General features: G+C 34.2%; 2 protein-coding genes across 3 annotated transcripts; both read left to right on the forward strand.

Annotated features, from left to right (window-relative positions):
• Positions 1 to 24,794: 24,794 nt before the first annotated feature.
• On the forward strand, positions 24,795 to 41,856 carry LOC123538600 (steroid 17-alpha-hydroxylase/17,20 lyase-like). 2 transcript variants are annotated; one of them, XM_045322817.2, is made up of 6 exons: positions 24,795 to 25,523; positions 30,474 to 30,686; positions 33,433 to 33,571; positions 35,207 to 35,472; positions 36,221 to 36,348; positions 39,883 to 41,856. In XM_045322817.2, the coding sequence occupies exons 1-6, from the start codon at positions 24,963 to 24,965 to the stop codon at positions 40,097 to 40,099; spliced, it is 1,524 nt and encodes a 507-aa protein (XP_045178752.2). In that variant the 5' UTR covers positions 24,795 to 24,962; the 3' UTR covers positions 40,100 to 41,856. The 2 variants fall into 2 exon arrangements, with proteins under 2 accessions (XP_045178752.2, XP_045178753.2); XM_045322818.2 differs by lacking the exon at positions 36,221 to 36,348.
• A 6,395-nt stretch (positions 41,857 to 48,251) lies between these two features.
• On the forward strand, positions 48,252 to 55,339 carry LOC123538411 (baculoviral IAP repeat-containing protein 1e-like). Its single transcript, XM_053530317.1, has 5 exons — positions 48,252 to 48,939; positions 49,442 to 49,915; positions 51,873 to 52,024; positions 52,467 to 52,482; positions 53,365 to 55,339. The coding sequence occupies exons 1-5, from the start codon at positions 48,369 to 48,371 to the stop codon at positions 53,565 to 53,567; spliced, it is 1,416 nt and encodes a 471-aa protein (XP_053386292.1). The 5' UTR covers positions 48,252 to 48,368; the 3' UTR covers positions 53,568 to 55,339.
• The last annotated feature ends 16,750 nt before the right edge of the window (positions 55,340 to 72,089 follow it).

A 72,089-nucleotide genomic window follows, 5' to 3' on the forward strand; every position in this document is an offset into this window, starting at 1 on the left:
CGCTCGCTAAACATTGCCTACTCGTGTATACTAATACAAAAATGGTTGGAAGAAGGTCAGCGTACGCCGTTGAAAAACGGTCCTATATTAAGTATCGTTGTATTCTTGACATAGGGTGTAAAGACATTTTTGATGAAATATGTTCTGTTTATGGGCATAATGAAATGTCTTTTTCGACAGTTATTCGTTGGTTTAAGAAATTCAAATGTGGATTAGTTTCAACAGAAGATGCACCACATGGCCGTCGACCGAAAACAGCGTCTGCCAAGATGGCTGCTAGAGTGAAAGAAATAGTTGCTGCTGATACAAGATACATCACTAGGCAAATAGCTTGTATGGTTGGCATCTCATTAGGAGCAGCTCATACAATTCTGAAACGTAATTTGAAAATGAGAAAGAACTGTGCTAGATGGATTCCCCATCTGTTGACAGATGAGCAGAAAAAGGCACGCGTGCAATGCGCAAAATTGTTGCTTAAACAATTTCCAAATTACAATGCACGGTCTTTTGCAAATGTCGTCACTGGTGACGAGACATGGGTTCACCTTTTAGGGCCCAAACGAAAGATTCAGAACAAAATATGGGCAACAAAGTCTGGCAAAAGACCATGCATTGCAAAGCGGACCATGAGTGTCAAGAAGGTAATGTATGCCATATTCTTCATAACTCAGGGTCCTGCCATTCCGGTTGCTGTACCTAAAGGCAAAGCCGTAAATGCGAAGTTTTACAAGACTAAAGCTCTTCGAAAACTGAAGAAATATTTCACATTGAAGACCCGCAACTGGTTTGGCCAATGTCAGATTGCTACATGACAATGTGCATCGCACAAGGCGTCTATTGTACAAGACTTTCTGAAGCAGGAAAAGGTTGTTGCGCTCCCTCACCATCCTTATTCGCCTGACCTTGCCCCGTGTGACTTCATTTCGTTCCCAAGGCTCAAAAAATACCTTTCTGGTCGAAAATTTGTGCAGCGCAAACACCTCGGTTCTGCAATATTCCAGTGTCTTCATAGTATACCTAGAAAAGACTAAGAAAATGCCTTCAAGGATTTGATTAGAAGACTGAAACTTTGCATATTGGAGGTGAATACTTCGAGGGGACCAAATAAAATTTTCACTGAAATCTATCAAGGATACATTTTTATTTGCTTAGATGACTTCATATTTGGACAATCCTCGTATTTTAAAATCAGGCTAGCAGTTTCACACAAGAGGAGTTTTAAAGTTACCACTTTATACATAAAGGGAAAAATGACTATGTTTTTTGACTAATCAAAATAATTTGAATAATCTTAGTAGAGGGTCACACAAGGACCATTTGTGTAAAATTATTCTAAAATCGGGCTAGCAGTTTCACACCAGAAGATTTTTAAAGTTTCCACTATATAGGGAAAAGTGACCACGCTCACTGGCGGCCATGTTTTTTGATGATTCAGAATGATTTAAACAAAATTGGTAGAGGGTTACACAATTAAGGACCATTTGTGTAAAATTATACAAAAATTGGACAGGCAGATCCACACAAGAAGAGTTTTAAAGTTTCCACTATTTATATATGGGAAAAAGTGACCACGTCCTCTGGCGGCCATGTTTTCTTGACAATCAAAATAATTTTAACAATATTGGTAGAGGGTGACATAAGGACCATTTGTATGAAATTATATCAAAATCGGACCATTGGTTTAGGAAGAGATGTCGTTTGAAGAATTTTCTATTTTCAGCTCTGGCGGCCCCTATGTGCACACCAAGCGGATCCGTTTGAATAACCTTAGTAGAGGACAATCAAAAGAAAATCCATGCCAAGATTCATCAAAATCCATTCAGTGGTTATGAAGGAGATGTCTTTTAAACACAACTGTTGACGACACACGCACGCACGCACAATAGCTCACCAAGAGCATTGCCCAGGTGTGCTTAAAACTAATGGATCTCTTAAAGTTCTGATGTAACTTAAACGGTGTTGATTTACGGAACTGCATATACCAACAACTGACGTACGATTCAATATAGTCTTTTGAAATAATAACGTTCATAATTGTCTCATTAGACAAAAATAATGATAATAAATGAAAAGAACAGATAGAACAGAGCTTTGATTTTTCACCAAATTGTTAAGGGGATGCAGACTTTGAAATTAGAAAAAAAGTGGGTGGGGTATGATAAAATTTATTTGCAAAAAAAGTACAAAGTTTTGGTACATGAAATGGATACTGTTTCAGCTGTTATTAGTACATAAAGGAATGCTCACTAAAATAAAGATGAAAAAACTAAAACAAGAAAGTTATCATGCTAGCGATGCGGCAGCCATTTTTTTTAAATCAAAATTCATATCTGAAATGTACCTGCAGGATATGGAATATATCCTGTCTCCACGTGACGTCTATTGACCAATAAAATGCAAGAATCTTGTAGGAGGCAAGATAAATACATGTACACTACTGACTATAGCAAACATTAAACCCAATAGAGCTAATACGTCTTAATATATTGTGTTATTATTAAGCCATTAAGTATATATCTATTTCGTGAATTTTGATCAAACATTTGATAATTCGATAATTTCATTTATTTATTAACAACTCCCTTACATGGTTCAGCAAATTACTTTTTTATCTACACTAGAGTAAGTTCTTTGATTTTTATGCCCCGAAGGTTGGCATATTAAAATCGCACTGTATGTCCTTCCGTCCGTCCGACCGTAAATTTGCAAATTCTTGTCTACAATCTATGATTTTTGAAATAGCTTGATATAAATATTTTCCTTAATGAGACGACGTCACATGCGTAAGACCCAGACCGCTAGCTCCAAGGTCAAGGTCACACTTAGAAGTCAAACGTTAATAGGGTATGTTTCGTGCCCGGTTCGAAACTCTTACATTCATCAATGGATGTTAAAATTACTTGTCACAATTGTTCCCTATATGAGTTGATGTGTCATGCACAAGACCCAGGTCTAAGTTACCTTTGGAGAACTTTTTCTTATCTGGTCACAAAATGATTCATACCTGAACTATTCTGGCATATATTGCACAGACAACTGTAGCATTCTTGGGCACAGATCGAGGGCGTTTGTCACTAATAGTGACAGCTCTTGTTTTAGGCTCAGTTTTAAATACTAAGCATATTTTGAGAGTTATATATATATTGTATTTTTCCCTATAAAATGTCAAGGTCAGTAGTGGCTGTTTGTCAAGTTACCTTAAAGACGCTACACAAAATAACTGTATTCTTTTGTATTTCCATGATGGTAATTATATATTCTTTGCATAGAGAAAATGATAAATAACAAGTATCTAGTTAAAAATTGACAGTGACATATATATGCCAAGACAATGTGTTTAATGTCTAAATATATTACTAAATTAATATAGAAGTATGCACTGTACTTGATGTATTTCTACAGTAAAAGATAATTATTATTATATGTTGATAAATCTATAATATTGAAAAGAAAATGACTGAGTAAGTTTGCAGATGAAGTTGTGAAAATAGATTAATTCAGGAAGGGCCTAAATTGTCCACCTGTCATGTTTTATACCGATCTGCTCCACGTTCATGTGGGAGGAAATAATTTCTTGAATACCGATGATTAAAAATAAAAGCTATAGTCTATCTATTAACAGTTAATGCGAATGCGATAATGTTACACACTGACACACGATAACTGTATGCAGATATAGACTTGTCATAGTACGCTTATGCGGAAAGTATAAAGTGGTAGTATTGGACTGGGAATTCATGGCATGTACAAGAATAATATTTCTTGAGTATATGAACCTATAATGCAACATGATTTATATATAAAAAAGTGGCTACATGTTTTGTTGCTTTCTATGGAGTAATATGTGAGCTTAATTTCCGTGTATTGCCGAAAGCAAAATATTAAGGTTAATGCAAAGTCCATGACAAAGAATTATTGACTTGGGTCATGAATGACACGACTTTAACTAATGTTAGGGAGACACCAATTTGAAGGGTATTGCTTTAACACAGTCAATAATTAAGGGAGAGAATTCTTGAAAATTCTCGTTAAAAGTTGACCTTGACTCAAGATGAGTGAAGGCTTTGGGTGTGTGCGCGTGTATGTCTGTGCGTTCCTTTGTTTGTTCGTTTTGTCCTCGTGTGTTGGCTTTGTATGTGTGCACTTGTATATGTATGTGTGTGTGTGTTTGTGGTGTGCACGTCTGCGTGCTGTAGGTTTCGTTTTGGGGAGGCTGCGATTTTGGTACGTGGCATTCCCTGTTTGATATTTGTCTTTGTTTTTTTTTTTGGACCGTCAATGTTGTATACCTACTGATGAAATAACATCTAGATTTCGGAAATACTGTAATCTGACATACTACTCCATCATATCAACTAGTGGTTACTTACATCGTGCCTTCTTGGGGCGTCAATGGTTTATACTTCTTGGTGAAAATACCTTAAGCGGTTCCTTACATGTGTGATTACAAGGAGCTTGGTTATGATGCGTTTTGACACCATAAATTAATTTCAATTCTTTCTCAAATTCTTGTCCAGGTGGGAATAACCCCTTTGTACTGAAACACGGAAACACACGAACTGTACCGGGAGTATTAAGACTACACGTCCGGTAATCGGACAAACAGTTAAATCCGAGTGAAATGCGTATTTTTTCCGAGACTCTACCTTTAATCGGATATAAATAGCGCGCTATAAATAGCCTACAGAACAACATTATGTCAACACGCTCGGGAATGTGAGATGTTACTTATTTAATTTTAAAAGTGACATGAATATTGCATATTTTGAGAAATGCGAGTACTTTTAAGTTAATTTAAATGTAAACAAACGTTATTGACCCCAACCAACCTATTGCGTATGGGGCTGAGTAAACACAAATAATCATTCCATGTTCTAGAGAGTTTACGTAGGGGAGGTTTGAGAGGGGGTAGGGGTGCGGGTTGCCAGGCCCGGTCCAGTGCTAGATGACCCGTGTCCCGTCCCCTTCCCTTTCCCCTCTCCTTCGTCCACCCGGCTGAAAGTTTCAGAGGAAATTCCGAAGTAGATTTGGGCAAAATATTGTTAAGTGAATGTTCGTTTGTAACGCCATTTTTCAACAGTATTTCAGTTATGTAACGGCGGATAGTTAACCTAACAAGTGCTCCTGGATACTGTACCAGTACAAATCTGTTCTCAGCAAATAACAGTCAACTTCCCCACATGAATCATAGGTGGGGACGGATGATATCAGATCACATCGTCACGGAGAACATACGCCCCGCCCGGGGATCGAACTCACAAACCCGAGATCCGTAGATCTGTGCTATGATCCCTACTATAGGTATTGAGCTAAGCGAGTGAGTTTTGGGGAGAAACTGCTTGATTTGAAAGAAACTTGGTGAGGGCAAGGGATGTCACTAAAGTGTCTCAAAGAAAATAGTCAACATTTTTAGTACTTTACTAAATGTTAGATTTACAGCAGATGCACAAAGTGAAATTAGCATTACAAGGACTTTCTCACAATTTGTTTAGTGTTAATAAAATTATATAATCAGCACAATTACGTGTAGAATGTCATTGTGCACATCTTGATTAATATTTCGCTTGGACATTTTCTAATCTGAAACCTGTCATGAATATCTGTCACATTTTGTTTGTGCCTTTGAATTTTAGTGTTTTGCAGTACCTGATATGTATTTTACTGGGTTTGTTTTTCTTCACAGCGCTGTGGGCAGCATTTGTCTCCAATGAGCTGTGGAGTCATTTGGATAATGACCTGAAAGTTCATCACAAGCTTCTTGTGTTCTGATATCTACAAGGTGTGTATGTTTATAACTGTGTTTAACCCTTTAGGTAGTTCTGAAAAGAATGAACACTTAGCATTTTGCATTTGTTAAGTATGCTTTTGTTAAGTATTGCTTTAATGTCAGAATATTTATTAACAACACTTAATTTTATGATGGCCAAAAAAGTAAAAATGGCCATACTGAAGGATGAATGATATCAAAATATCATCTTATACCCCCGTTTCGCAACGGGGCGTTTTATGTGATCACCTTTGGCGGGCAGTGTACGCTAACGTTGTCCGCTCTCTAACTTGAGCAGTTCTTATCCAACACTACAATGTATCTTGGTATCATATTATCTTGGCAAAGTTTGGTAGTCAGCTTGATTATCCAAGTATTACGTATTACGGCCGAAGGATTAATAAAACTTAAAAAACTGACAGACTGAGTTTAAATTTGTTACTTAAGTATTCTTTATTCATTGTTCGCCAACCTTTTCACAATGTTTATGAGCACAAATTTGATAACCTGGTAGATACTCGAAGACACTCTTGAGTTATAGACCTTTTACAAGAAAATCGCAATATTTGCAGTGTCCCTCCTTTATCGTTCCAAACTTAGGCATACTGTTTATGGGCATGTTACATTGGCTAAGTTCAATAACAAGCGGTATACTAGTAGTCCTTGACGCTCTACAGGCACGGATCTGGAATCAGTCAACATTGAAAAAACTGACAACTAGTCTGTTCAGGAAGAATAGTATTCAAAAAATCAAAAGTAATGTTCTTTGACGGGTGTATATTGTGACAGTTTGGCTCACGTTTTACCAGTATTGAGAAAATGACAATGATTAATAAGGATTGTTTGAAACATTTTAATGTTAATGAAAAAATGTAAACGTTAATTCGTTCTATTTTTTATCACATTTCAGTTGTAGCGCCACAAGTTTCTATATATTTTATTCACTAAAGAGCGTTTTAATGAAATAAAATCTTCTAAAACATGAATGGCGTCACTGTAAAATGTTTATTTTAAATGAAAGCATTTTCTAATCTTTCGAATAAAAACATGAAATAAAGCTGGAGGCATGTAACTTTAGCCACTGTTTCTTGCTTTTGTACCAGCTTGTGCTGTTCTCCGTTCCCTAAAATGAACTGAATTAGAAGAGCCCGTATGCACTTTCGAAAACAAATGGAATAAAGCCGGGGGTCTCTAATTTATTCACTCAGCAGTGTTTCTTGGTTTAGTACCGGAAGTTAATGTTCTTCACTCCTAACATGAACTGAATTAAAGGTAGAAGCTGAATGACAATATTTATTCATAGCTTTGTGATACGAATACACTTAAGTCAGTTATATCAGGTATAGAGGCATCAGTTCGGCAAAACATGTTTCTTTATCATATAACAAGTTCCGTATTTATTCCGTCAGTTGAAATGAAACTTCATATACATTATCAGCATGAAGTGGACATGTGAATATGATTGAGACTTCAATTTCCGATTATTTATCTATCTTCTAGTACTGATTAACTCCGCTTCCTGTTATTTTCTTCTTCAAAGCAGAAGGTCACAGAATTTGAGATTGCCCAAATCTAAAGATGTTGAGGAATACAAGAAACAATTTTTATTTTTTCACTAACTGATTGTACTGACCACGAATGTGGTGTTAGTGGGGGCGGAGCGGGTTGTAGGAATGGTCCGTCCGTAACAACCGCTCCATATTACTTAAACCGCTTGAAAGATTTTCATGAAACTTGGGTCAAATAATAATCACATCATCAAGACGATGTGCAGAACTCATGAGTCAGCCATGCCAGCTCAAGGTCAAGGTCACAACTCGAGGTCAAATGTTTAAGCCTTCTATTTTTTGTCCGCTCTGTTTCTCCTAAACCCCACGTAGGATTTTCATGACACTTTGGTTAAATGACCATCTTCACTTATCAGGACGATGTGCAGAACTCATGAGTCAGTAATGTTTGCTCAAGGTCAAGATCACTACTCGAGGTCAAAGGTTTGAGCCTTCCATTTTGTGTCTGCTCTGTATCTCCTAAACCGCTTAAAGTATTTTAATATGACTTATTCACCTTATCAATACCATGTGCAGAATTTAAAATTCACAAATTCAAGCTCAAGGTCAAGGTCACAACTCAAATGTTTGAGCCTTCAATTTCCTGTCCTCTTTTTTTTTTTTTTTTTTTTTTTGCTAAGCCACTTGAAGGATTTTCTTGAAACTTAGGTCAAATGTTCACCTGATTGAGATGGTTTGAAAACACATGAGTCAGCCATGTAGGTTCACGATCAAGGTCACTATGAAATATACATAACGTCAACGCTTCCACCCAAAACCATCAACCGGGGCCTCCGTGGCCGACTGGTTCAGGTCGCTGACTTCAAATCACTTGCCCCTCATCGATGTGGTTTCGAGCCTCACTCGGGGCGTTGAATTCTTCATGTGAGGAAGCAATCCAGCCGGCTTACGGAAGGTCGGTGGTTCTACCCAGGTGCCCGCTCGTGATGAAATAATGCACGGAGGGGCACCTTGGGTCTTCCTCCACCATTAAAAGCTGGAAAGTCGGCATATGACCTATCATGTGTCGGTGCGACGTTAAATCCAAAACAATAAACATCAACCGTTTCACTACAAATTGCAACGGTGGGGGATATAGCTGTCTTTCCGACTGCCTTGATAATGCCTCCAATGAAAAGCGGGAAGGAGATATAGAAATCCAGTCCGTCAGGTTATGTTACCTCAAAAACCATAACTCAGTCTGAAATAGTTTTAGAAACTTCATATTTTTGCTGTTTCGTCCGAACGATTAATTTGCAACAGATGTGGGGAATTTAAAGAAAGTACATGTAATGAAAGGAAGTCTGACCATATGAACAAGAACTCTTTCTAGAATAATATGTGAATGGTTTTCAATTTTGTACTTGTTTCCCGTTTAATAATTGCGACATCTGAAGGTAAGTGAGGAATTACAAAGCGTAAGAACTAATCTCTTATTAGTTTTGAATTATCTCCCTTATTGTACTCGAGTTTGGAGTTTCTAGTATTTTTTCAACTACTGAAGGTAATGTGAAAAAAATGTTATGACGTAGGTCAGGGCACACTGCGTTGAAGCCATTACATTCTTGAATCATATCCCGTCCCTTTAATTCTACATAATTTTTCATCTGTTGAATACATAATAATAAGACTCCTTACACAATGGTAGATAGTAAAAAGAGGAATTTAGGAACAGTTTGAATAGTTTTAAAATCATTACCCCCTTCCCCCCTGGCCCGTAAAATTACTTAACTTTTATATTAATGCCATATGACAACTTCTTTCTAGTGGTGGGGAATACCGCACTGCAGGTGCCCCGTCAGGCAATATCTTTGGCATGGGCGGTCGCTTACCAGATTTAAGTAATTTGGACGGCTACCTGATATGACGATCCGAGCGAGTCTCGAACTCACAAAGGTAAGAGGCAAGTGATTTATGTATAGAAAGAAATATATGTAGACAAAAGCATTCACATTAAATGGGCTAAATTGCATATATATAGCCACCTTTCAATTTCGAAAATCCGCAATTCGAGACAATACGCTATACATATACATTTATAATGACTGTATCAATCATATACACACTAAGTTAATGTTTACGTTTACCTGTAATGTGATCTAATAAGAAAATCTTTGCTCTTTTTAGATGTGAGAAACGCCTACAAACCTTCAATAGTTCATTACCATAAGTTTAATCCTTATGCTCATTTTCCATCATGTTTTATAATTAAAAAGAAATTGAAAAAAGAAAACAACAACAAAAAGTATGTGCCGACAGCTCGGTTTGATTAGTTTACAAGGCGAACGATCCATCCACTACATCATGATATAAAGTTATTTATAGACAAAGAAATGCAGACATATAACATGATTAAGAATTTAACAATTTAAGGACGAAAAAATAACAGTTGATGGATCTAATCGCTTTTAATGATATTTTTAGAGATAAACGGTATCTCATAAGAATTACAAAATACAAGAATCGTTATTGTATGCAATAAAATAATATGCGTACAGGCTTGATGATACAACGGACTTTTCAAACTTGATTACTGGACGCCTCGACAAATCAAACAGGTTTAGAGGTCCGGTTACCGGACACGTAGCCACGATACAATGTCATATTCTTTTTCGTAGTTTAGCGGAAGCTTCCGAGCACGAAGATAAAAGCGCCCTCTGGTATCATAATACGAGATGTACATTTTGCTTAGTGCTATGCTGCCTTCTGCTTAGTGACAAGGAAGAGTGTGTGTGTGCTCGCATGTCTTATTTCTGTCAACTGTTCATGCATATGAGTGATCACTTTCATCCCGTTCGTGGACCACTTTTATTCATATCATTTGTAAATATACTACATAGACACATGAAACGATGTAAGTTTACCACATGGCAATACACCGAACGTAGCATCTCGCATTGCAGCATGACTGAAAGCAAGATAAATCATGGACTAATGAGGAAGGCCCGATGTAGCAATACAGGTAGCAGTATGGATATTGTAGGCAAATGAACAAGGAATGATGTACCCAACTGAATATCATATAGAAACATGCATGGGTATGTAAGAATGTATTTTCAGTTGCCAAAATTTTGATGTCAGTTTGTCCGATAGTGGCTTGCATGTGTGACAAAAATAAATGCAATTTTTGCCTTAATAATGTTCCATAGGCTACAATTGTTACCCAGAAGACTACACTCGAATTAACCTTTAGTATTATATAAATCCCTGTTAAAGACGTATGTTTCCCTGTTTGCTATTCGGATTTTATTCCAGTGTAATTTGTACTTTTTTTTGTTTGAGATGTTTATCTAGTTTTTAAAGCAATTAATTCATTCACCAAAAAGCTGGTATTGATGGTTGTTCCAATTAACTATTATCTTGCTGGACATGACTTATTCTGCCTTTTGTGACCAGTGTAGATCATGGTCAGCATGCACATCCTTGCAGTCTGAGGCTTATCACATTCGTGCAGTCTGATAATGATCTGCACTGTTCGCCATTCAGTCAGTACCTTTTTGGTTAGCATCCCTTTTAACAGTTAATTGTACGGTCAAAACTGAAAGATGGACAAGTTCACTATAGCAATTTAGCAGGGTAAGGATTAAAATAACTGTATAAATGACAAGCAGACATGATTAATGGTCATTAATCTAAAGCTTTTAAGTAAATTGAAGTTGTTTTCTTGGATTGGGTGTTAAGTTGTATCTATTTACATATAAGAAATCCAAAACAGAAAACACATTCTACGCGTTTTTGACTTTATTTGATCTTTGAGAGATGTATTGCGACACCTACTTGGACTCGGTGTAATAGCGCAACCCTGTTCTTCTCGAAACCTTGGATAACGTGAGAATTTTGTTCTCCCCATACATGGTCTACCAATGATTTACTGCGTGGTATTTGCACATAGGAGCAAGGCGGTGATCTTTATTTTTCGTGGAAATATATCTCCACCATGATCAAGTTCAGTACACTAATGTTCGAGGAACATTGTTTGAACTACAAGGGATGTTCAAATATGAAGGCAACTAGGCCAATTGTCAAAGGTGCTTAACAAACAATGTCAAAATAATTATTTTAATCCTTCAAAATACTCATCACCACGTGATTAACAAAGTTTCAGTCCTTTAATCCAACTTTTAAAGGCGTTTTCATAATCTTTTCGAGGTATACTGTTCAGACACTGGGAGAAAGCCGAATCGAGATTTTTGCGCGTTTAATATTTTCTTCCAGCAAGGTGTTTTTTGAGCCCTCTGAAATAGGAAAAAAAGTAACAAGAGGCAAGACCTGGCAAATAAGGAGGGTGAGGAAGCTCGACAACCTTTTCCTGTTTCAGATATTCGCCTACAATGGCCGCTTTGTGTGACGAAGCATTGTCATGCGACACCTTGGAGACTAGTTGCTGGTCGACGGTTTGCGAAATATTTCTTTAATCTATGAAGGACATTGCCTTTGTAAAACTTGGCATTTACAAATTTACCATTTTGCACGGCAATTTGAATAGCAGGACCTTGATTTGTTAAGAAAATTACATATATTACCTTTCTGACGCTCATGGTGCGTTCTGCTATGCAAGGTCTTTGGCTTCCTTCAGTTGCCCATATTTTGTTCTGTATCTTTCGCTTGGGCTCATAAAAGTAAACCCACGTCTCATCGCCAGTTATATTTGCGAAAGATCGATTTATTTAGGGAACTGTTTCAGCAGTTGTTTGGCGATTCTTACCCGAGCAAAATTTTGCTCTTTTGTAAGGAGATGGGGTATCCATCTGGCACTTATCCTTCTATTTTTAAATTATGTCTGAAAATTGTATGAGCAGTACGTACTGAGATACCAACGCATTAGTAGACTAGTCTAAATCCTCCTAGTTTGAAAGCCAACACTATGGAGAGGTCTTGATAGACCTCTCCAAATAAAAATGCCAAATACGCAATAAAAATGGAAGGGTAAGGGGGGTTAGGCTGTAGGAGCTAATGAATCAGTCAACAACGGCAGCGTACCTGGATGGATTTGAACTTTACGCTAGATATGAGCAGCATAGTTACGAGCGAAGCAGCGATGCTGCGAGTATGGTGTAGGTGAGGGAGGGGGTCTCCACCGCCCAGAAAATTGAGATTTAGTGAATATGTTAGGCAAGAGATGCGTTCTCTTGCTATATTCCAGCATTAATCTATTTGTTTGTCACATTTGTACTACATATTACAGAGGTAATCATCTTAAATCAAAATTTAGCAGACCGCTCATGCTTAATGGCAGGGATCGTGACATTGTCTAAAAGCAAAAACTGCTACTCGAGCAACCCAGTATATTTTGTGGAATACAACCATTGTTCGTATACTTTATTTACAATTAAGAGTCCAAATTAACTTGACTATGAAATTGTGTAAGCTCTAGCACAGCTGAGACTTAATTAGAAGTTCAAGAATCAGAGTTCAGTGAATTGCTCTACACAATATACTACCTGTTTTCGTACATTAGACATCAATAGTAACAGTATATATATGGTTATGTTTCAAAATATTTGTGTCACTGAAACATTGTGTCATTCTATGATATATTTTTTTGTACAACTGCCAAGACCCGCTCATGCCAAAGGGGCGTAAGACTATGGCAGTTTTGGTAACTGCTACACACAAGAAAAAATCTCATATTCGAACCGTGTGCAAAGCTGTCACTATGATTATTTATTTATTTATTTATTTATTTATTTAATATCCTCCACAACTTCAAGATTATATAGGCAATGAATGGAACGTTACCTAGCACATTAAAGGTATACTAGGTTTTTTGTTTTTGTTATCGTATTCGCCAATGCATTAATTAATTTATTTATTATTGCGTCTGCATCAGTATTTTGGTAAGTTTTTGTCACCTCGCACTTTAAAGATATATTAGGATTTTTTTTATATTTATTGTAATCGTATTTGAAATCTTCGTCAGTGTTTAATTTAATGCATTGCGTCTGCATCAACATTTTTGCAAGTTTTTGGTTAATGTATAATTGCACACATTGCAAACGTTTCAATTTTTCTCATGGGAAACTTAACATTTTTTGTCAGATTAAACATCTAATTTTGGCAAATGCAAATTTAAACTGCTCGAATTACGTGATTTGAATATAGATTGATAAATGTTATTGCAAGCATAACGGATGACTATCATTTTTTGCTCGACTATCCGAAGAATAGTCTAGCTGTTCTACTCACCCTGGCGACGGCGTCGCCGTCACCGTCAGCGTCACACCTTGGTAAAGTTTTTGCATGCAAGTACATACAACTATCATTTAATGGCATATAGCTTTGAAACTTATTTTTTTCTTTTTCTAGGTCAATTACCAACCTCTTTCGGTCAAGTTCCATAACTCTGACATGTGTTTTGAGCAAATTATGCCCCCTCTTGGACTAAGAAAAATCTGGTTAAAGTTTTACATGCAAGTTACTTTCTAATGCAGATATTGAATTGAAACTTCGCATGTGTTTTCGGGGTTATAAAACTTGTTGATAGCACCAAGTCCCCTAACTCTGACCTTCATTTTGGCCAAATTATTCCCCCTTTTTAACTTAGAAAATTCTGATTAAAGTTTTGCGTGCAAGTACATACAGCTATTACTAAAAGGCATATAGATTTGAAACTTATTTTGTCTTTTTCTAGATCAATTAACAACCTCACTGGGTCAAGTCCCATAACTCTGACATGTATTTTAGGCATATTATGCCCCCTTTTGGACTTAGAAAACCATGGTTAAAGTTTTACATGCAAGTTGCTATCTCCAAAACTAATGCAGATATTGAATTGAAACTTCACATGTGCCTTCGAGGTTATAAAACTAGTTGATAGTATCAAGTCCCATAACTCTGATATGCATTTTGGTCAAATTATGCCCCATTTCGAACTTACAACTCTTTTGATATTTAACATTTTGGGTAATAAATAGCAGTTAGGCGGGTGATCCTTTGTGCAAACAGATTCCGACATGCCCAAATTGTGTATACCGAGGTTCAATGTCAATGGGCAAAGTGATATGTCGGTATGTTTTGTACAAAACGAGCGCTCGGTAGTTGCCGTAGAAACTTGCATGCACAACAGAATCTCACTTTTGAGTGAGTACCGCAACTAGGGGTTTGTGGCAAAATGTTTCGCCTGAAGTGGTGGTCTAAATCTAAAACAGCCAAACATCCAGTTGATATACATGTACCGGTATGCTGAGATTTAGTGTCAATTAAATATAAATCATTAGATAATCTTTTTGTAATAGCAGCATTTTTTATACTGAGTTTAGCTATACATGCATTACGTCTTATTTTAAACCTAGGGTATATAGTACTGTTAATATAGACAAACCTGTTACTTTATGTTTACCTAAACTATATGTAGTAGAGTCAGTGTACCCGGTTTCGCACCCATTTCCTAAGAATACCTTCCTATTTAGCTAAAATGATTAAATTTGAATTTACCTGTATATGTTTTAATAAACACACTTATTTCGGTTTGTTACTCGCCACTTTCACTTCCCACTACAATGACGACATACCTCTAAGTGTACTTGATTCGGATAACATATTTTGACCAGATGTTGCATTTAAGTATAACCGGTTTCGCACACCCTTCTGTTTATAGAATTCAGTGATAACAATGCAGTTACTCAACAGAGAAATATTAATTAATATCTAATTCAATTTAAACATGTATTTCCAATAAAACATCTGAAAGTGAAATTTAAAAGCAGTAATGAAAGTGAAAGCTAGGTACCAAACCCTGTTTTTACTTCTAAAAGCAGATAAGGCTAAAACAACTGAATACATGAAACAGAAATAAAACAATAGAAGCTATTGAATCACAAAAGACCCCCACAAGCCTAATTATTCGAGTAAGTTCTCTGTTTTGATGAAAACGTAAAGCAAACAATCAAGTTGAAGCCATTTTGCAGGTTGGGAGAACTTCATTAACTGTTGAAATATTTTTCATTTAGGTAAAGTAGTAGGTAAATACTTACATGTATGATGGAATAGTGATTTTTCAACTTATTTTGCACCTTGATGTTGTTTGCATACTCATTATTATCATGAAATTTAATATTTTTCAGCTGACCTACTGGCCTCCATTGATATTGTTATTGTTTTCGTCTGCACTTACCAGAACGAGGCTCCAGTGGGGAAGGACCCCTTGTGTTAAATTATGTAGGGAATAACTTAGTTTCCTGAAATAATAACAAAGAAGAGTTGAATTTTCTGCTTTATTTTTACAAAGTACATGTATATGCTAGATGTGCGAAATGGCGTACTGTGCGAAACCGGGTACACTGACCCTAACTGTTCATATTTTCAAATATGAAACTTAGATCTAGTATACCTCTGAGACATAGTCTTTAGCTTGTATTCGCTTGTATCTTTGTATGCTCGAAACCTCGCAAGAGGGGTCACTTTTTCATTTTTCATTGTGAAGAAACCATCAGGTTGGCTTTGTGAACAATTTATGGCTTTATCCAGGTGTCAGTTCATACATCAGGTTGGCTTTCTGAACAATTTATGGCTTTATCCAGGTATCAGTTGATACATCAGGTTGGCTTTCGGAACAATTTATGGCTTTATCCAGGTATCAGTTCATGCCTAAAGTTATGTCCGAAAGAGACATTCGGGGTCTTCCTCCCAACATTAAACACTGTTAAAAGCTGGACAGTTCTTTTGAGACATAAGCACGTACTTGTAAAAATGACAATTGATGATTTTATACTAAACCTCTGAAACTGTTCAGGGTTTGCCTACATAACTTTCGCTTGTTTCTACTTAAGTTTCTCACTTAGGCAGACAGAAGTTTTGGTTCTTGTGAGACAAATCTATGCGAAATGTCTTCTACATGTATAGAAAACTTCAACTAAACGGATGCACTATATACACATATGTAATTAAGATCATTCATTTAAAATATACGAAACTAAAAACGATTCACAATATATTTTCGACATCAACTGATATGTCCGTACTCCTTATAAAAGTTTTGTTCATTTTACCGTATAGATCGCAATAATCCAGATGCCACTGATCATGTGAACTGCAAACTGCAAAGAAGATAAGTATAATATACATAAAAGAAGCACTATCAGTATGCCCATCTTTGTAAGCAATGTGTAATTTAGAAAGAAGAAAACTACACATAGATGTATCGTTCGAAGGTGTTGCCACCGGCCGTTCCTGTTCGGTCCCACTGTGTTCTTTTATATGTTTGTTTTGTCCTCGCTGACAGTTTGTGTCGAATTTGAATTGTACGCACTGGCGTATAGGCGTATGCCAAGATATGCGCCTGACCAATATTGAACATGTAATTAGAGCGTATTTATTAGATATTTCCATGACTGAAAAAATAAAACAGATACCAGTAGTTTTAATCATTTTATATAATATTAATTTGGATTTTCAAGTACAATTTCAAATGATCAGTGTAAAATTTAACTGCTTGACATTATTGTCTATAGCTTCTATCAAATGTACCTCTATGTTCAAACTCCCGAACGCTATGTAAATTTTTTTTAATGTGAATAAGCCATTAAAATGACTGAGAAGAAAATATGTACTGCAGGGTCAAGTGTATATTGCGCCATTGTCCGTAGTTCATGTTGTTTTGCATGATCCGTATTGTCCGCCTTAGTCGTATTTTTGTATTTAATCTATCCCTTACTCGTCTTCCGTTTTACTATTGTTGTATCTTATTATGTTCATGCATTATTCTTCACTCAATACACCTCATTTAATCAATATCTAATTGTGCAGTCTCTGTCAATATTTCGCAACTTTGATGATACGCCGCTATTCTAGTTTCCGATTATCCTGCTAATTTGTCAAACGCACGCTGCTTGGAATGAGAAACTGCTGCCACATGTCACAGTTTTTGAAGGTGACAATAACATATTTATACAGACGAATATTTGTGTATTTACAGGTAATTTGCAGCTTCATTATCTATTTATCTACATTCTCCCATTCATCGGTTTTGGGCACTTGGAATGAAAAATTGACGGCGCTTGCCGCAGTTTTTGTCGCTGACGATAAAAAGTATTTATATAGGCTCATATCTGTTTTATAGACTCCGTTATCCCTGGTGCCTAGTTTCGAACTCATATGAGCAGGACCTGATCTATCTGCCAGATATTATTTTGGACTGCGACACAATGTCTTATCCGAGGACCAACTCACGCCTAACAATATTCCATGATCGGGACACCCGGGGATCTTCATCCATTTATCGTTGTTTAAAGTTGGAGAGTTTTCTTGAAACAAACAAGTACTTGTGAAATATTTAGTTTTACTTTAAATGATCGTTTATTACTAATCTAAACTTCCTAAACATTTTCAGGATTTACCTGAATTTTTATGGCATGTAAGCACTTGAATTGCTTTCTTTGTTTGATTGTTCTACTTAAGTTTGCCGTTTAGGAAGATGACAGAATCTTTAGTTCATCTGCAGAAAACTTTAGCTAGGTGGAAACCATACATTTTTATAATTAAGATTCCATGACCGATAAAGGTGGGGTTTAAGGCTTTATAACATTTTGTTTGGTAAAATCTCCAGTAATTTGTCTCGTTTCACTATGTCTCTCTACACATGTTTGGAAAGGTATTTCAAATCTCTAAACATATATATCACAATTGATAATAGTCTTTATGACCACAAAAAGAAATAAGCCATTTAATGGAATAAAATGTTTAACCCATATACAATATTTCAGCAAAGCTTACAGCTGGGGATTACTGGTTGTATCCAAACGTTTACCTTTACTGTATACAGTATGTTTTGCTTGAGTGAACCATTTTACAAAATATATGCCTTTAAACTAGATTTGTGCCTATATAATGCAGCGACAACCTCATATTAGACATTTGCGAATTAATCCGATACCGAATCCGAGATTGTAATCCGATATTCATATTGTTTTTTGAGGGATAATCTCAAAACCTTTATGTGCTATAGTTTAAATCAATCAGAAATATCAGCAAAGTGTTTTTGTTTGTTTGTGCTGGGTTTAACGCCGTTTTTCAACAGTATTTCAGTCATATAACGGTGGGCAGTTAACCTAACCAGTGTTCCTGGATTCTGTACCAGTACAAACCTGTTCTCCGCAAGTAACTGCCAACTTCCCCACATGAATTACCAGAGGTGGAGGACTAATGATTGCAGACACAATGTCGTTTATCAAATAGTCACGGAGAACATACGCCCCGCCCGAGGATCGAACTCGCGACCCAACGATCCGTAGACCGACGCTCTAACTACTGAGCTAACAGCAAAGTGTTGGTCGATTTATTATGACGTTTTTAACTTGAATCTATTGTTTTTAGTAGTTAGAGCTAACAAAAAAGTGTTGTTTCTTTTTCCGGTAACATGCAGGCTCAAAAAATTGGGCAGGTAGGTCGGTAATTTTGGTGTTTTTGATAATTTTCAATTGAGTTGGACATTTCTGAAATTATTTTTGTTTTATAAAATGAATAAAAATAGGAGAGTGTGCCTAACGAGCATCAGCAAGTTGAATTCTAACATCACTGACCATGTTCAAAACATGTTAAATATTCTCAAGGGCTATAAAACATTTAGGTTAGATTAATATGTGTAGGTCGGGAAACCAGAAGCACACATTTTTTCTAGGCCTCATAATGTTTGGTCATTATGAAATTTGGTTAACACTATTCTGTTAAGTGTTAAGAAAAAGCCACATGTCTCATACGCTATGACCTATTATCCGTGGAAACAAAAGGGCGGGCAGTAGGCATCATTCCGTTCGTTATTAAGTGAGTTCATTGTTAAGTTTTAAATAAGGGATACATATTATCCGGATACCTTTGTAGTTCTGTGGGGCAAATAAAAGATGTTTCTTTTTTTAACTCTTACGGATCTTTACGTCATTATATATATATAAAAATTAATTTTCTAAATAGGTTCAATGAAGAATTTTGCAAAACACGAAAACGTGTTATAGTTACATTCTTATTTCTTTCACAGATAATCCTGGACATATTAAGTTCACCTATCATGCCGAATTGGAGGTGTATCTGTGATTATGAGATGTCCATCGTACATCCGTCATCAGCCCCCTTACTTATTGTTATGAGCATCTTTTCCTTAATCAAAGAGTCAGATTTGTCCAGACATAACAGAAGAAATTCTTGTACATGTTGTAGGTGCTCTTTCAATACATGAAATATTGGGTCATCTATGCAGAGTTGAGATGGCAAACGAAATAAAGAATTATTCTCCTTATTTACTCCCTTTTCAACACTTAGTCTACTTAAAAGCAATGTTACCTTCAACCAAATTTCATTAAGTCCTGAATGCAAGTTACTTGTATAGAATATTCGAATCTTTCAGATTTTCTTATTATAGATGGCTGTTGTGCATACATTTTTATTGGGTGGCCGTCAGATCATTGGCTATGTTAAACATGGCCTTGAGGGGGAAAAATGGTTCCCATATAATTTATAACCATAACGGATTTTTTGAGAATCGCCTTTTACAAGACTGCTAAGCTGATTTAAATATGTTTCCATGGAAACGTTCCTTTTGTGAGTCTAAAGAATGTGACTGCCAGGGCGTGGGTTTCCTCAAACAGCAACAGAGTAAACTTCTGAGATCTTCTTTGACCCATTCCCCCACCCTAAAATCGCCGGAGCACAAGTAATTTGACTTTTGTTCTGTGTGAAAAATATAAATGTGCATTTTATCTCGCTCGCTACGCTCACATAAGTAATTTATTGTTTGTTCTGGATGAAATGTATAAAATATGCATTTTTCTTGCTTGCTACGCTCGCACCAAAAATCTGACAAGTTTCCGTGAGCTCCTATAACGCTCTTTACCATTTCTACGTTAATAGCCCTTGGTAACCCTTCCACAAAAATGATTATGTGAAGTTTCAATCAAATGCCATTAATACTTTCCAAGTTATACTCCGGACAAAAGTGTGACTGACTGACGGAAGGACGGACAAAGCGACAACTATATGCTCGCCCTTCAGGCAGCACAAAAATATATAGTTAATAAAAAACTAGAATGTGTCTGTAGGACACAGGGTGTGCCCCCCACTTGTACATTTGTCAAAAATAAGGGTAAATTATTCAAATGTTTGCAGTCTTAATGGGGTATAGCCTCAAAAAAAATATTTATGAAATGGATTCATTATTCTATACCATATACTTTTTGAGCTATGAGCATCACAAACAAAAAATCCACTATTTTGGCTATTTCAAGGGCCATAACTCTGTAATAAATGCTAAAATTCTCAAGAAGAATGCCAAATGTGCAAGGTCACATTATGATAAAGACTCAACTTCACTCAAGCAAGGTTTCATGAATTTATATTAAATACTTTTTGAGTGAGGTAAATAATTAGGTAAAAATGTGCATTTTTTTACTATTTCAGGGGCCATAACTCTAGAAATAGGGGGTGGACCCAGATGAAATATAGGAGGTGCGCAAGTTCATATCATGATAAAGATTCATGCAAGGTTTCATCAATTTATATTAAATACTTTTTGAGCTAGGCGTGTCACAAGGTGAAAATGTGCATTTTTGACTATTTTAGGGGCCATAACTCTAGAAATAGGGGACGGACCCAGATGAAAAATAGGAGGTGCACAAGTTCATACCATGATAAAGATTCATGCAAGGTTTCATCAATTTATATCAAATACTTTTTGAGCTAGACGTGTCACAATGTGAAAATGTGCATTTTTGACTATTTCAGGGGCCATAACTCTAGAAATAGGGAGCGGACCCAGATGAAAAATAGAAGGTGCGCAAGTTCATATCATGATTAAGACTCATGCAAGGTTTCATGAATCTATATCAAATACTTTTTGAGCTAGGCGTGTCAAAAGGTGAAAATGTGCATTTTTGACTATTTCAGGGGCCATAACTCTAAAATTAGGGGGCGGAGCCAGACGAAAAATAGAAGGTGCGCAAGTTCATATCATGATAAAGACTCCTGCAAGGTTTCATTAATTTATATCAAATACTTTTTGAGCTAGGCGTGTCACAAATTTCGGACGGACGCACGGACAAGAGCAAATCTATATGCCCCCACCACTCATGGGGGGCACAAAAAACAGCTCTACGTTAAAATGTTAGTCAAAAACCATGTTTATCATTTGAACCACTAAATGTTTTGAGAAAGACCCTACAGTATACCCGAAGTCAGATTCGGATTCGGCATCGGATTAATTCGCAAATGTCTATTATACCTCATTATTACTCTAAAAAATTAGTCTTACAATTGAAACAAATCATTTCTTAATCTACTCAATGGTTTCAAAAAGACTTTTGTTTACAATGCAGTTAAAGTTCACAAATTTGAGTTTTACACCTACCTGTAAGTATTACTCAAAACTTAAAGCTATATAAGACATTTTATGTTTTGTACCATCAGCACTAACATCAGTCCAGTTCTGTTTATTTAAAGTTTAAAAAACCTTTCCAAATATGTATAAGTAAATGTCTGCCCGCTTAGCTTAAAGGGTGGGGGCGCAGATCTGCGGATCGTAGGGTCTTGAGTTTTATCCCCGGGGGAGGCATATGTCCACCGTGACAATTGGTAAAGGACATTGTCTCTTAAACCATTCGTTCTCCACCTCTTATTCATATGGGGAAGTTTGCAGTTACTTGCAGAGAACAGGTCAGTACTGGTGCAGAATCCAGAAGTTTTGGCTATATGAACTATCCGCCGTTCCTTTGCTGATATACTGTTGAAAATTGCGCTAAACCCAAAACGAACCAAAGACTTGACTTAAATACCGAGTGAGTTAATGTTTTACTATCTATGCGTCCACGGTATCTTTTTGTTTTTATTTGACTTTCCAAAACAAGTACCATGTGAGAGCCTTAAAATGTTTTTCCGTACTTGGACCTTGTATTATTATTATTTAACCTACTTTGACAAAATCTAGGAGTAAAATAAATTTTGCTTTATTTCGTTAATAAAATAAAATTTTGTCGGACTTAAATGCTAAAAGACATATTTATGCAATAAATTTTATAAATGAGCTTTTATTAGGTACGTGGGACCGTGTCACTTACGTGCCGCGTAAGCTTACCGTATTTGCAATTACCACAAAGAAATGTTTTATAACGGAAACGCTCGGAGAAACGGAAAATGACTCATTGGAGGAGGCAGTAAACAGTTTTCAGAGCTTCTCCGACTTCTGGAATTTCAAAACCTTACACAAAAGTCTCTAATCACACACTTGAAATACAAATATTGCAGTATTATTGACTGTATGTGTATCATTACAAACCAACTGCAATACCTGTCTAATATCTAGATTTAGGTTAAAGTAAAAAGTATTAATAAAAAATGACCAAGACAGTTCGAAAACCTTGGGTACATTGATACAGATATTTGCAAGAAAACCAAAGCCGAATATCATCAATATTTTAACATTACTACTTTCTCATTCGAAATAAATAAGATGAAAAAAGTATGCTTTGAGAATGTCCTATAAGCGAAGCGGAACAAAATCACTATTTCATTTTAAAATGCTACTATATACATTTAAGATTATATCATGTTGATACATGACTGCACATAATTTCACATCAGTTATGCACATTCTGCATTGAGGTTTTCAGATACAATTGGGAAAATTGGACCCATCGATTTATCGCACGAGTGCAAATATTTTATATAGCGTAAAGAAGGAGTCTTATACTAAATTAAAATTGATGGAAAAAAGTATTATAGGTATTTTTAGCTTTGCAATCGATGTGATCATATTCAAAATATTTTCTTTCTTATGGATATTTAATTTTTAAAATGAATTCAAAGCAAACTGGTCTTTTTGCGTATACTTTATGCCTGTCTATCTACAATTAGATACATAGTAAAATATGGATAACTTGCTGTAATTACTTCTGTTTGACAAAGAATAAATAGTTTGTAATTTGCCCTCTAAGACCATTTCAAAAGGCTTCTTAATCTACATTTCTTTCGCTATTGTTTCATAGTAAGTTCAGTTTTATAGGTGAAGAAGAATAGTATAGGTATCGGAAAAAACCCGAACAATCTCGTATATTTCCGTCGATTCGTACGGAATTTAAATTCTCTAACGGAAAAGACTGATTTCATTTCACCGGACATGTACGGATTGGGAAATTATTGGACACTCCGTTATCTGATTTTATTTACAGTCAATAGTCAGTTTTAAACAGATTGAGGATCGAAATTGAAAATTTCAAAAAGATGAATTTCGAGCTAGCTCGAAGCTCGAAACTGAAATATTCAGTGGTATATTAGAGCCAGTATTAGACTTCAAGTCTGTCGAAAATGGAAGTCTAAGGAACTGATTTTAAGTTTTAAATACTTTTTGAGCGTGTAAGAAGAAAAAATCTTTCATAACGTTGTAATTCGAAGTGGCATATGGTGATTGAAATTCAAATATTTCGAGCTAGTGAGAATTTCAAGTTATTCACCATTTTGAAATTTGAATTGCGTTCTTCAAGCAGGCTCTTAATTAAATGCCTGCTCGATATTCAAATTGAAAATTTCAGTAATAATTTTCGATGTGGTTCACAGTTCTAGAATTTCGAAACGTCGAGCGGGCAAAAAAAATAATTCAAGATCGAAAGTTTCAAAAGTTAGTTTCACATTCAATCCTAGCTTTTAATTCTATTGTTTTGAAAATTTGACCAGGCTTGTTATATAATACCGGGAGGAATCTATTTAGCTTCTAAAAAATTAGTTTCGATATATCTGTTTTGGCACGAGTTTTAAACTTTGAATTATAATCTTGAGTAGATCCCACGGAGTTTAATTATTACATTGAACTTCAGCCTTTAAAAATTGAAGTACGATTTTCGAGCAGGCGCGACGCTTAATGCTAGCTCGATATTAGACTTAAAGATTCAGTATTAATCTCTGAACAGGTTGTGTGTTAATTAAATACAAGGTCGAAATTCGGTTTTAGAAATATCATAGATTTCGATCATTGAGCTGCCTCGAAATTAAATGCTATTTTGAAATTAGAGGTTTTGAAAATTTCAAATTTTATCTTTAAAGGTAACTTGGGATCAAAATTCAAAATTGTATGAAGACTAGTTGAATTTCGAAATTCGGATGAGATAAACAGTTTTGCACAACGATCTTAAAACTGACTTTCAGTGGCCGTGGATATGAACTACTGACCTACTTTCTTAATATTTTATCATCAAACTGATGAAATGTGAAACATGTATCTCATATTATCCAGGTTAGCGATCTAGGGTCATCATGACCCTCTTGTTTTTATATCTGTTTATACAAAAATCAACTTCAAGGTTCAAAGTTTAAAAAATCAGCATTACATCTATTTCGTAAAAATAATTTTGAAATCAAACAGTCACTATTGAAATTTATCCATTTAACACACAAAATTTATTTAAAATAAATTACAACAATTTACACTCAAAAATGAATGTCGCATAGAACGTAGACTACTGTTTCAAATAGCTTATTGATGATGATACGGTTGGTGAGCAGCATTTACCCTTTATAAACATGATCAGTAGCTTTATAGGAAGAAAGGAAAATCTGTACTAGAACCATAGTGGGAATAACCTTTGTCTGGATTAGGACATATAGCTCACGACGATATTAATTTTTCTGAGAAAATAGATAATTCAGACCACGTTGAATATATTTAAAACTATTTTGCGATGATTCAGCTGGTCTTGTGTTTTATTATAGGGGTATGTTCCCTTTATAAACTGGTGCAGTGGAGGAATGAGAAAACAGGAAAGAATATACCTGGACCACACGGATTGCCTTTAATAGGATGTGCAAACGAAGTTCGGGCTGATAACATTCACTTGAAACTCATGGAATATGCTGAACAATATGGAGAAATATTTCAGCTTAAGATGCTTGTCAAAAACTTTATCGTCTTAAACAGCGAGAGTATTTTACGACTTGCATTTTCGGATGAACATTACAAACAATACTTCAATGATAGGGCACAAATGTTCTTTGGCCATCATTTTAGATGCCGGAACCAGTCTATTGGGATGATAAGTGACGGTGCTGGCAAAGGACATAAAATTGGAAGAAAAGAGTTTGCTAAAGCTATTCATGCCTATGGAAGTGGTCTACAAAAACTGGAAGACAACGTGATGACAGAGATGGAACTGTTGGTCAAACGAATAGAACGTATGCCAGGAAATGAGTTTCAGTGTTTAGAATTGTTTCGCAGATCACTTACAAACACAATGTCTTTGGTAGTAAGTACTGCTTTTTACCTTTATATGTATACCAAGCATAGATTGTATGACAGTCTTTTCCTATATATATTTTGTATTCGTTTGCTGATGTGGGAATTTACACGTATATCATCCATTGCCAGAAATGTGGAATGAAAAAGATGTCTGTTTAAGATAGAAATCTTAATTTAGGCATTAATCAAAAATGGCAAAGAAAGTTCGAAAAACTTGGATACTTTGAGACAGTTACTTGCACGGAAACAAAAGCCGAATATTATCAATATTTTATCATTATTACATTCTCATTCGAAATAATAAGATGAAAATAATTATGTTTTGAAAATGTCCTATTAGTGAAGCGGAACAAAACCACTAATTGAGCCACACCATCAGAAAACCAACAGAGTGCATTTACAAACAGCATGGATCCTGACCAGCCTGCGCGCCCGGATCCATGCTGTTCGCTTTCAAAGCCTATTACAATTACAGAAAATGTTAGCGAACAGCGGTTGCGCAGGCTGGTCTGGATCCATGCTGGTCGCTAATGCACTATGTTGGTTTTAACATGGTGTGGCTCAATTCATTTTCAATTGCTACTATATACATTTAAAATTATATCATTTTCATACATGACTGCACAAAATTTCACATCAGTAATGCACATTCTGCATTGAAAACATTGAGCTAAATGTAATAGTTATAATGCTGCAGGTATTCAAACACATATGGGAACATTAGACACATCGATTTTTTACGCAAGAGTGCAAAACATTTTATATAGCTTTTACTTTATTTCAATTTAAGGAAAGTGCATTATAAGTATTTTAGCTTGCAAATGATGTGATAATATTCAGTGTATTTTCTTTCTTATGAATATTTAATTTTCAAAATGAATTTAAAAGAAAATGGTCATTTTGCTTTATTTCTTCTGTCTACAATTAGATACATAGTAAAATATGGATAACTTGCTGTAATTTCTTCTGTTTGACAAAGAATAAATAATTTGTTATTTTCCCTGTAAGCTTCTTAAAATTTCAGTTTTGATATATCTGATCTGGCACGAGTTTTAAACTTTGACTTATGATCTTGAGCAGATCCCATGGAGTTTCAGTATTACATTGAACTTCAGCTTTTAAAAATTTGAAGTACGATTTTCGAGTTCGACTTAAAAATTCAGTATTAATCTCTGAACATGTTGTGTGTTAATTCAATGCAAGGTCGAAATTGGTTTTGGAATATCATAAATTTCTATCATCGAGCCGTTTCGATACTAATTGCTATTTTGATTTTAGAGGTTTTGAAAATTTGAATTTTAATCTGCAGTGGTAGCTTGGGATCAAAATTCGAAAATTTATGAAAACTAGTTGAATTTCGATATTCGAGCTGACATAAGATATTAAGCTAGTTAGAATGTTAGCGAGCTTATGTATGATTCTAATATGCAAAGAGATTAATCCGTGTTATAGAAATATGTTTGTTAAGAAAACTGTTATAAAAGTAGTATGATTAATCCATCAAAAAAAACATTTAGGTTCTGGTTGACCGATTTATGTTCTCATTTATCTTTGCAACCACTTACCTGTTTGACACCGGCCGCAAATACCGGTGTAGACCGAAAACTACCAAACAGTCTGGACAGCCGATTTATCTCGCCAAACTTAGTAGGTAGCAGATATCAGTTTTTGGACCTTTCGCAAGCCGGCCGGAGACCGTCTTTCTTTCATTCAGTAGAAATCAACTGAGGCCTCACCAAATTAAAAAGTTGTTCATCGGATTTGCCGCTCGTATATTTTCAGAAACACACACACATATATATATAATATATTATATATATATATATTTGTTTTTGGCTTTCGCTCGCCCTATTCAAAAAATCAAGCCAAAATTTTTGGTGCGCTACTTTTTACGGACGTAAAAGTGTACAAATACTTATAATTCAAGTCCGAGATTGTTCTAAAATAGATTTATTATCAACATTAAATCGCCCCTATTGGATGTACTTACGTATTGAGTGTACTATATACTGACTAAAGGTTAGGATTAGGTTTAACGCAGGTTTATTTGTGCACATTCAATGCGTGTGTACACTCATTGCGTTTGTACACTCAATGCGGGAGATGTAATGCCGACTTAATATATCGTAATACTTGTATTTAGTTGAATTAAAGTTATTTCCCTGCCATTTTCTTCAGATGTTTACCAAATTAACGTGCTACAAAATCGGATTTATTTCATTGAAAATTGGAGGAAAAGACATACTAATTTATTTGATAAATTCATTCTACATTATTTTTGTAAGGGTACATACGTATTGATGCGTGTCATTTTTCTTTTTTCTGTTTTTCCTGCCCAAATGATCAGCATTTGTATACGAAAGTGGATGGGGTAAGGAATTTACATTATGAGTTGTGTTCAGACCAGTTTAGATTTTCAAATTTTCCAATCTTCCAGCAGATTATTGTTAATGCACGTTAATCTCTCCATTTCAGACCTTAATTGAGATTTGTTTCAACAAATTTAATCTGTTATGAAAGTTTAAAGTTAGAACAGGAGCTGTACGTAAGACAGCACGCTCGACTTTTCTAAGTGCTTGACTCTGAATTAGAGCTTTGCCAGTAATAGGGCATAATAGTCAAAAGCTTTGAAAGTAACAGAGCTATTGGACGTTATACAAAACTTAAGCAAAAAATCTTTAGTTAAAAAGGGGCAAAACTCTGTCAAAATGCAATCAAAGTTATGGGGATTGTTTCTCCTGGTGTAGACTGATAATAAAAAAACTATTTTAAGTTTCAAGTCAAAAGCTTTAATAGTAAAAGAGATATTTGATTTTATCAAAAACTTCGAAAAGTCGAGCTAAAAATACTGCATTTTCAAAACAGTGTTCAAGTCACATATCTATGTCATGATTATGGTTGAAAGTTATGCTCTGTTATATATTACATATTTTCTAACAGAATTTTCAAAAGCATACATTATTTGATTACACTGTACTGTATGTCAATGTTATTATCTTGTTCACGAGTTCGCTTTGTTGTGCGTTTGCAATTTTCTCAATCCCTGGTGAGTTATTTTTAATGTAAAAGGACTGTACATTCTATTTTAAGGTTTTTATTAGTCATCCGAGAGCCAGATCAAGACAAATATATTTCTACGCTCTTCGCTCGCTCCCGATTTTCTCAAAATCCAAAAAAAAAAAAAAATATTTTTCGCTCGCTGCCTCATTTTTTTTTTCAGAAAAAAAATCCGTTGAACAACTTTTCAATTTGGTGTGGCCTAAACAGAGAGATGTATGTTGTATGTTTTCTTAAAATCCAGTGGAAATATTTGCCATTTATAAGACTCTGTAATCCATACGTAGCTAACAGTGAAATATAGGTTCGCGAAAATATGGACCAATTTTCCAATATTTTACCATATTTGGCCTTGTGGGAAAACGTAAGGGTAAAGCAGGAGTCCAACAATGTACAGTGCCTTGAACACAAACCTCTCCTGTACCTATTCTGTATAACAAAACTATCTGTCAACCGATTACTTTTTTCTGTACTCCTTATTGAATTAGGCCTCTGTTTATTTGACATATTCATATGCAGCCAGCAACCAACATTCGCAGTTTCGCATCAGAACACCTTCAGGACACTAATTCCGTTAAGGTCAGCTGAATGCTTGTGAGTAGTTTTTTTTTAAATGTCCATTACACAGCACCAAAGCACAACATCTGAATTGAATATCATTTTGAATAGAAACGGGGACTTCAGTTTTGACACATACCTTTATTTTATTGTTTTGACCGGACCAATTCTCATCTAACGCTGGAAACTACCAACTGCTACATTACCGATTTTCGGGTGATTTTCTCGATGTGTCTAATTTTCCCATATGGCTAAATATATAGATAATGGTTATAAAATCGGCAACTATTATTGAGTCGTTTTCTGTTGCAAGACTGCGTGCGCAGCAACATGCGGGTGAAAGTATGTTGACCCCGACAGAACAATAACCTCCCGGTCGTTACTTTATAGAGTAAATGACTCCCTGGTCATCATTGTATAAACTTTAATGTTTCCCGGTCAGAACATTACGACTCACCAATATGAAGCAAAAGCACTTCCTGACACAGCATTTTGACTACAATAGAAAATGACCTCTGTGCAATATATGTTAATTTGCTGATTATATAGCAGCGCCCCGCAAGACCCCTAGCTTCCATACGAAACATTAAAAACGCGTTGTTTTCAAATATTACTTCTTTTAAAGGGAAATTTGAGAGCAATATCTGAACTATAACCGATGACAAGGCTAAATTGCAGTAACAAAAATATGTAGAGAGAAGTTAAATTTCACCATCTATTCATTTGCAACAATTGTGGACTGTTTATAGAACAGTGACGATTTTATCAATGTAATATCGACGGGGATCATTTTTTTATTGGGGTCTAAAAACTTTCTTTCTCCGGTACGCACGCAGCCGTAAAAGTAGCCCTTTGCCAGCGTAAAGTGTAAGATTTCTAATATGTTGTTAAACCCTGGCAAAATATATTTTGTGGTATATTGTTTACATTAATGGGACGAGCCTTCGAGGTCGTGCGGTTAAAGTCGCTGACGGCTTCAAACCCCGCTTAGAGCGTAGGTTTGTTTACGTGAAGAAGCCATCCAGCTGGCTAACGGAAGGTCGGTGATTCTGCGAAGGTGCCCGCCCATGCGCCAAAAAAAAGCCTGGACGGGCACTTGAGTTCTCCTTCACCATTACTAGCTGGACAACCTATGACCTACATTGTTTCGGTGAGACAAATAAACAGAACTAGTTACAATTTCATTTTAACAAATCATTTACATTTTCGAAAAATAAATTCTGATGAAATGACATGTTTATCACTATGTTTTGCTACGTTATGATAAATTTGAAAGCAAAGTAAATCTGTGACGTAGTTCTTTTTCAATTCACGAATTATTGCGTTTGTTACTTAAATGTAGCTGAATGGTGATGTCATTGATGACAACGATCCTAACATCGAAATGATGTGGCAACACGTGCAAGGTGCTGACTTCTTTCTAAATTCGAAGGTTAATCTTTTGATGAAGGTTTTGCCTTTCTTGCGGTTTCTTCCCGGGAAACTCAGAGCCGAATATGAAAGTTGCAAAAAAGCGCAAGGACACATTCTACAACGATATTTTTATGAAACGAAGGTAAGTTTAAGGACCTTGGAAAGTGTTTGCGATAACATGTCATGCACTTACTGTAACTTTATTGCGAATATATTTGTAAATACTTTCTTTTCGGTACTTTTCTACAAAACAATTTAAAAAACTTTTTTTTTATTTTAACAGTTATATTTATTTAGGAAAAGGTATGCCCCAAGCAATTTGATCAATATTGTCACCCAAGTATATCATCTGGTAAATCATAATTTCTTTTTGCTAACATTTCTTTCCTTTTATGAGATGCACATTTATTCACAGTCCAGCAATTATATCATGGATTGCGAAGGCATATGTTTTATTCAACTTCGATCCAGTTAGTTAATTTGCATAGACTAAAATATTAAATATTCAGTAAGTGTCGGTAATAAAATCTGTAAAAAAATTCGTAAAGATCTGTAAAGTTCCGTTTTTGAGGACACTTTTACCAATGTAGTCGTACCGCATTTTTACGTGTAAATACATCTTTAGAATCCCGAAGAACTAATTGATGCACCTATATAGCATTAGGGATTTTGCAGACTTTGTTACACAAAACAAATGTATGTTATCACTGTTCTTGCATAAAACACGTAACATTGCTGGAAGTATGGATTATAAGAACGCTATTCAAGTGACTCCAGTCGAGCAAATTCGTCCGTTTCACATGCCTTATTTAAGCATCTCCGGGGCCTAAAGTAGCTGCGCATATTTTGTACATTGGGTTATCATTTATATTTAGCCTAACCTATCTTTACGTCATGTGTTGATTTCCTATCTAAGCCATAACCAGCAAGTGTGACACCCACTTTGTCGATAAAATAATCCATAAAATAGGTATAAAACGAAAACATTACATTGAACACTGCTTTTATAAAACGTACAGGTCTCTTGATATGCTGCCAGAGCATTACAGGTCTCGTGATATGCTGACAGAGCATTACAGGTCTCGTGATATACTGAAAGAGCATTACAGAGCATTACAGGTCTCGTGATATACTGACAGAGCATTACAGGTCTCGTGAAATGCTGACAGAGCATTACAGGTCTCGTGATATGCTGACAGAGCATTCAAGTCTCATGATATACTGACAGAGCATTACAGGTCTCGTGATATGCTGACAGAGCATTACAGGTCTCGTGATATACTGACAGAGCATTACAGGTCTCGTGATATACTGACAGAGCTTTACAGGTCTCTTGATATACTGACAGAGCATTACAGGTCTCGTGATATACTGACAGAGCATTACAGGTCTCGTGATATACTGACAGAGCATTACAGGTCTCGTGACAGAGCATTACAGGTCTCGTGATATACTGACAGAGCATTACAGGTCTCGTGATATGCTGACAGAGCATTACAGGTCTCGTGATATGCTGGCAGAGCATTACAGGTCTCGTGATATGCTGGCAGAGCATTACAGGTCTCGTGATATGCTGACAGAGCATTACAGGTCTCGTGATATACTGACAGAGCATTACAGAGCATTACAGGTCTCGTGATATGCCGACAGAGCATTACAGAGCTTTACAGGTCTCGTGATATGCCGACAGAGCATTACAGAGCATTACAGGTCTCGTGATATACTGACAGAGCATTACAGGTCTCGTGATAGGCTGACAGAGCATTATTCTGCATGGTTCATTCAGTGTAACGTTTACTTTATATTCCGCCCTCGTCTTGATAAAAACTAGATAAACGCAGACATTTCAATACATTGTATTCCAACTTCGATATAATCAATCCATAGTGCGATTGGTAAACTCAAACACGATTGGTGAGGATTATATTTAGACTGAAAAAGTATATAAAAAATACCTCCATTTAATAGCTACTGAAAAACGTTTTCAACTATTGTCATACCTTTTAAGCGTCATGTTTATGTTTGACATTTAATTACATGTATAAGGAGGCTGCAGAGGTATCGGGAGAAAATACAAACATATTTATAAAGATTTGGTGTAAAATTTTAATTTAGCATGTTTACTTTCTTGATTCAAAGTCATCTAAATAACGAAATTCTGTTTTTCTACATGTTGTTTGTTTTATTATTTAAGGGATAAAATCGCGACCTGTAAACTTACGTTTGAGTCAAGACGAGTAATAATACGGAACGACAATGCAGGCGCATATCGTGGGAATAACTATTTATTACAACTTAATGTAGGTTGAAAAGGTACATTTGTAACGAAAATGCAGATGAAGAAATTTGATAAGCCATTGACCTTCTGGCTTTGGACAAAAATGGAATTGGTTTCATTTTGTTGTATGCGTTGGACCAGGAATTGCATATCAAAAAACGTTTACCAACAGCTCACGCTCACGAAAATCTCCTTGTTTAAACACGTTTTTTTTCCTGTTTGTACGTACCAGAAACCAGCTGAAACAAAGATTTTATGCAAGAATGTATGCATTGTGCCCCAAATCAACGTTCTTGTCGCTCATCTCTATGTTAATGGCATTTGACCAAGGGTTCATTTAAACAATAACGTGATTGGAATAAAAGCAGAAGTGACAAAACAGACAACATTCATTCAGAAGACATCAAAGTATTTCGACATGAATATTGGATCTATTTAGTTGCAGGATGTTTACGTAATTAATTTCCCGTTGTTGTTATTATGAAATGTATCATGACGAATTTCATTCAAGTAGTTTGCAAGTATGGAGAGAATTGATGAATCGGAATTTTCATCAACCTGAAATAGTTTAAAAAATTAAAATAATTGAATGATATCAGAATAATTACAGAAAAGCCATGTTTCCGGTGTGATAAGAGGGATCGTTGACCACTACCTAGACGTTCAAAGCAAAGAAATTGAATCTGGAAATGAAGTATTTTTCACTGATGAAAGAATTATCGCTCAGATAATAGAAACGATTGATGCAGGTAAAGAAACCTCTGTCATCATAACCTAATCAAAAGATATTTGAGCCGAGCCATGATAAAACCAACATAGTGCGCTTGCGACCAGCATGGATCCGGACTAACCTGCGCATCCGCGCAGTCTGGTCAGGATCTATGCTGTTCGCTTGACGGTTTCTCTAATTGCAAAGCGAACAGCATGGATTCTGACCAAACTGCGCGAATGCGCCGGCTGATCTGGATCCATGCTGGTCGCAAAACCACTATGTTGGTTTTCTCATGGCGCAGCTCCTTTATGTTCAAGACTAAACCAATGATAAAAAGTATATTAATTTAACATAAGCGGTCGTATAAACTTACATAAAAGTCATTCACCCAGTTATATACCGTTTTAAATCTCTAAGCTGAAATTAACCGCGTATTGAAACCTAACCAGAGATCGTGCTTGACATCTGTCACGCTTTAATTTCATCAAATCAAATATCACAGACTCTAATTTAATAAGGTATATCTTTAATACATTTTTCGATTAATCTTTCATAAAACGAGCCATGCAAAACTATCTGAAAACGAGTTGTGCACAAACGACTCAAATCTGTACACTGCCTGCAATACTCTGCAGCAGCCGGGTGATCGAGATACTCTTCTTTTGTTATGGTATGACCCATGTATTAAGGTACCCCCTTTTGAAGAGGATTCGATTCATGCAATAAACCTATTTGATTTAAATTTTTTAAGGTGTGTGTGTGTGTGGGGGGGGGGGGGGGGGGGGGGGTAGGTTCAAGCCCCTCTGGGATCATTAAAATTTTGCATACAAGTCTTTCAGTGGATTCAGTATATTGCTGAAACATTGTTTTGAACATTTGAAATATGCAGAAAAAGGTGGGTCATACCTTAAAACAAAAAGACGGTATATAATCATCATTAATGAGCGGTGCCATGAGAAAACCAACATAGTCGGTTTGCGACGAGCATGGGTCCAGACCGGCCTGCGCATCCGCGCAGTCTGGTCAGGATCCATGCTGTTCGCTTTTAAAGCCTACTGCAATTAGAGAAACCGTTAGAGAACAGCATGGATCCTGACCAGACTGCGCGGATGCGCAGGCTGGTCTGGATCCATGCTGGTCGCAAACCCACTATGTTGGTTTTCTCGTGGCGCGTCTCTTTTATGGACATTTTTGTGAATTTAAACTTTCTAACATGTTTTCACAAACTTTGTTGAAAATGCTTACATTTATAAATAGGTCAATTAAAATGATCGAACATAAAACAAAAATGTTGATCTTGATTTTTCAAAATTAGCCACTTGCTTAGAACTGCACATGACGTCGTTTCACCTGAGTCAATGCACAGTTGTTGTAATTTCCATTGGTTTGGTAAACAAATGGGATATCCCATAACCTGATTGACCAAATAAATTTGAAACACTAGCGTGTGTTAAGAATTGGTAGCCAGAACTAGGCTATTAATGGAAATGAGGTGCATTAAATTATAATAAATAGTACATGTATTGTGCGCGTCAATAGCCACTTAATGCTCGTTATAAGTATAGCTATTTAACTTGGGAATTTGCTAATAGGCCCTTAAACCTGATGACTTGACTTTAATATGTATAGAGATACAAAATATAAATTGTTACATATATAATTAACGTTTCAGGTACTGCTACCACATGGTCTTTTCTGACGAATTCTATGCTTGTATTGGTAAACCTTCCAGAATATCAGACCAAAATACAGGAAGAACTTGATCGTGTAATTGGCAGGGAACGCCTCCCAAACTACACTGACAGAGGGAAGTGTACCTTCCTGAAAGCCTTCTGTATGGAAGTACTCCGTTATCTTACTGTAGCGCCTCTACTTCTTCCACATTACTGCCGGAAAAATCTCGTGTTTGAGGGATATAATATAAAGTCAAACAGCATGGTAACGATTAGTATATTGTATCATAAGGATTTGTAAATTAACATTGTCATTTTTGTCGATATCTCCACGAGATAACAAGAGGTGCTTCTTTTTTTTCTGCTCCTTGCGAACCCTAACATATTTTTACAAACACTTAGTATGTCTTGCTCAATGTTGCAAGTGTTCACTATGAACAACACTCTATTTTGTACTGAATGTTAATATGATGGGCGTGGCTTCCTAAGAAATATATGTCAAAAACCAATCGAATTCATATGCTATGACGTTTAGTGTTTCATCCACATAAAATTATACCACCAGCAACAGCGAAATGGCAACTTTACAGGGATAAAGATACCCCATTTGATATTATTCAAGAAATCGGCCGATATTTTGATAGAAATAATTACTTTCTTTATGCCAGCTGGACTTTCTTGAACGTAACATTGCCATTCGTAGTTTTGTTTTTCTCCGTTTTGTTACCTATAACAAAGGGCAAGTAGTCTGAAGTTAGCAACCTTAAAAAAGCTCGGTGATTCCTTAACTTCAACGAAAATAAATCAGCATTTCACAAAATACTGCGCCCCTTCGATGCACAATTATAATAATGGGTTTTAAACTTGATGTAACATAATAACCGGAATTTTATATGAACTATTTCTAAATTACATTTTACTTCAACAGAAATGGAAACAACTTACTGAATATAATAATATATGACGAAGGTTTTTAAAGGCAGTTATTGGCATGACATTTTCATTATGATTAGGTTCTTGGCAACGTGTGGTACATACATCACGATGAGAAAATCTGGGGAGATCCCTGGACATTCCGACCAGAGAGGTTTCTGGACGAAGATGGCAAAATATTACCAAACGATCATAAACTGATCAGAAAGTAAGTTACTGATAACTGTATTTAGGTCACATGTTGTTCTTGAAACGCAACTTTGGATCGGTTGAAAAGGGTGTAAGAAAACCGGTAAGAGTCAATGAGACATAAGCTGAATAAGATAGTAATGTTAACAATAATAAATTTATCAAGCAAAACAAAATTTTATGTAAAATTTGGAATGTTTTACATGTGTCTTGCTGAATGCATGACTTTTTAATTTTTAATTGTCACTTTAAGAATAGTTGGTATCAGCGTGCATTTGGCCTCTATATGCCATTAAACAAAAAGGTATGTGTGTTCGGAGAGAAATTGTTAAAATATGGATCGGTTTATCCTATTGAAAATTACTAAGTTTTGGTATATGACACGTTATATTACATAACGAGTCACACTTTAATTGTCATCTCTTAGGGTCTTTTGGGGGGTATGTGACATAGTCATTTGTTATAATGGAAGCCTATAGAAACGCCAATAGCAGTGCCCGACCATTACATATCTATCTTTATATCTCAAAGTTTTGAGTGAAATGCGTTTCCTTTTAATATCGTGTTGCTAAAGGTTTATGTTATGGGGTTATTTGTTGAAGTATTTGGAAATTTTGATTAAAACCCTACAATTTTCCAGAAGCCATGAAGTGATCACTCTGTCCGTGTGTCCTCCCATCCGTCTTTCTCTCTTTCCGATAACGACATCTTTTCCAGCATATTCAGTGGATTTTGGTTTAGACATCAAAGGAAAGAGAAAAGTAGAAAATTCTACAATGCTTGCTTTTTTATTTATCTTTCCTCATAAAATTATGTTTTTCGGCCAATTAAGGAATTTTATATTCAGACGTGAAATATGGATAGGTATTGAAGAGAAATGATGCAAAATCACGTGTATCGAACACTACTTAACGACAAAGCGTTAATAAATGTTCATTAATTTATCTATTTTTCCTGACTGACGTGAAACGTATATAATAGTTTCCTAAAGCTGTCATTTCTTTTTACTTTGACCAATGATAGATAATTCAAGCAGCAGTCTGAGTGAATTTAAATGTGGTCCTTTCAAGCCGATATCAAACAACGTATATCCACTAATGACCTTAGACAATCTATGTTTTAAACAAAACGTGTTTAAACCATTCTCTGGAACCACTCGACTTAGGATTAGTATTGACGTAAGAGATCCTGCAAATATGATCATACTCAGAAAGCATGAGAGACTAGGTTTCCAAAACCTAATTAGGCCCAAACCTAATTTCTTTCCTGCAGCAAACTATAGATTACTTCTAGCTAAAAGTGTGTCACCTCAAACGCCTGTTCCAAATCATTTGCCAGACAGTATCAACTTTCAACAAAATAACCTAGAATCATTCACTTAAACTGTGACCCTTACCTGGAAAAAGATAGTTATAAGGTACCCAGACAACACGAGTCGAAGCCGCAAATATGAGGGAACCTTGCCTAAATTAACTGTACAAAACCCAGTAACAATATGGCTTTATTATCTTTATTTTTCCCCCGTTTACTTCTGAAATTCTATTGGCGATCATACCAAAGCGTTTTATTATTGTATTTTAGATTACAAGCATCCCATAAGGTCGACGTCTCAAGGAGACTGTAAAGATTTTTTTGCTGAGTGTGATAGTGGCAGATGCAGAAGACGCCCAAATCCCAGAAACTTCCCTTATCTATCAGTGTGCCATATGAGGACATATTCTAGTCACTTATCCGAATGTTTGCTCCGTTAGGTTTTACGTCACATTAACATAATAATAGGGTCAAGTGGCGACTTCCCACTTTTGGAGATAGATGCAGACTCCAAGTGCCTCCAGTCATTATTTCAGGCATGGACGGGTACCTCGGTAAAACCACCGGCCTTCCGTAAGCCAGCTGAATCGAGTCTTTACTTGAAAGAACTATGTACCCAAGCAATATTTCAAACCAGTCACTTGACTTCTGGTGTCCCCTATCCCAGTGTTAATAATTCTAATTAGGGAGCAGGTGCTCGAACTCAATACTACCTGACAACTTCGTCCGCGTCAACCTGAACACACAAGACGCACAGCATGCATTTATGTGGCTATTTGACGTAACTTCTATAAAATATACATCGGAACATAGGCATTGTATAACAATATTAGGATACATTTTAAAATGTGCAAAAGGATTAATTTAACGACACAAAGTACCATAACTTACATTTGAAAATTATCTGATTATCTCCCTTAAAGCATGAAAGCTGTCCATTCTAGAACACTGTTGACATTTCAATAACATTTTAAATACAAGTGTAGACAAATATCAATGAAAGGTAGTTCAATGTACAAGAATGAATGAATTGTATTTGTCAAGTTATTTCCCTTTTTGTGTTTAAAGAATTCGCTACTACTGAAATTATTAATGATATATAGCGATAAAACGAGGTGCATAATGCTAATGAAATCTTATCTTTCCCACACTACAGTGTTTTTCGACATAGAAGAATTTAAACTTGCATAACTGTTGTTAGGTGCTGTATGTTACAAGGATACTTATGATGACTATCTCAGTTAATTAACATTAAATTAACAATTAACAAAAGAATTCAAAATTAGCTGATTAGGGCTTGTGTCCATCAGACTTTAATAGAATAAATTAAGCCGTAATTGTTGACGGGGCTATCGCTACTGACCGTTTTAAGGCGGTTTCCCAATGTGTTCCGTTATTCCTTTATTTCGTTTTGTCATCTTTATCGTTTACTTTGTCTAATAAATTTATCTGCATATTTGTCATGTACACAACCCTACATCTGCTGTGTTCCATAATTCGCTTGTTATATCAGTGTTTTTCTTTATGGGTTCTTTGTCTATGTAATTGTGTTGGTTTTACGTCACACCGACAGAATTATGGGTCCAGCTTTTGATAGTGGAGGAAGACCGAGTATTATTACGTCATGGGCAGCCACCTGGGTATAACCACTGACCTTCAGAAAGCCAGCTGGATGGCTTCCTCATGTAAAAGAATTCCAAGCACTAAGCACGGTTTGAACCCAGAACGGTGAGGTGTAAACAGTTGAAACTCGTTATCTCAAATTCCAAAGGGTCGAGGGTGTTTTAGTTTGAAGTATCCGGATTTTGACTTTGGATGTACGAGTAAACCGGAATTTGGAGACAAAAGAGTTCGAGATATCGGATTTCAAGTGCATTTTATGTGCATCTGTCATGTACACTGACCTGCATACTCTGTGGAGTTTCTGTTATTTGTCACAAATTCTTTAGTTTTAAGAACAGCAGGTTCTAATATGCAGGTATTTGCACCTTATCAGTTGTAACTTGTTTATGATGTGTCTTCTCGACGTCGCCTAAACTAAATTCGAATATACAACATACCGTAGAATCCTCAAATCAGATTGTGTCTTGGCAATCTTGTATATCAGAAAATTCGGTCAGATATCGGAATGCCGTTTAAAGGCATTTTTTTACATAATTATGCGTTCATACGACTACGTAACCACTCTACTCCATTTTAAACACTAAGTAACTAAGTTTTAATAACGACTTATTGTTTTCAGCTATTTACCATTTGGCCATGGTCAACGACAGTGTCCAGGGTCTCAGTTCGCAAAGACACGATATTTCCTTTACTTAGCCACTCTGTTACAACGTTGGAATTTCGAGATCCCGAATGGCAAAAAGAAGGGATGTGACCCAAGAAATCCAGATGTCTTCGATATGAGACTAATACTCAAAGCCAAGCCTTTTTCTGTACGTGCTAAGGAGAGGGTTTAGAGACAAACTTTGTGTGCGAGGGAGAGAGTATAGAAACTAGTGCTGCTATCTATTTTAGACTGAATATTGTCATTTTTTCTTTTTTGTATTTAAAGCCACATTATGCAGCGTAAATGGCCCAGGCATACATAACCAACCACGTACTTTAATATTATTTATACATTTTATTCATCCAGATATATACAGGTGCATTTATTAAAAGCAAAATATTCTTAAAATGTAGAGATGGTACCTACCCAAGAAAATCTAAGGGGAACAACTCTGAATTGACAAAAAAACTGAAGCCAGCATAAAACTTTGGTCAAAAGTGAACGAAAAATCAAATAGGGCCTTTTACCAACAACTGATCAGGCAGACACAATATGACCCACATTTGTTAAATCGCTTTGTATTCAATATATAATATGCACACTTTTCTCATGGCTTACACTGACAGTTATTTTATAAGTTGTAATGAGGCCCTGATAGAATGTTTAGTAGTGCATGAAAATAAAGTAAAATAATGCATAAATTCCATTAAAGAAATTTTACGACATTAAGAAACGTTATGATGAAGTTTTGATCTTTATTGTTCTCGATGACGATACATTGGTTTACACAAAATTATATACTAAAATATAAAATGTATATATCCAACAATGAAAAATTACAAAAAAAAGTTTAATTGGTATCAATGTTTGTGTAACAACGTAACTAGACTGGTTATATTCGTCATCTCAATGGATCATTTTGAAAGTGTTTCTTATGCTTTAGTCATTTTGAAGCCTTTCTCTTACTGTTCAAGTGTACTTTGCTACAAATAATGTAACACAAAAAGTAATTGTCATCAAATCAAATTACAACATTTTAAGGTAGTGGTTGTAAGTACAGCGTTTAAAGGTAGCTCATATAGGTAATGACTCTGCAATGTATTTTAAGCAATTAAACATTTTCTGGATAGAACTCTCACGATCATTGCTTTCCATGAAAAACGAATAAATGCTCAAAAAGCATATGGAAATTACTTTAATTGATGATTTTCGTTACTACCCTAAAAAACTATAAGGTGCTTATTTATTGTTGTAAACAAGGTAAGCGGGTAACTTCAGACATCAACATTAATTTACAACTTAAACTGTTAACGAAACCTGAGAAAAGATTTTTTATAGGGGGCTCTCATTTACAATGTATCAACAATTATCACCTGATGTGAGTGCATTCATGAATGAAAAATATTGATGGTAAAATGGTGTAGGAGTTTGTTTACATTATAAAATCTTTAATAACTTCTTTCAGGTAAATTTTTGGTATGGGTTTGGTAAGCTAATGATAAAGAGCATGTCATCCTCTTTCACTCAGATTTTTTTCATTAGTTTTAGACTCTTGGCTAGTCGTGGATTTTGACTTTATTAAAAGGCAATAGGAAGGTCAGTATAGGCTCTTTCGAAGTAGACTAAACTTACACTATACTCTATTGAATTTATTTAGCTGTGGAGACTTTTGATACAGACTATAACTGGGGAAATCCTGAAATCATTGAAAAAGAAAAAACATTTTGAGAAAGTCATTTTTTAAATATCAAATATTTCTATTTTTACATGGAAAGGAGGAAAACCATAAATATATTTAGTAAACTGGTGCACTAAGCTATCATTTCACTCTGAACAAAATATGTAAAGATGTATTTAATTTTTTAGGTACCATCTCTATAAAATATACTTATTATTTACCTATTAAATAAATATATTTATTCACCTATTAAACTAGTAAAACCGAAACTGTGTGTTATTATGCATCTCATTCAGTTTGTACTTCACAGTCATTACCTCAGAGCATCAAAAGTCATAGCGACGCACTGGAAAAGAAAACCACACAAAACAGGAAAATAATTGGTGGATATCTTCCAAACTGTAGAAAATAATCAATAATAATGTGTTAAAATCGAAATAGTTATTGCACGACAGTAGTTTTCTCGCATGACGCTCAGAGAATATCCCTAGGACTGATCAGCCCTGTATAATATGACTGGTTGGGGTGTCCCTGTCACGTGACTACGGCATAATTTGTAAGTTAGTCAGCGCAATTATATATTATTATAATACCAGATTTATATAGCGCCCTTTACATGATAAACACGTTCAAAGGCGCTTTACATATAGCAGACGCAGCCACACAAGGTGCGAAATTCATCCTCTACTAGTACACACACAGAGCGGTCTGACCAGAGGGACAGAGTCAGATAAAGCCCCCAGAGCAGACAGAGAGAACTCTTTGCGAATAGACAGTCTGGTTCTTTAACGTGCCCGGTGTATAGCACCGATAAACGCGAAGCCGTCTTTCCTGGGAAGAACCAGTACAGGCCTCTAGTTAGGTGGGAGACACTCAAGAGCATCTCAGAAGTTTCCAGTGCCTGGACCGGGATTCGAACACCGGACCTCTGGACTGACAGTCAAGCTTGTTAGCACTAGACCATCGGCCCACCTGTAAGTTGGACATTATGCTTACAAGTAGACACCGTTGTTTGTTTGACTGAAAAATTGTTGAAGAAGACGCTTAACCCTAACACGCACACATACGCAAACCCACACACACGCACATTGTAATAAATATGGGAACCAAACCAAGACACGTCTATAAATAGAAGAGATAATCAGCAATGTTACATAACTTTTAGGAATGTGACCCAAGACTTTCTTTTCAGACCATATTCCTGAGCGTAAGTCCTTTACACCTGGCACACTCAAGAACCAGGTAAGCTTCTTATTTCTTACACAGTCCTGAAACTTAAATCACTTGTATTCTTACTGATGAGTGAACTGAATGGGCAAAACGCAGAGTTTATAATTAAACTTAGATACACACTCTCACATCGTTACTCTGTCTTATTATTTACTATTTTTACCAGAAATGCCCTTTTAATGTTACTTAAACAAAACCTTTTCAATGTGTTTAGTCAAGAATGGCTAAAATGTGTAGTTGAACTGAATACCAGAAAGGACTTTTACAAAAACAGTAAAGTAGTAACTAGCCAAAATATATTCAGCTTGAATGGAGATGTTCTCTATATTCTATGCACGTTAGCTAATTCGGCTAGAGTTTTTATTTAAAAATGACAAACGATAAATTAGTACTATTATTTTGATGTTGTTGTAAACAAAACATTTTTATCGTGTGAGTCTATTTTCACCCCGGCCACAACAGCAAGATGGTGGTGTTACTGGCGTATACGTAAGGTTACATTATACTAAGCAAAAGTCAGGTCCTCTTTATTTTTCATACAAACACTTCATTTTCAGTACTCGTACATTAGAACATTTCAGTGGCATGAAATCTATATATAGCCAGTAAGTATAACGTGTCTTCATACAAGATAAAAACATGTTTATTTTTTTTTTACACATATAAAACTAATTTTTGAAGAAAACAAACATCCTCTGATAATTCTCCTATGAAAATTGCAGCTGCATTTAAACATTTTCTGGATGAATAAAAATTAAAACCTGGACATTCATAGTGAAAGTTGTCTAGATCAGTATAATAAGCAATAAACCGAAACCAATACGTATAAATGTCTTTATACCATGTTTCGTCACAATATGGATCTATGCTTTTGGACTACTTCACCTGTAATACCAAGTATTCAATTTCGATTTGTTTTGTACAGTCCTTAAAGGAACAGTTTCTTAACTATTAAAGCGGTAAACTCAATTAAACTGTACTAGTAACCGTATCTATGGAAAATATCAGTTTCACCTTGATTCAATCAGTTTCAGGTATACAGACACAAAATAGGAAAATGGAGCGAGAAAAAATGGTAGTCGCAAAATGGCGGATTGTAGATAGCATTTTCATAACGAAATAGTAACAGTGACTACCGCAACTCCGACGTGATTTTGAAAATGAGATAGCCATCATAAGCATGTATTTTACCAAATTTAACTATCGCCACTCCGATGTGATTTTAAAATAAGATTGTAATCTCAAGAGTTTTCTTTTGCAAGGTTTTTTTACCATCTGAATTCCAGTGACTCTTATTAGTATTAACGTGGACAGCAGATGCACACTGCGTTTTTTATTATGTTGATTCATTCTGACGTCCAAGTATTAAAGGACTTGCAGGACCAATTCCATTTTTTTAAGCATTTTAAAACGATGATGGATCTTCACAGTACTCTTCTTGCTATTTTCAGCACAAAAGCTGGGGTCCGGAAATACAAGGTTTTGTCTCATAAAATAAGCATTAAGAAAATTCCAAAGAACTGTGGTGTCAGTGCACTCACGTAATTGATAGCGCTGACAGAAGTCATAAAAGAAGAAATAAAAAAAAATACCATTTCCGAATAACTCATTCATAAGCCGGTTAAACTAAGGAAAGACATAACAGAATAAATGTATTAATCATTCCACGATATAGTAACTATGTCAGACAAATTGTATTATATATTAAATTTCATGTAGTAATTCCGCGTTAAGCCAAAGGAACGTAACAAATGATTCTTCTGTATTTTGTAGAGCATTTTCCTAAACTGATTTCTGCACACTTTTTATGTAACTGTTTATGCATGTCTTTTTCTTGTATCCACAACAGATCAAAAGAAGATTAGGTTTTGCCTTTTAAAACTGTATTTTCCTTAAATGAGTCTTTCGTTTTACTATTGCCAAAATCAACCTGATGAAATTGTATTTAAACTGAATTAAAAAATCTTTGAAATACATTTAAATTAGTTTTAATAACATTCATTAAATAAACTGTATCTTATATTTATAGTACAAATTAGTTTTATTCTGCAATACTATATAGATCTATATAAAGAGTAGAGAGAATTTATACGAGCTAATCACCACCACAAGATACCAGACATAATACAGCATAAGATCCTAGCATTAAAAACAGATGCATTACCATCTCAAGTCCATATTAAATTCCTTGTCGTAGACTTGAACAGTCTGAATTATGATAACGACATGGAAAGTGATATGATAATATGCTTACGTAATTTCACACATAATAAGTATACATAGTATGATACATTTTATCGCTCTACTTGGAAGGAATTTTACGAGTTGATAACCCTTTATAGATTACAGATATACCCGCTATAAATATAAACACTTTAATCTTTATCGAACGAATCCACATCTAACAACTAGAGATAGAACCTTAAATCTTTAAAGATAAAAAAAACATTGAATAAAGTCTAGGAATTGAAAATAAGTCATTTAAATAACCAAAAATGGTTTTACAAATGTTAAATTCATAAAACAATAACTGAAGTTTCATTATTAAAGCTGTGACCACCATGATGTATAACTATTGTCTTAGGCAAGTACTTTCAAGCAGAGATATCTATTAGTTTACTTCCCTTACAATTACACAATGAAAAGGGTTTCAGACACAATATGATAATTCTTTCAACAATTAAAATATGTCCACATGTGTTTGATTTACCCTTAAAGAATTGCTTCGAATATTTTATCAGCTTATTTATGGTAAAAATAACTTTATACAAGCTGATAATAAAATGAAATGTCACTTACTATTTTATAGTAAAGATATTACAGTTTCGTTTGTATCAAAATGTCATATTTGTAATACCTGACAGACAGGATTAGTAACGGTGCAATGATATTGATCTGTATGTCCTATGCCTATAACAACCGAGTCTGGAACAGCGAAAACGCTCAAACTCGCATCCCCATTCAATACCTGACATGATATATTTTTACGAAGGACCAAATCTCGACAATGCGCTGACATTCGACGGATGAATATGGGCTTTTTATAACTAGCTTTTATTACGAAGATAACTGTTTTAAATTAAATTTCGGTCATCGGTGTTGATTTGCTTGAACAAAATATCGCTTATTTAAAAAATAACTTCTGTAACACATAGTAATTAAGAAAATACTACATCACTTCAGAACTGACTATTAAATTAAAGCCTTTTTCTTGAAGGGATATTAAGGTATTATTTCAGGACATAGATGCATGATTTATCTTTACTAAATCACCCAGCCAATTAATGACAGAAGCCTTTTTATCGACTTAAACTTTGCTACGCTAATAACTATATGACTGTGTGTGGAGTCGCGAAAACGTGTGACAAATTGTCCGATCAATAATTTGAACATGATACTCTCATCATCTTACCTACCTTGACCATAATGAAAATGAACTTCATTGAAATAGAGAATTGAAATATGACATTATATAGCAATTTTCATATGCTTTCCTAACCTGGCATGCGTAGGAAATTGGACACTTATGTCGTCAAAGTAAGAAATAATCGATCATAATTAATTAATTATGTCAGTAAGATATAAGAAACATCGATTCCACAAGCATTCCAAAAAAGCTTTTAATTTTTCATACTCTATTTCGCGTATGTGTCTCTTTAAGGTTTATGCTGTCCACATATATACTGAACGAAAAGCTAACCCGTCACTTGCTCTTTTGCCAATATCCTAAACATTCCTAAATGTACTGACATCAAAAAGACAGATTGAAAATGACATGTTATTAATAACATATCAAAACTTCAAGTATATTTAATAACATTAAGATATAATTTTAATCATTTTACTACCATACCCCATTTTTAAAAGTCACAAAAATACACATAAAACATTTTTCCTTTTACAAAACGGGTGATACCATGTATAAGAATATGGTATTTTTTACTAGGAAATAGTTTAATACCAAACAAATATAATGGTCGTTTCCGATAGGGTACGACAATGACGTTATTTTGTTTTTGGTGTTATTTTCTTCACTCATTACGTTTATCGCAAAACTGTAAATTCTAGACATTTCAGTAGAATCTTGTTTCTTTTCAAAAAGGGATTTAATTCTTATAATGATTGAATTTATATAAAGTTAATGCTTGATTTTGTTGAAATGTTGTTAGAAAATATTGTTATAAGCGTATTCTAATTTCAAGAAAGTACTTTGAGACAGTTTAAAGATATTAGCAAATTAACAAATGTCCGCTTAACTGTTTTGTTCAGTATACATTATGCACTTTTTAGAAATATATCTAAATATATTTGATTATTTCTATCATCGATTGTTTTTTATAACAAAGCTTGAAATACACACACTTGACAAATATTGTAAAATATGATTATATTTATCACAATCCTACTTAACTATTCAATCATTTAAATTCAAACTGTGTTGATGACTTCAGCTTTAATTTTGATATAGGATATTGACAAGGATTTATTACTGAATTGATTTAACAATATATTGTGAACCTATAACAGTAACTATTGCTGTAGACAAAACGCGCTCAACAATTAATTGCTTATCACGAATTTGATATTGTATGTTTACATTATTCAGTTAAAGAAACGTTACTTGACTGTAATACTTTAAACAGTGTGAATAATTAGGCTACATAACATTGAGATTGTATTATTCATTGTTACATTTTATCATAATAAAAATAAATCAATACTTTAATAGATGTAAAGAGAAAAGACAAATGTTATAATAGCTTATGATGACGTCATGTTATCTTCCTAAGTTACAGTATATAACAAGTCTGTTATAATAATTCGGGACAATTAAGTGCTGTCTATCTTACTATATACCAATAATCAAATATTTGCCCCTCCAAATAGACTCCTATGTCTCAATTGTAAGGAGTCAGTCAATATGGAAATGGCGAAAATGTCCAGGGTATTCCGATTATCCAATAACTAGTAAGAGACGAATATTTTCACTTTATGTGATAACGCGAACCTTAACTATATATTCAGTTAATATTTGAAGGAAAAAACTTAACCGGTGGCAGTTCTGGGCACTTTTAGAGCTATAATTTGTGTTAAGATATTTATCTTACTAGGAAAACATCGCACACATTAACTAGATATTAGCCTGATAATTTCCTCGATACTTATCTAGCTAACCTGTTCGCAAACCTTAAAAGGTTATCTTACGGTTCAAATATGCCACCATATAAAATACATGTTTTCACATGTATTAATACTCATTATGTTAGTCCATTGTTATATTCAACTTCTACTTTTAAATCTGTATAATTATATGTATTTGTAATAAAGATATTAGATCTGGTATGGTTAGTATATTAAAGACATACCATTAACGAAGTGTATACAAACTCAAACTTGACTGGGATCCCAGATCGAATGTGAACTAGATCACAATATCCTGTCTGATAACAAATAATCGGTGCATTTTAGTGTATAGTTTATCCGATATAGGGAATACGTTTTATATTTTCTCATTGGTTTTTTTTTAACGACCTAAACGTCTAGTTGTAAAATGGATATATCTAAGGCAAACCTTAGGGAATTAAACTCACATGTATGTGAAACGTTACTGGAAACACACTTGGACCTTAATAACATTGATTTAATTTTCAGCGCTGTTATATCATTAAGAACATTTTCTGAAATGAAAACATTTTTCATTATAGAACATGGTAAACTGATATTTGGTCGTTTGGCATGTTTATGTCGGAAATTGGAACAAATGTTATATGACAGTGGATCTTGCTTATCGGGGACTGGAAAGGAAAAGGTACTGAACTCGTTTCGGGAAAAGGAAAAAGTCCTCATAATTTCAGTTTTCGGTGAATCTGTCCTCATAACCAATCATGACATTTTGAGAATATTGATAACGAACATTACACGTGATCTGGAAGAAGAAAAGATTGTTAAAAGATATGTCGACTCTGACATACTCATTGCCATGTGTATTGAGGCAGACTTTCAAGAGAAAGAGGAGAACAGATATTGTCCTTTGCGTGAAATGTCATATTTTGAAGAACCAGTGGGAAAGGGAAACCTACTTAATGCCTCCAAACATAAAACCATGGCAACAAAGATCTCAAGTAAGTTCTGATGATTATGGTGGTCAGCCGAAATTGTTACAGTTCAGTGACAAAAGATGTATACTGATTTTCATGCATCTTTCTTTCATAGTCTTCATTTTGTATAATATTATACACACAAATAACATGTTATATTTTTCCGACCAGCATAGAAGTTTTCAAATTGTTGCTTACATGCTATTCACTTATTCTGCAGAAAGTGACAAACTCTATGTATTAAACATGCTACTCTCCCAGGAATATTGCAGAATGGTAAACAAAACAGCCTATACAGACAATTCTTGGAACAGTTTATAAGATAAAGCATATTCATAATCTACATTCTGAGACTATGTACATGTGTGTGCCATACATATGTCTAGATTCTTCCAGATTTTATCTGGTTATGTGTAATACCTGCCTCAAATATATTTCTCAGATTTAATTGGGGAGTTGCACGTGCATATATGTTAATTTCAAATACGCAGCAGAGCTTTAGTAAAATGTATTACAAATTTTACAGTGAAGTCCACAATTTCACCTCTGGTTCCACGGCATCCTCACACTACGACTGTAACTGACTTAAGGATCGTATTTCCAAATAATGGAAAGCAATATAATCAGTCTATGTATCCAGAGAGTAAAAGAACCCCTACTGAAGACCAGTACCCCATACAAGTTACAGAAACAGATGCCGGACAACCTTCTTTTGAGTATGTTCCTAGACATATGCTTTCAAGCTTTACTGGCAGCAGATACTCTGGACAAGGGGAAGCACATGTTTTTACAGCACCAAATGTTTCTTTCGGAAGACAAGCAAAAATCAGTAGAAATGTAGTCACATCGGGTACAAGGTTCCCATTTCCTGCTAAACCGGCCAGATATCCAGATTACTCGGAACAGCGACTGAGAGAAGCAACGTTCCATACACCCAACTGGCAAGTGGACAAAAAACCGAGCCCAAGGTTATTGTCCGAGTGTGGATTTTTCTTTACAGGTATTATTGCTATCATATAATGATCTACAGTTTGTCATAAACTATTACTCCCGGATACTCGTTGCTTTCATAATTATCTTTGTATTACACATATAAGATAAAGATAAATGTATATATTAGGATATGTATTACACACATAAGATAACGATAAATGTATATATTAGGATAAAGGCCACCAATAAAATCCCCTCCTCATAGGGATCATGTTTTCTGTTATTAGGACGTTTGAACGTATATCAGTAACAGCTACTTTGTATACACTTTGACTTCTTGAAAGTTAGATTCAGTTGTAGTTTAAAGGGTTTTTGTTCTTCAAATAAACTTAACCCTTTACACAAAAAGATTTTGACAAATCCCTGCCTGTTGGTGAACAAGTCATTTCTCGCTCACGGAAATATATAAAGCTTAACGTTTCTTTTAAACAATCAATAATCAATGCATTAACTAATATGTAATCTTACTGGTTTGAAAATGTGCTACATATAATGTTAACGTATTATTAATGGAAAAATCAGTTCGTAACATGCCTTACACTGGTCACGTTACCATTTTACCATTTATCTGTTTATCAGTCTACTGAAACTAATATTAGAAACAAATCACTGTCAAATTATTAGGTACAGCAATAATATAATATATCTTTATGTTTGCCATGAGGTGTGTTTTGACAGCAATTTTACATACGTTACCATTATATTTGCACATGATATGTTTGAAGAAATAAAATCCTTGTTACTAATATATTTTTGTTTGTTGAATTGTAAAGTATTAATTGAAGAAAATGTCTTCCCCTGCAAACTAAGAACACATTTTGAAACATGCATAATACATTTAATGTTTCAATTTTATTTAATATTAGTGTAGCCGTCAGTTTAGTTACAATAACAATTAGGCACACAATACTTTCGGTTTGTTCAGTCTTGCAGTCTCAAAATGCAGTAAATCAGCCCAGCAATACTACGTATCATATGAAAGTTTTCTTTAAAAATTTCAGTATAGGAATATCTATATGCTATTGTAAATACATTTTTTGTTGTTGTTGGAATTAAATCACTCCGACACATTTAGGTCATGTATCGACTTTTCCAGCTTTTGATGTTGGCGGAACAACCTAAGTTCTTGCCCCCGCTAAACATGACTTCAATGCATTGGCGGGCGCCTGGGTTGAACCAACGACCATCCATTAGCCAGCTTACTGATTTTCGCACATAAAGATTTCTACACCCATATCTTTCGTTGGTGCACAGGCAGCAGACCAGAAAGAAAACTTTAATGTCAATGTACGTGGTATGCACTACCTCTATGTATGCTATAAGAACCATGGTCATGAACTGGAAAATGTATTAACCCATTTCAATCGCGTATTTCTCAACTTAAACGTGCAGTTTAGTAAATGCGAACAATGCATATTACAAGTAGTAATTTAACTTCCAAGTTAACGTTGTTATGTCTTTATTGCAGTAAATAATTGACGTTTAGACAAGGTGTATATTGTCAACTTGTTTAAAAAATATGCCATATGCAATGTATAATGAAATTGTACGACGTTGGCTGTTTAAAGAGTCCCAAGCAGCAGTTTTGTGATTGAGGGGCCTCTGCAGCCGAGTGGTTAATGCGGCTGATTTCAAATCACTTGCCCCGAATCGATGTGGGTTCGAGCATCGTTTGGGTCGAAGAACTCGTCCTTTGAGGAAACCTTCCAGCTGACTTACGGCAGGTCAGTGGTTTTAACAAGCCGCCCTCCGGTGCTGAAATAATACCCCGCGGGGCACCTGGGGTTTTCAAAAGCTGGTCAATCGCCACATGAATCATAGTTGTGTCGGTGTGACATTAAAACCAACCTCCCACTCCCCTCTAAAAATGTTACTGATATTTTCAAACATTCGTTATATTTATGAAATCAATATCATGTAATAGCTACCAAATTATGTTATTGCAAACTTCGAAAAATTTATAGATAAACAAGATTTAGTTAGATGTCACCATTGTGGGATTGGATTGAAAGACTGGATAAAAGATGACGATGTCCTAACTGAACACGTGAAGCACTCGCCCTCGTGTGATTTTCTCATACACAAGTTTGGAAAGAACAAAATAGATCGAATGAAGGTATGACATATTTTCTTTTTAACTGTTAGTGTACCCATAGTAAGAGTGTCTATTACTTTTAAAAGGTTAAAATCAAACATTCAGCTACTCTACATAATACAGATATTTGCATTGTGGTAGTAGGCTTTGAAAGTTTGCTATAGACACTCCACAATAGCTACCACAGCCGCAATACATACTCTACGCAATACAAAAGTGTACAAACCTGTAAGACTGTTAATGTTAATACAAGACAAAATAAAAAAAATGAGTACATATTAGGAATACGATAATGAAATTAGATAGCAACATAATCTTTTCTTAAAGCACGTCAATAATGCATTCATAATTAAATTAAATCAAGCATGGATTTTGATTTTGATTTTGAATGTCAGTGTTTTTCTTTCTTAGAATGTTTATTACTTTTTTGCATAATCAATAGTAAATTTTCCAATCTTTACAGACGGCGCTGAAGTCGGGTAAGATATTACATAACATTTGCAATATCGAATATCAGTTCCCAACGTAATTCATATAAATACTACTGCTTTATATTTCATAATTCAATATACTAGTTAACGTTGGTCAAGACCTGAAATATTATTCGTTTTAGATACCTTAAATGATAATGTATTACACGACTACTTAAAAAAATCCAAGTCTATGCAATAACTGTTCCGGAAATAAATGTTTACACTTATTTTCTTGATGTTTTGACTTTACCGCAGCAACATTTCGTTTTAATGGAACACACTTTTGACTAGTGATTTATATAGGGAGTTCTGAAATGATTTGTGTTATTGATTGGTTGATTGTTCAAGGCAGATTTGCGGCACATATTGGTGATAAAGTAATATAAACGTATTAAACGGCAATGGCATGTCTTAATGGTTAGTAACACTTCGACTTAGCCTATATTTGCACGAGGGCTAAGCCCGAGTGCCTGTATAGGCTAATAACCACGTGAGGAGCGTCATTGTCGTTTAATGAATTGTTTATTAGACGTAAATACAATGACGAGTACTTGATCGTTTAAAACATTTAATCTTATAATGTATGGACTTTAACGAACATTTTAATGCGACATCAAAGAGTAAAATGACGTCAAGAATGACGTCACATATCTATGGAGGTCCAGTAGCCTATAATTATGGACGCTTCCGCTTATCGGCCCAGGTTACAGGATTCTGTCTATGAAATTGTGTTACTGTTTATAGTAAGGTTTATAATTATAGTCAGTATTGTCTGAAAATACAAACTTTCTTAAAGCATACAACAGAAACCATGATTCCGTTATAAATGTAACAAAAATATCATTTCCAAAAAGATGCCATTTTTGTTTCAAATTTGTCTTCTCTTAGATAGCAACAATGAAAACCATTCAAATGCAGATGCTCCACAAATGCCATACAAAATCCGGTCACCTAGGTATCAGACAATGGAAGCAAGAATAGCGTCATTCAAGGATTTTCCACGACATATCAACCTGTCTCCACAACAGCTTGCTGTGGCAGGATTATTCTTTACAGGTAAATTGATCGTACCAATAATATTGTTTATTTAAAGAGTAGTAATTTACAATTTGACGTTCTTTCCTCCCATTCATTTAACAATATACTTGCAATAAAAAATTGTTAATTTATTGAACAGGTAAAATTTTAAAAGTAAGGTAAGGAATGTTTGTGCCACAGTTTGGTGTAAAGCCATGGTGTATAACGTTTGACTTCATTATATTGACACGCAGCTGCCTTTTAGAGTTCTGTTTTCCCTTAAATCAGAAATTTCATGAAAAGAATTTAGTGTAGTATAAAGTGGAATGTAGAGCTGAATGCTCCTCATTTTAACATTTGTTTGGCTTGAGGTTGCAATAACACAGACAAAATTGGGTGTTACATTACACTAGATCTATATGCAGATATTCTCTTTTCGAGGTATTAGTTACACCAAAAATGCAGTGACGTTTTAAGCTATTCATGAACTTTAACAGGGTACACCTCCATTAACAGCGATTACACAGAGTACACTCGTTCTCACTTTTTGGAGCAAACTTCACTCTATTTCTTCGATTTTTTTCATCAAACAAGCGTGTTGTGGTTGTTACGTTCTCTTTTGAATAAACCTCATGTGAAATGGTTTTGCTCCCAACAATTCTATGAAATATATGACATTAAATTCATTTTCCATAAATGAGCTGTCAGGTTGATTTGATCAAGACTGAATCAAACGGAATGGCTAAATGTAAACCCTTGTTAATATGAGAGATTTAAAACTATTACTACTCTGATACAAATCTGAATTTGAGCATCTGTTTTGTTTTGTTTTTTTTTTTTTTTTTGCTTTTTGTTTTGCTTTTTTGCAGTGAGTCAAGGAGTCTTGTATGGAATGAAAAACCATTTACGTTATGCTTGCATCTAACATTTCCAACATATACAATTAACAAAATACTTAAAAGTATTTCAGTCTATACCAGAAAAAAACTTCGGCCGTACCAGAAATCTTGCTTTGTCATTACAACCGAAATCGCATACGAAGAATACGGAATTGAACGAAAAAGGCCGATTGTCATTCGGAATCCACTACCTTAAATTAATTTATATGATGCCCTGAAGTGTTTACCTTGCACAAGTATGTAAAGTTTGCTTCGAAATAGAACATAGTTTGTCAGCAGTAGCATTTTATATCAATCAAAAGATTTTTTGTCTGCAACCAATTTATCAATCATTAACAATTAATCAACTGGGGTGCAATGTTAAAATTGTAAGTGATGTTTATTTGCTTCTTTGACCTGTAATTTGCCATTGATTTCAGCCACATTTTCATTTACATCTGCCAATGTTGTAATGAGACTGTTACAAGGTAATGACAAATTCATTTATAATGTCAATTTTATTTGCTGAATAATTTCCTATGTATAACGTTTCATGTTCAACACTTCTGGAAAACACCACAATGTCAGCTCCAATTTTCTGTTAAGGACTGGTAACTGAGTTATTTCTGCAAAGATCCTTGAAACCAGAAAACACAATTCAACGTTATTGTTCTGTTGTCACCGAAAACCAGCGATCGTATGTATTACAGTTGCAAAAGAATTGAAGAACTTTTAAATTAGTTAAAATGAAGCTTTAGCAGTTGTACTGAATTTATAAAGCATTTATTTATGTATACACTTTTTGAAATGTGTTAGTCTGCACAAGTCCAATAGTTTCATTTTCACCGCGTCAGTCTGAATTCTGTTGATAATATTTGTGTAATGTAATAAAATCTGTAAAAAGATCATTGGAAGCAAAGAATGCAACCAAGCGGAATAATAGCAGACTCATGAGAGGTAATGAAATATGCAACACTTCTCACGCCCCCTAGCAAAACTTGGATGAATTTGATAAGACTCATTATTCCTGACGGAAATCACGTTTTACTGCAGTATCATTTGCAAAGGTTGTGGTTACTGTGTATAATATACGGTCCATCCCTGAAAGGATGTAAAAGCATAAACACAAGCTAGGGAAAAGTTGCTCCAAAATGAGAACAAAATCACGCTGCTTAATGTCAATCCTGAAATATGGGTAACGTTTCCAAACTGAAAAACATCAAATGGTGGTTTTAAGTTACTCAATATTTGAGTAAATTTAACAGCAGGTCATTTTATAAAATTAAATTGAAACGAAATTTCGCTAACCAATATGGCTATTTTTACAGTGTATGTATTTTAAATAGGTCATTTGCATTGATAAGTCTTATGTAATAAAGCGTAGACCCACTTATAGCAGTACTCGAGGGATAAGCTTCCAAAACCCATCCTTATACAACTGTTTTATATAATCTTACAAGGTTTGCTTTTAATAAAAGCCAGTCAGCGGCCCGTTTGTAATGCTCAACATAAGATCTGTGAAGTACACAGTACTGTTATACCATCGAGCAGGTACACACAATTGAAACACATTTCATTTAGAAAGAGTCACTTTGGGTTAATATATTACAATAGCTGGTTCTTAGCTTGCCAGTGCAATTGAAATTTATGCGATTTTGTTGTTTTATTAAAAGCGGCTAATTATTGAGAATTAAACATTTTCTGACTTTAAAATCAAGTACATTTCAATTTGTTTCGCTTCTTCTGATTGGCCAACGGTTTCATTTAGTTGAAATCTGCTGGTGTTAATGTATTTAATTTATTGAGAAAATATCTACCTTCGCATAATTGCTAACCAGCAAATTTCATGGGGGCATTTTCAGAGTATGTTGTTTTTCAGAACTGTTTATTTTTTCTTATATGTAAGATAACATCTCAATATTTGTTTTTGTATTGTCGGTAAGAAGACTATTATGATTTTTAATTCATTGAAATGCTCTAAAATACTGAAATTAAGGTCAAAAAATTTAATTGTTTATATGAAACAGAGATGGAACTGTCAAATTAGTATAATGTTGCCTAAATATAGAAACATTTTCGTTCAAATTACATTTTGTATTATTGTTCACTGAAATCATGTGGAAATCGGAAAGGATTTTCGGAAACATATTGTATGTTTTCCATTACTATACAATTTCGTATTATTGTTAAGAAAATTGTACAAAAGTCATGATGTATTAATCAGAAAAAAAAAAAAGGGGCCAATTTGTAGATTTTTAAAAAACAAATTTAAAAAATAGTAAGCGGCGAAAGGATTCGAAAGTCACAAAAAAATAAAAACCTTTTTTCGGCAGCTCAAAAACGACATTGCTTTTCAGCTTCCCAAAGCAATGGAATTGCTTACACAGAATGCAATTTTAAAAACTGTTAAATGGGATTCGAGGGTTTTCGGGCTTTGTGTTTTTTGTAAAAAAAAACCCATCGTATAACCCCCGTCGGGACGGGCCATTATAAGTGCCATCGCAAAAGGGAAACTCCCATTTTGTTGTTTTTAACCCACAAAAATGAAGGACAGCGCGCATTACATAAAAAGTTTTCTTTTCAATTTTTTCAAAATTTTAAAAAAAAGAAAGTAAACACAAAAAGCGAAAAAATATCAGAAAAAAAGATGTGGGGTATCTTAAATTTTTTTGAGTCAGGGAAAAAACCCGGGGAAATTTTTCTCGATCTTATAATTTTTGGAAATGGTGATTTATGCCCCCGTTTCCACGTGCGAGGGGGTTTTTTTTAAAAAGATTGGAGAGAAAGGGGGATGACCCTGTCCAAAGAGCCCGCCATGAACTTTCCTAACTGTACATCATAACCATTTGAAAGGCCCAGAGTATGTACAGTTGTTTCCAACGGGAAATCCCCCCAAAAAAATAAACCCGGGTTGTAAAAAATTCTTTCCCGAAAGGAAAAACGCCTGATTTCTTTTTTCGAAACTTTATTTTTTGTCATTTTTTTTTGATAACATTTTAATTTTTTAAAGGGATGAAATAAAAACTTATATTTTATCCCCCATTTTGTTTGCCATTCCCTCCCCAATAAAATAAGGAAATAAAAAAATTGTTCTTAAGATTTTTAGAATGATAAGTTTATAAGTGTTTTTATTTTAAACTGAAAATGAATTATAGTATTAAAATAAGATATAGAATTATTATATTAGTTCATTTATATGACATTTAATTTTTAAAAAAAAGGACCTCCGCCACAATTTTTTTCCCAAAAAGGGACCATTTCATTTTGTAAATTAAATTTTGGTTTGGCGTTATATATAATCCCCAATTACGTTTTGTTAAAGGGTTTTTTTACAGTACGTCGAAATGAATACAAGGCATAGCGGTTCAACATAAAAGAAAAGAAACATATGCGGTATCTGTCACATGAAAACCTATAGGTTTTTAGGAGCTATAATTTTTTAAATATCCTCAAAAAAATTTGGATTTATTCATGAGACCCCAAAAGTTTTTGAATAATGTCATGTTGAGTGAGGGTAATGTAATACCCTGATTAGTTTTAAAACAATATTTGGGTTATAAAAATCTGTAATAACCAGCATACAGAGTGGGAGCCTCGGATTCTCATTTGGGCAGTGGGGGAGCAATACTATCACACAGCCGTTTTCAGACTTTTCCACAATTTCCATTGGAGAAAATGACAAAAAAAGACAAAAGTACAAAATGTAAGTTTTTTTAAAAATGTATATCCATGGTATATCCACTGAAAGGGTTTTTTTTTATTAAAAAAATTTAAACCCTTTTTTTTGGTTTTTTGTATTTTATACAGGGGGTTTTTCAGCTGCCCTTTCATGAAAAAGGGAAAGTAAAAAACTTGTTACGACCCCGGTTAAAAAAGGGTTTTTTTACACTCCCAAAAAACATTTGAAACCAAGGGTATGTTAAAAACCTATTTCACCTTTGAAATTTTTTTGGGGGGAAAATTTAAAAGGCAAACTGACTTTTAATCTTTCCATCTTTTTGGTTTCAATCTTTGGGTTTTTGCAAAGTTTTGACATGTTTGCGTTGCTTTTTAGAGGGTTCAATGTTTTCAGTTTTAAACCCTTTATTTTATTGTATGAAAAAATTTTAACGTTTTGTTTCTTAACTTTGTACACTTTACATTAAAAAATTGAGAAGGGAGGCAACAGAAAATTTTGGTTTATTTTTGTATTTAAAATTTAGCTTTAATGGACCCAGGTCGTTCAAAACCTGGGGTTTTTGCCGAGATAGTGTAATAACACCCAAAAGGCTGCGCGGGAAAAAAAAGGGTTAAACCGGGAATTAAAAAAAAACTTTTTGTTTTTAACCCTTTAATTTTTTAAAATTAAAAATTACAAAATTTATGTTTAAAAAACCCTTTTTATTTTTTAATTTTAAAACATATTAATCGTTGGATATTTACATTTTTTTGTTAAAAAACTATACGAGTTTTGATTATTTTTTTTTTTTTTAAACTGAAATGGGATCTTTATTTTTTGTGTTGGAAAAATTTGCAAAAAGGGGTAAAAAAAAATAAAAGAAAAATAATTTTCTAAATCGAAGAAAAAATTTAATGAAAACATTTATTATTACCCAATCAAAAAAAATTTGCCCCAAATTCTTCTTTATCTTTTTAAAGGGGAAAAAGGGTTTTCCAAACCCGAAGACGGTGTAAAAATTTGTCGATATGCAAGAAAGAAAAGAAAAGTTTCAAACGTTGCTTCGTCTAAGGAAAATGAAAACGGTTTGTATTACATTAAAAGATTTTATCTTATATTAGGCGTACAATTTATACTTGGCTAATATTTGTAACGTATATTAGGTTATAAAATGTAAAAGATAATATTTGTAACAAATTTATTTAAAAAGGAAATTACTTTTCAATTAGTTTTTTAGCAAAATGTTATTATTAAAAGCTTTCAAGTAACAAAACCGATAGAATTGTCTGTAAATAACCCGAATTCACAAGCACAGTGGGTGTAGGGTTTTTCCCTTTCCCTGCCCGGGGCCCCAGAAAATTTTCAGAGATGGATTTAAAATTTCTTTTACAATTATCCCAAAAGCATAGGCAGAAAAGTGATATAAGTTTTTCGCGTCATGGAAACTATGTATACGGGTTTTTTTAAGCTAGAGAAAAATCAGTATAAATGAGCCCCTAAAATTTTGTACTAAAAATAAAAATTTTGATAAACTTACAAGAAAAGGATGTAAAATATCTTTCGTAATACCCTTTAAAATCCCAATGATTTTTTTTCGTGCATGAGTTGTAAAAACCTTTTAAAAGTAAATTGAAAAATTAGTTTTTTTTGGATAAAATTTCCTAACGGTATTTTTAGCATACTAAATATTTCAGTATTTTTTAAATTAAAAAAAAAGTCAAAAACCGAGCAGAAGCAAAAAAATTAAAATTTAGGGCGTTTCGCTTTAGAAAAATCTTATTCAGGGTTATTGTTTTTTTTTTTATATATTTGTATTTATGTGAAAAACATTTTAATATGCAAAATTTTATTTACATACAAGTACGTTTAATTAATATTTAGATGGGAAAGATCAAATGAAAATGATAAAGACGAAAAATAAAAAGAAGAAAATTTAAATTTGTATTCATTTTTTTTTGGGGAAAATTAATGCAAAATTAAATATTGCCCGCCTGTATTTTGTTAAAGATTTGAAAGCGATGCGGGGAAAAATTAAAAGAACTGCCCCTCTTTTTCACTGTAGGGTTGGTTTGTTACGGGAGAAGGGGGGGCCCATGTTTTTTTAAACCCTGCACACATCACGGGAAACTGTCACGAATTGCTTTTGATCTTATCTTCTGCCCTTTTTGGGAAGGGTTTCATCAAAGAGAAAGTCAAAATTTTTCGTTCCGGGAAGTTAATTTTAAAGGATATTTTGTTTTGGACAAATCCATCAAATTACAAACTAGTATTTATTTACATCTACATTACATTAGTACGTCAAAACTGTCGGGGATTTTGCCCAATTCTAGGGACGGGGGGAAGGATAAGAAAAAGATTTTAAAAAAAGTGATAGAAAAAGTAAAAAGCAGATGGGTTTCTAAGGTTTTATTTTTGTAAAAAAAGATAGAAACAAGTTGTAGAAAAGTGTGACCAGCTACTTTAAACCCCCTCAGGAAATAAACCAGTTCGACCCGTGGCTTTTCCCCGGGGCGGGGGGCCCCCGCCGACATAGCTCAAGTCTTCTTTTTGGAGCTATTTTTGTAGTTTGGGACAGGTCCCTTTGGGAAGGTCGGGTTTTGTAGCCCTCTTTTTAAAGTCCCAAAGGGGGGCCTCAGCAACTGTTGGCAGAGAGTTTCATGTAGGGATCCCTCCGGGGAAAAAAAAGGTTTTGAAATTGAAGCAGCAGGAATTTTCGTTAGGGTAGAAAATTCTGTTGTGGGTGAGGATCGGGGCGGGGACCTTCGCGGGTTTTGAAAGGGTTGTTTCGGGGTCTAGGGTACAAGATGGGGAACTATTTGAGAACTTAGTGACTTTTTTTTGCAGCGATTTTGTTTCCCGAGTTTCCACTTTGAGCCTTCCAACATATCGGACAAAATGCTGGTTTATGTTATCGGTTTTTGAAAAAACGAGCACCCCTTTCCTTTTGTCCCAAATTTTATCTTCTTGTCAAAACTTTCTGGTGTGGGTTCCGGGGAACAGTCGGCAGTATTCGAGGGGGGGGAACGTACAAGATGATTTTAGGTTGGGCTTTTTTTTCAAGACTTGTTTTATGTAGTTTCGTGAAGGAAGCCAAGATTTCGTTCCCCTTTTTAGATATCTGTCGACGTGGTTTTTCCCTTAAAAGGTAAGACTGTTATCGACACCGAGATTTTTAAATGTTCGCTCCAGGGGGGGTTTTTGCTTTCTAGAGAATGCAAAACTTTTTTGCTTTTTAAAAATGCTTTATCTAAGTTTGTCCGATTTACCCCCAAAAGGGAAATTTTTGGTAAAGATGGTAAAGAGGAAAGCTTTTGTTCCCCGTAATCAAAAAACCCTAGGGGGCACGGAGGGGGTTAAACCTTTTTTGTTTTGGGAGAAAATTACACCCCTTTATTTCTGCAGCGGGGATATATTTTCCTTTTTTTGGGTTTTAATATATAGTTCAAAGGTTTTTTTCCATTTGGCTGTTTAAAGTGGACGGCAAACTTTTCCTGAATATTTCACCGTTAGGGTTCTTACCAACACCTTTTTTTTGGAATATCTTATCATTTTAGTTTCATTCCCAATTGTTTGCCAAACAGGGGGTTTTTTATTTGGAATGTTCTTTAAACAGTAAATGACGTGTGATAAATTACTTTTGGGTTAAATATATCATTTTTTTCCCTTTTGTCTTATCGTATGTAAGTCTTGACAGTGAAAAGGGTTTTTCCCAATATCCGCTTTTAAGCACCTCCCAAGGTGTCGGGGATTTTGAGTTTTCATTAATGTTTTGAAAACAATTATAGGGGACGTTTTTTAAAGGTCCATTACAAGGGGAAAAGGATTTTGGGAATTTTTTTCATAGCCAGGGGGGCTTTAGACCGCTGCAAGACACAAAAAAATTTGAAGTTGGAGGCCCCAAAAAATTTACAAAAAGGTTTCTTTGGCCCAAAAGAAATGTATGGTTTAGTTGAAATTTCAATGAATCGCCCAGAATGACCCCAGTTTTTTTAAACTTTCTTCAATTTTCATAGAAAATAATTGTACATATACTGACGATTTATTTGAATTTTACATCCCAATTTTCATTTTCCAATAAAATGAAATAGTTTCTGTGTTTTTTAAAAAGAAATTAAAATGTTAATTTTTCCCTTTAGTTTTGGAAACCTTTTAAAATTTATGAGGTAAAAAGGTTTTTAAACATTTACAATCAATCCCACAGTTGAGAAAAGGGTTTTCTCTTTAAGCATTTTTTTTTTAATGTTGTTTTTTCCGAAAAAAATTTTGTGCCCCCAAAAAATAATTCGACATACAGAAATTGTTTCAAATTAACAGGTCGCAAATTGTCAATCAAAAAATTTGGGGTTTATTCCAATATTATGTTTTAAATTGGTACTTTAAAAAATTTGAATTTTTGCTTTAAATACAATATTGCGTTGGAAAATCTCGGACAAACAAAAAGCAAAATCTGCTTTAAATTTTGGGGGCTGGTCATTTTTGGGAACTCCTTAAAAAAAAAAAAAAACTCAACATTTGTGAACCCGTTTGTTCCTAAAAAATTTTCAAAAACCCGTCAAAAAAAGGATTCCAGTTTGTTTTAACCTCTTGATCTGAAGACATGTAGCAAAGTGCTACCAGACTGAAGAGCTGGTGACACAAGTCATATTCGCATGAATTGACACTAAACACTCTGAAAATATGTCGATTTTGTATCTGATTATAATTTTTTTACTGAAAACCATTATGCAATGCATTTAATTATTTTTGGGTTTTTCACTTCCCTATTGTGAAGAAAAAGGTGTTGCTTTGGAATTTTGGTTGTTTTTAAAGGTATCCAACGCATAAAAAAAATTTTAATATTTCTATACCGGGTGACCCAAAGGTTTTTTTTGGGTATTTTTTGAAAGGGGTTTGGGTCTGTTTGAACAAAAATTTAGTAAGTAAAATAACCACTTGAATCACTTGTATTTTTTTGGGAGGAGTTTTCTTTTTGGAAAACCCCGGTGGGATTTTAAAATTTAAAAATTAAGAAAAACCATTGGCCCAGAGGTAAAGCAAGTAGGGGTCGTGGGTTTTATTGTTATTTTTAGGGGGAAATCCCACCTTAAATCTTACTTAAAAAAAACTGGTTTTTTTTCAAAGGGGTGGGAGTAAAGGGGTTTGGCAAAAATTTTTTGCAGTTAAAATAAAAATATCGGGGAAATGATTTTTAAAAAAATTAACGTAAAAATAGTCGAAATATATTAAACTTAGAGTTTTTACTCAATACTTTGTGCATGGGCCCTAATTTATCTAAAGGGCTTTTTATGTAAAGGTAAAAAATGAAAAATTAAGTCATGTTTTTTTGATGCCTTTAAAAAAAATTCCAAAATAAAAAAAAAAAAAAAATAAAAAAGGAAGTTTTTTCCCAAATATAGAGAAAAACTCGCTTTTTGAAAGCAACCCCCTTAAAAATTTCTCTCAGGAAAATTGCAGTTTTTGTTTAAACATTTTCTGTTTGGGACAAAAATAAAAAAACCCTTAAACTTTCAGGGGGGAAGTTGGTCTAGATCTTTTTCTCAATAAAAAGCAGTATAAAAAAACCCGATACTTATAAATGCCACTTCATTATATGCCCAAATTATACAACCCACGCCATGAAAAAAACCAAACATAGTGGGTTTGGGGCCCAGCTTGGATCCGGGACCAGCCTGGCACCCGCCCCGTCTTTTCGGGAAATCCTTTGCTGTCCGTTTTTAAAAGTTTTTGAAATTTAGAAAAAAACCGTTAGTGAACAGCATGGTTCCGGGCCCAGACTGCGCGGAAGGGCGCGGGGCTGGTTGGATCCTTTCGGGGTCCAAAGCCCCTATTTTTTTTCCCTTTGGCACGGTAATACATGTTTCGTAACTATAGAACTAACTTCTGAACACTTCAAAAGGAAAAATTTCCCGATTAAAAATTTCTTTTTGTTCTGTACAGCCCTTTAAAGGGAAACATTTTTCTTTGCATAAAAGTGGCAATTTCATTTAAAAATGTAGCAAAAACCTAAATCTATAAAAACTATAGTTTTACCGTTTAAAGGGTTTTTCTGAAACTAAAACTAAAAAACTGAAATGCTTTTTTGTTTAAAACGCCAAAATTTTAAATAGTATATTCACTGGCGTTGTCATTAAATTAAAAAAAGAAAAATCATGATAAACTATATACATAATGGAATCAAACAAGGGGAACCACGACATAGTGAAAAAAATTGCTTTTTTACGAAAAAATTTAAACAAAAAAGCGTTAAAGATACGTCGTTCCATTTCATAGTAGGTATACTAAAAGGCGTCTCTCCAAATTTTTTTTATCAAAGGGGGGGAAAAGGAAATCACATTTTTTCCCCTCCCCCCCTTTCCCTGTTCTTCGGCACTGGGGGACGTTGTTTTTTTTTAAAATTTTAAGATATGATTTTTGATCTTAAATAATTGCTTTAAATCAAATGAAATGCCGACATACATCTCAACTCTAAAACAATACATCAACATTTAAAAGAAATTGCAAAATTTATCCAATTTTTGGAAAAGTTATCCTTAAAAAAATTATTATAAAAAATTGATTGAAAATCTTAAATTTTAACAGAATGTGCTTTCAAGAGCGGAAAAAAAAGCACTTAGGGCCCACCCCAAATTTCCAAAAATTTTTTTCTGGGAAAAAAAGGACTCCCAAAGCCCCCAAAGGGCCCAGAGGGGAAGGGGGGTTCCCCTTTCGTGCTCTCCTGCCAAAAGGGGCCCTCGGGGTTTTGACGCCGAAACCCGGGGACCATTTTTTTCAAAGCCGGGGGAAGGGCCCCTGTTATGGGCATTTTAGTAAGGGATGAAAAAGTGCAAAATTTTTCCCCCAAAAAAATCTTTTGTTTGGGATAATTTATCACTTTTCCTGGCTGGGGCTTATTTTTGCCATACTAGATTTCATCATTGTATACAAATAATAAAGTTTTATCGTAAAACATACCCAGACTCTCCTTTTACACTTTTGAAATTAGCCAATATAGATAAAATTTTTTGAGAAAAAAAACATCCAAAAAAAGGAAAATGTGGTTTTTGTTTTTCTCTTTCGTTTTTGCCCACAAAATTGTTTGTTTTTCTATCTTTTAAACGAAAAAAAAAACCCAATTTTTAACTTGATCTAGGGGCAAGTTCAATCTTTACCCCCTGCCCCAAATTTTTTTGTTTAAAAACCTTTTTTTATTTGATAGAAACAATACAAATTTTAAGAAACCCTTTTTGTCAGTACTTAGGGGCATTTTAATGATAAAGAACTTCAAAAGCCTGCTAGGATAACACGTCTTCTTACCACAAAAGTAATAATAAAAAGATGTTGAGATGTTATTTTCACATAAGAAAATTAATCTGTTTTGAAAAGCATCCAACTGAAATGCTCCTACAAAGACTACTGCCCTTTTTGGGAAATTTCGGTGTGAGCCCTTTTCTTAATGAATTAAAAAATAAACCCCTACTATTCAAACGAAAGTGGCCAAATAGGGCCCTTTTTAAAAACAATAAGCAAAATAAGAAAGCTAAAAAAATATTATGCCACATCCTTGTTTTGACTCTTTTATCATATTTCATTGTAAATGGAAATACATTTTGAAAAAAATTCACAAGTAACACTTTAGGAAATCCTTAAAATTTTGGGGAATATCTTTTAGCGGAGGCGGCAAAGCGGGACTAAATTGCAGATTCAATCCCTATTTGTTTATTCCCCAGATTTAAATTTTTAACCGAAAGTTATGTGAAATTTATTAAATTTTGTGGGCCCTGGAAATTTCGTGGGTTTTTGGGCCCAAAAAGGCAATTTTTGTGGGGGTATTTATTTTCGTGGTTTCAACTTTTGGCATAAAAAGAATGGGAACTTTATTGTTTGTTTGGGGTTAAATTTCGTGGGGGACTCAACCCCGAAATCCACGGAAAAAATTTGTCCCCCCACGAATATTAAGATTTCACAGTACCCTTATATTGAAACGATTACGAATGCAAAAATACCTTTTGATGTATTAAACACATAAAACGTTTATAGGAATTTGAATAAATTTATTGGAAAAGTTTGTTTTGGGTTGGGTTTTAAAATTTTAAATACCCCCCCAAAACGTTTGTGAGCCAAAAAAAAGCCCCGGGAAAAATTTGGGTTTTTAAAAAAAACCATTATAAATTTGGGTTTATTTAAAAGGGGAGAAGTACCCAAAGGAAGCAATTTGATAAGCGACGAGTTTTTGCACCGTAAGGGATTCACCCTGTGGTTTACTTGGAAATTCCCCCCACAGCGATTTGGGGTTAGATGTGGGACAAAGCTTTTCAAGAATAACGTGATTTTCAAAAAATTACCGATTGGGAAATTTTGTTTCTTTAACTCTTTTTAACTTTTTGGGTTTTGGAACCAGTTTCCCAAATTTTGGGGTCGGGATTTGAACCCGGGTAGATTTTTTTCCCCCTTTTTTTCTTCTTTTTTTTTCTTTCAAATCCGCCTGTTATTCTCTTTTCCATTAACTCTTTTACTTGTATCGGGCTTCTTTGTTTCTGCATTTTTTGTTAAAAATGTGTTCTGATGTTGGGATTTCAACTGCGGTTTTTGGTGGTTTTTTCAAAGTCCCCCAACAAGCCCCTACATAACAATAGAATGATGGTCGCAGTAAAAAAACAAAAAATGTTTTAAAACCGTTAAAAAAACAATTAAAAAACACTTTATCAGATGTCTCCTTTGTGGTAGTAAATCAAACCTTGTAAATCTAAGCCCTTTAACAGTAAAAAATATGAAAGGGAATAGGCCTGTAAAAAAAAAGCTGGCCCGACAGCAACCCAAAGGGGCGTTTAAAAAAGAAATTTCGCATTCATTCTTGCTTTTTTCAATTTCAGTTGCCCTTTTTAAAAAGGTTTTCAAATTTTTTATCGATCTCAGCAATTAAAATACCAATGTTTTAAAGCTTTCCCGTGGCTACGAAATAGTTACAAAAATCATTATCTTACCCATAGGTGGAAAAGGGGAAAGGTAGAAAAATCTAAGATCAAAAATTTTCCCATTGGAACGACAAAGACACACCAAGAGGTCCCAAAAAAAGGTACTCCGAGAATAAAACTGTGTTTGAACTTTGAGGGGTCTTCATCCATTAAAAAAACATAGGGGAATATTTTTAAAACAATCAAATTTTTCATTAAAATGCCAAAAAATTTTCAATGGAAAACATCTGTAACGCCCCTTTTTTTTGTTTTAATAATTCCAGCAGAGAAATTTTTTGTTAATGGTAGTGTTTTATTGGGTTTTTTTATTAATATTAAAAGGTTTAAAAGATGCAAAACCCTATTGATTTATTTGTTTTTGTGGTGTCACTGAATGGGGAGTTTTAAAATTGTCGATCCCAAAATTTGCTGCATTTAACAAAAAAGCCGACCGACGTTGGGAAAAAGGAAAAAAAAACCTGAAAATAAAAAAAAAAAAAATTTTTTTTAAAAGCCCCGAATGTAGACATAATGATTTTAAAGACATTTTTTGGGAAGAAAGGGAAAAAAATAAAAGTTTTGGAAAAAAAAACCTGACGGGACGTTTTGTTTCAAAAAGAAATAAGATTACAAAAGGCCCGAAACCGTTTCCAAAACTTTCCTTAAAAAAAAACATCCCTCCCAAATTTTTAGGATTTGGGCTACAGAAATTTGTTTACGTATTTTTATTTAAAGATTCTTTTTCTTTTTAAAAAATTGTTTGGATGTTTTTTTTTTACCCAAATTCCTTGTAAAAACTCAGAAAACTACCGTATTTTTTGTTTACAAAAAGCTTTTCCCTTTTTTAGCGGGTTTTTTTTTAAAAATGGTTTTGAAGTTTACTTTGGGAGCAAATTTGGGGGACGGAACAGGGATATTGAAAAGGGTTTAACCATTTTTTCTACATAAGTTTTTTAATAAAAACTGACACATTAAAAAACGGGTTATTTATTTGTTTTTGTTTGGTACCCAAAAAAAAAAAAAAAAAAAAAAAAAAAAATTTTAAAATGTCGTGAAGGGAAAATTTAAAGTTAACTTTTTCCTTTTGGAAATCTCCCTTTTCCCTTTTTCCCAATGAAGGAAATTTTAAGCTTTTTAAAAAGCAGGTTTTTTTTCTAAAAATTTTAAAAATTTTAAGCTAATATTCAGAAAAAAATATGAAAAAAGGGAAGGGTAAATTGGGGGAAACAAACTGCCATAAATAAAGCGAATTAAAAATGAATTTAAAAAAATTTTGAACAAAATGTTTGTAAGCCCGGGTAATATATTTAAAAAAAATATACATGTATTTGCCTTTAAAGACGGGAAATCCCCATTTTAGTCGTAATACCTCTCTACTAATGCGTTTCCAGTACAAAAAAGACAGTGATTATTCGTGATTCTAATTTTCTGACATACTGTAGCAAACTACTGACCAACGAGACGCTGGATGGGGGTTAAAACATGTTTATTTCGTATGAAAAATTTCATCTTTATTTTCTTTAAACACTCCCCGTTTTGGTAAACAAAAAGTTTACTTCCTGCATTTTTTCTTTTTTCAGTTTAAAACCAATTTCCCCATTTTTTAAATCGCGCAGTATTTTATAAAAAGTGTTACTTTTGGTTTGCTATGTATACCTTTAAAAGACTTTTTACATGGGGAAAAAAAATGGTACCACTTTTCCGTTTGTTTCCATTCCGTTTAAACGGTTTAAATTTTAAACCATTCAGTAAACTTTTAACAGATACAAAATTAAATATTTAAATTAGAATTTCCTTTTTTTTATTTTAAGTGGGGGGGAAAAGCAAACCCCCCCCGTTTATTTCTTTTTTTACAATGGGAAAAAAACGGGGAAAAAGTATTTGTTTCAATTTGGGATCTGCATTTTACTGTAGAGATGTTCGATCGATTCCCCATTTAAATGACAGTGATTTTATTGGGGAATGGCGATTTGATTCCCCGTTTAAAAAAGACAATGTTTCGATTTGATAAGACCCATGATATTTTACAAAGGGTTTTTATTTTTTTTGTAGTAAAATGAAGTACTTCCTGTTTTTGGGGGTAGAGTTCCCCCCCCTTTTTCAGTATGCTCCCGTAACAAAAGGGTGCGATTTACAAAGACAAATTTTTTTGTTTCAATTTTACTGTGGGGTTTTTTTTAATATTGGGAGCAAGAAAAATATTCTATCAATGGTTTTTTTTTTTTGTCTGGCTCTGGGTTATTGTTTTTCGCGGGGGGACCTAGGCAGAGTAAAAGTTTAAAACGTTACCCTCAAACAGGGGCATTTCCCCTCGCAAAAATACAACCAGTAAATAAAAACCCTTTTAATCAATTTTTTCAAAAAGGGTTTAAAATAATTTTTTTTTTGATTTTTTTCCTTAAGTTTTAGCCTGATCCCCCAAAATTATATTCAATTAAAGGGTTTCGTATACAATAATAACCGTAGCAGGATCAGGGAAATATAGGCCCAAAAGGGACAATGATAGGCGAGAGTTTTAGCAAGTTTAAAAAAATGAGTAGTGAGAATTTTTTGAAACTTTGACGCGATGATACTTTAAAAAAAAAACAAGGGAAAAAAAAATATTTTTTTCAAATGTTCGGAAAAAATTTTTAGTAAGTTTAAAAATTTTTTTCCCGATTTGGAAAATTTTTTATTAATAAAGAAGCTATAATAAAAAAAATATTTTTTTTCGGGGCTGGTAATTTTTTGGGTGGAGGTTGGGGGGGGAAAATGGTTTTGATATGTGGGTATTAAAAATATTAATAAATAAAAAATTAAAAAAAATCGTGAAACTTAAAAAAATAAACAGATGTTTTTTTTTGGGGGGTAGGGGTAAGCTTTTTTAAGTTGCCCGGGGGGGGGGATGAAGGTATAATAAGAAAAAAGAAGCAAATTTTCAAATGTTTGAATAGTTATCGCCAAAGAAAAATTTGTGAAGTTTACATATTTCTATAAAAAAAACATTAGAAAGGACTTACGCTTGTACACACACATTTTAAGAGCAATGAAGAAAAACATTTGCTATACTGGTAGTTACCTGAAGATTTAAATGTAAAATACAAATTAATATCCGAAACACCCTCGTTGTTGTTGTTGTTGTTGTTTTTGTTTTTTTTTCAAGATTCTTTAAAGCAAAAAATAAAATAAATGGCATGTTTACAAAGGGTGATAAGCATTTTGTTGGGTTCTTAAAGGTTTAAAATTTTTTTGGAAAACACTTGGGGAACTTGAAAATAAAAATTTTTCAAGGGAAAAAAAATTTAAAGAAGTGTTTAGCCCGATGAAAAACGAATTCCCCCGTTTTTTACTCAATTTTGGTTTTTAAAAGGTTTTTTAATTGATTTGGTATGCCTTTGGGGGCTGATTTTTTTCCCGGGGTCAGTGGGGGGTGAAGTACAAAAATCCCTTAAAAAATGGTTTATACATCTGACCTAAATTACTTTGTAAAAAAATCCGGGAAAGGGTTTTTTTTAGAATTTTTAATTAACAGGGCTTTAAAAATATTAAGAAAGATACAGTGGGGGGTTTTTTATGAGCATAAATTGTAGTTTATTTTTTTTTTAAATAATTTTTACCAATAAAAGGAAAAAAGTTTTCTAAACGATCATCAGTCGAAATTTCACTTTTAAACAGATACAAAGCATTTAAAAACCATGAAAGATTTTTGTTTATAAACGCGAGGTACGATATAAAAGCATTTGTTAAAAAGTGTAATGTGTAAATTTTGCCCCCAAAAAAAATATAAATTTCCCAAAATGCTTATGTTTTTCTCGAATTAAAAAACTGTATGAGTTTATTTTGGCCATGAAAAAATTTTATATAAAATTTTAGGGATTTAGCGGGGATAATTTTTTATCTGTAAGTTATTTAAAAAAAAAAAATTAAATTCTGTCTGTTTTACAAAAATTTTTAGGGAAAAGGGGAAAAATATACAAACTCTTAAATAATGAAAGACAAAGAGATGCTTTTTAAAACCGCTGTTTTAACATTCATATCAAAGATATTTTAAATATACTTAGATTTTTTCCCGGTGGTTTAACCTGCCCTTTTGAAAAAATTTAAAAATTTTTTAAAAAGATCGATCTTTTTTTTAAACAAAGAACGGAAGAAAAACATAAATTTAAAAGCAGACCGGTTTTGAACCTCAAAAAAACTCTATCTAAAAAACAGAGCCCTGGATCGCAAAAGGGAGACCCGCAACAAAAAGAAGCTTTTAAACGGACAAAAATTGTAGGAAAAGGGGTTTCTTTTAAAAACTAAATACTAAAAAAATTTTTGGAGGGGGGGGGGGTGGGGGGGGGTAAGGTGTTAATAAGGGTGGGGTTTTTTTGGGGAAAATTTAACTTACAACATAACATTTCAAATTTTCTTCTGTTTTCTAGGGGTATCTAGTTACTATACGTGCCTTTTAAAAAATAAAGGGAATTTGGCAAAATGTATCCAGTGTTTTTTTGTTACACTTAATATTGTTTTTTCTAATTTTAAGGGGGTTTACCTTTAACCCCGCTAAAAATTTTTTAAAATGGACTTGTCCCTCATTCAATCTAGAGGTACCGGTATTTTGAAGGGGTGTTTTACAGAAAAATTTTCTAAATGAATTTGGGAAAAATGCAGACCAAAGCAGGGCTGTTAAATTGGGGCTGCACCCGGCGAAAAAAAACAAAAATATTTTGGCCCCCCAGAAGGGTGAAAAGTTAAAATGATATTTAAATTTTTTATAAAATTTTAGAAAAGGAAAACAGTATAAAATTTTGCAAGGGCAAAACGTTTTTTTAAACCTTTAAAATTTTTTAAAATTTTACCAAATTTTTTTTCCTCTTTGAAATTTTAATTGGCATTTTCCCTAATTTTAAAAAAAAAATTTGCATTAATGTTATAATATGTTTGAAAAATTTAAAAGTTTCGAATAATTCTTTTTTTAATTCAGTGGGCTATAATGGCCCAAAAACCTATAAAAATTCGAATCAAAAATTTTATTAAAGTTTACAATCCCAATTTTAAAATTCTTTAAAATTTTTTTATATTACCTTTAAGATCTAGATGTGTCCCTTTGGGGCGCGTGGTTAAGGAACATGAATTTTGTTTATATTTGATAAAGACGGGAAATTT

Source organism: Mercenaria mercenaria, chromosome 18 (assembly GCF_021730395.1).
Source record: "Mercenaria mercenaria strain notata chromosome 18, MADL_Memer_1, whole genome shotgun sequence".
Classification (NCBI taxonomy): domain Eukaryota; kingdom Metazoa; phylum Mollusca; class Bivalvia; order Venerida; family Veneridae; genus Mercenaria; species Mercenaria mercenaria.

What these genes read in the sequence shown, in the direction of transcription:
- LOC123538411 (XM_053530317.1), top strand. Translation starts at nt 48,369, where the DNA reads ATGGATATATCTAAGGCAAACCTTAGGGAATTAAACTCACATGTATGT. An exon ending in CATGGCAACAAAGATCTCAA is followed by an intron (nt 48,940 to 49,441) that starts GTAAGTTCTGAT and finishes CAAATTTTACAG; the next exon opens with TGAAGTCCACAATTTCACCT. An exon ending in GTGTGGATTTTTCTTTACAG is followed by an intron (nt 49,916 to 51,872) that starts GTATTATTGCTA and finishes AAAAATTTATAG; the next exon opens with ATAAACAAGATTTAGTTAGA.
- LOC123538600 (XM_045322817.2), top strand. Translation starts at nt 24,963, where the DNA reads ATGATTCAGCTGGTCTTGTGTTTTATTATAGGGGTATGTTCCCTTTAT. An exon ending in ATATAAAGTCAAACAGCATG is followed by an intron (nt 35,473 to 36,220) that starts GTAACGATTAGT and finishes CATTATGATTAG; the next exon opens with GTTCTTGGCAACGTGTGGTA. An exon ending in GATCATAAACTGATCAGAAA is followed by an intron (nt 36,349 to 39,882) that starts GTAAGTTACTGA and finishes TATTGTTTTCAG; the next exon opens with CTATTTACCATTTGGCCATG.